The sequence below is a fragment of the Oryza glaberrima genome, chromosome 1 (genome assembly GCF_000147395.1).
Source record: "Oryza glaberrima chromosome 1, OglaRS2, whole genome shotgun sequence".
Classification (NCBI taxonomy): domain Eukaryota; kingdom Viridiplantae; phylum Streptophyta; class Magnoliopsida; order Poales; family Poaceae; genus Oryza; species Oryza glaberrima.
The window spans coordinates 32,198,372-32,266,837 of NC_068326.1; the positions used below are offsets into that span (position 1 = coordinate 32,198,372).

Genomic DNA, 68,466 nt, shown 5'->3' on the forward strand with positions numbered 1-68,466 from the left:
GGGGGACAAGAGGGAAAATTAAATGAGGATTAGAGCAATTGACATCGTAATAGACTAATTGGACCTGAAAGAGAAAATATGATCTAGAAATTATGAAGTACTACCAAGTTCTTTTTTCTCTAAATGTAAAGCGGTAAACAAAAAATCCAAGTAAACATAAGAGGAACGTGTATCATGTTTATACAACTCTCTACATGTGTAGTAATGATATGTACATCAAGAATCTATGGGGTCCACATATCGTGAGAATACTACACTCACCCCAGTCTTTGGGCCTGTTCACTTTGATGCAAAAAAAAAAAAAACTTACCAAATTTTAGCATACTTGCCAAAATTTTGGCAGGATTTCTTATATAGTCACCAAAATTTGACAGCAAACTAAATGTAGTCACTTTTTTGGTAACTTTACCAAAATTTGGTAAGGTTGAAAATGGCATCAAAGGGCAGGCCATTTGATGCCATTTTCAACCTTACCAAATTTTGGCAAAAATTTTGGTATAGTTGCCAAAATTTTGGCAACTTACCAAAATTTTGGTAGGATTTCTTATATAGTTACCAAAATTTAGCATCAAACTTAATGTAGCCACTTTTTTAGTAAATTTACCAAAATTTGGTAAGGTTGAAAATGGTAGTAAAGTGAACAAGCTCATAGTACTGCATACAACCTTTTTTTTTTTTCAAAATACAATACAAGTACTCGTATACACATCCAAAAAGTTGAGATTCACGAATCATGAGGTTCCCATAGTTACCTTGCTTTTAGGTCTACATAGTATAGGTGCTTAAATAAATGCTCGTACATTCACCCCTCATCCTACCTGTACAATAAACGTTAGCATACTCACCACTTACCTTATCCCTATTAGCACATCTAAAGATTAAATCTTGATATTGACAGAGTTATTATAGGCGTCTAGTTGTTGATGAAAACATCATTCTAGTACCATTTAAAAAATAAATTATCGTAAACATGTTAAATCTATTAATTAAATTCGGATGGACAAACACATTCCATCACCAGCAAGTTTGCAACCCCATCTTCCCAACTCCTCGTTTTCCACGCGCACGCTTTTCAAACTACTAAACGGTGTATTTTTTTAAAAAAAGTTTATATACGAAAGTTGCTTAAAAAAATCAAATTAATCTATTTTTGAAAAAAAATACTAATACTTAATAACGTGCTAATGGATCACTCTGTTTTTCGTGCGGGAGGGATTAGTTCCCATCCCTTCTATCCGAACACAGCCTAATACGCTTCTAACTGTTACTAGTATTTTGATATGACAACATCATGTGTTACCATCACATCAACTCGCGAACAGATCACTGAATAACTCAACCAGCAATGGACTTGTACACTTTTCATTTTGCATATAATATAACGCCGATAATGCTGGGTCTTTCATAAAAAAGGCAATGTGATATGATTCTAGAAAATCCAGGAGCGAAGCCACTGCCCGACAAAGCCTCGTCGGTTCCCTGAGCGTTTATGTTGTTTTAGCTGTTTCCGTGTATCTATTAGCAGTGCCCGCTCGGTGCAAGCATCAAATTAAACTTGTGTGTATATGATCCCGCATGTACCAACAAATATACGGTATTTCCTCGCAAAATGATACTACTATACGGTAATATTACAAGCCTGTACGTAACTGTAAGCGTCCTGTACCTCCTAACCTCCACAACAACTGCCCTTGCTAGCCAAGATCGAAATCGAATGGACGGTGGACTACTGTGAGTAACCTACAAACTGAACAGACGAGCGGGCCCACCCGTCATCCTCTCACAGCACCAACGTCGGAAAATATCTCACGGCCATGGGCCATGGCCTGGCCCAAGGAGAGATTTTTTTACATAGGTCCAAAACAAAAAAGGAGATTTTTTACATGGGTATGCTTACACTGGGCCCACAGAGGCTGGGGGAAGCGGGGGCCCACCTGCCCCGGTCACGCGATGACCACCGTCACGGCGGCGGCGGCGGGGGCGGCGACCTCGCTCCCCGGCCGCCGGCTGCCCGCGGCGGCGGCGGCGGCGGTTGGTTTGTGCTTGGTGGTGGCGCCGTGGAGGACGGAGCCCCGGCACGTGGGGCAGGAGTCGTGGGAGACGAGCCACGTGTCGACGCAGCGGACGTGGAAGCCATGGCCGCAGCGCGGCAGCACGCGCACCTTCTCGCCGTCCGCGAACTCGCCGAGGCAGATGGCGCAGACCTCCGCCGCGGCGGCGGGGCTCCCTCCACCACCTCCGCCGTACACCTCGATGGGGATGCTCCTGAGCGCGCGCTTCTTGAGCCCGCCGCCGGCGCCCGCCCCCTCCACGCCACCGCCGGCGCCTTCCCCCGTCGCCGCCCGCCGCGCCCACCGGATGATGAGCCGCGCGAGCGAGTTGAGCCCGAGCGCGAACAGCAGCGCGAAGAGCAGCGCCGCGAGGATGATCACCATGTTGGTGTCGAAGCTGGCGTCGCTGCCCCCTCCCCCGCCGCTGCTCAGTGCGTGCTGCGCCTCCCCGGCGCTCCCCGGCGACGGCGAGGCCGGCGTCCCCATGTACCAGCTCATCGACTTCGTGTGCACCCCCATGGCCTCCCCCCAACTTACTAGAACTTAGAACAACACGCTAAGCTTCCCGGCAAATTATGCGCCGAATGTACAGGTCCAGGTCAGTGGAAAAGCTACTACTACTCACCAGTTATCTCGCTCGCGAACCAATCCGTAACACAAAAGGACGTGGACGTAGTAGCGACTGCCACTAGCTAATACAAAAAGGTGAAGCTTAACTGTTGCTAAACTGTACCGATCGATCGATTGATGGAGTGAGCTAGCCAAGTACCTTTTGTGATCTCTTTCCCACACGATCGAGCTGGATTAGTATTTCGGGAGATGAGATGAGGAGGAGGAGGAGGAGAATCAACAACAACAAGTGGAGTTGAGCCGTAGTAGTAGTAGCAGTAGACAGCGATCCGTCGCGAGATGCCACGAGAGATTTATAATGGGTGCAACACCAACACCGCACGGCGGCAGGTGGGGCCAGGCAGATGTGGGTGGGGTTCGGCTCCGGGTCACTTTACGGTGGGCCATCCAAAAGCGGAGGCCTCTCTCCTCTCGCGTGACAAATATCTTTGCCCCCGCTTTGGCGCTTTGCCAGTTGGCAGCGGCTCGCGACGGCCACGCGGTTGCTGGCTGTGCGGGTGGGCGGCAGGTGCGTTGGCACTTGCAAATGGATGGATGGACGGCCCACGCCGCCACGCGCGCGCGCGCGGATGGAGATGGAGATGAAACGAGACTCGGCGTGTGCCTACCTTGGAGCAGGTAGGCTTAGAGGAGGCAGAAAGCAGTACACGGCATTTGCGGTGCAGCTGGTAGGCTGTCACGTTTGCAAGCTTGGAGATGTATACAGGAGCCCAAGGATTCATTCCAGTGGTTATACCTCTCTAGTATGGGGCATGATCTTCTTGTCGGTCGGACAGGACAAGTTTTAGGGAGAGCCAGATATGATTAGCTTATATAAAGTACAGTTCAATTTGTTACTTAGTAACTCTCTCTTTTTGGGGGGGTTGGGAGGGAAGAAGGCCAGTAGATGCTGCGATGAGTGCTTTGAAGCTACTAGAAGTGTTCTCCTTTTCCGACAAAAGCCTCAATATTTGTTAAAAAGGTTAAAGGTTCAGTTATAAGCAGATCATATCGATATCAAGACAGCACAAAAGAAAGAGCAGTTTACTAGTATTTCTTTTTCAAAACAACATCAATATCTCAGGCAACTTACTTTTGCAACTGCGCGAGCGTGCATTAGCCTTTATTCATTTTGAGGGTGAAAGATATGCAAAAAAAAAAAAAAAAGGAACAGGTGAGTTCTAGAGTCCTAGCCTGGTCTTTCGACCATTCCACTTATCAGAGAGGCAACGTGCATGCTTACCGGGACTCCGCTCGCCGCAGTTAATTAGCTAGCTTCGTTTTGGCCTTTTGGGAAGTAACAATCAATCGCTGGGTTCGTTTTGTCGAAGGTTAGATGCTAGCTAGGTTTAGATAGTAGTGCGCATGCATCAGTGTATCGGATCATGACACTAATGAGATCCGCAGCCAAATTAATTAGTCTAATCTAATATCTTTGGCCCGCCATAAAGATCCACTAATAAGAAAAGTTCCCCCTTTAACCATAAAACCAGTATGCCGGTGACAGATCGTGTGTATAGGCCGAGCACTTTTCTGCAGGCAGAGATCGGACAAGGCCAGCTCAAAACCTTATCTCCTAATTAAATCCGACTGTCACAGTCCCGACTTAAAGCACTAATACAGAATGAGACGTTAACTAAGGCGTTAAGCATGCAGCTTGTTGTAGACTTGTAGTGCTCATCTAATCCCTGGATAAACAACACAAAAGCACCCGTGCAAAAAAACGGCAGTTCTTACAGCTTGATTCTCTGTGGTACTAGCTACAGAGGGTTATCATAGCTATGTCTAATTAGGACAACAAATAGTTGGACTGAACAACAACACTAATATGCCCCATGAAACTACCAATTGCAATTTTGTTTTTAAACATATTTTTTATTTCGCGCGCACAAAAGAATAGCATGACAATATATTAAAAGAAAAAAAGTTTTTGTTACACAATGCAATCAGCCAGACAAGCTCACAAACCTATGCCAAGGGAGGGAAGAAAACGAAAAAACAAGAACCGCAACTAGGTAAAAAAAAGGTAAACTACTACGGATAAAAGCTACTCCAAGCTACGGGAGGGTGGAGGCGGAGCCACACTACACCCCCCAAAAATCTAGAAAAGTAGCAACACTAGCGGAAGACCACATACGACCCTCCGAGAGGATGGACTCTAGAACCACGGAGACCGAGAAAAGTGCCGAGTTGAAAACTTTGAAGTCCTGCTCCTTCCACAACTGACAAGAGACTAGAATAACCAGAGAGTCGAAGCCGGCACAAAAGTGCTAAGGTAAGCAGGCCCTAGACGACGGCCACCAGACCGCTAGCGAGTTGTATGTGTATTACTTTACCTGCAATGGGTTCTTTTGACTTAACTATTGTATAATTGAGTCATAATAAAGTAGGATTTACATATCAGTGACTTAACTGCATGTTCAGTTATGTTTAGTTTGAATTATGTTAGAGGATCTGCTCCTTACTTTACCTACGAAGGGTTTGAATTATGGTACTACAGATATTACATACATATGCACACTTGATAATATTTTAGTGAGGCTAGGGATTTATTGCCGATCTTTATCCATTTAAGTATGTGTAGAAGTGTGTGTACACGCGCATATATGTGTGCTGTGTGTTCAGTGTAATCGAAAAGAAAGGAAACAGAGGTAGAGTATTACTTTTGTTGCGCTAGCTTGAACTGGGCCATAAATTGAACTTCAAAGTTACCGTTTACCCCCGCTATACAGAGGATCCATTTCGGCCGTTCCAGCGTTTACCTAAACCCCAATTAAACATCACAAAAGCCTCATGCAGAAACGTGGGTTCTTGTCCCAGCTTAATTACAAAATACATATGCACCAAGACACGAAGTCATTAAGCAATATAATATTTAAGCCAGTGGCAAGATCAGCAACCTTTGTCATATGCAGAACTACAAATCCAACTAATTCACCACCGGCTCGTCCAGATGTACGCGTCGTATTGTTAGGGATTTAAAATTTCAAAGTTAAAAAGTCATCCGTGCACGGACGGTTCGACGATCCCCAGCTGTTGTTGCTACTGTCATTGTTGCACGAACGGTTAGACATGTCCACTTTGCCTCCTCTGACCCAGGCATAGATCGCTTTAGGATTTGCATTTTTTTTACTCCCATATCGCAGCTGGTTTTACGTGGATTTTGTGACATGGCATCAGCAATCCTTAACAACTACTCCTATTGACCAGATCATTGAAGAGCTGGAATTGCTCGTCATCAAGAGGCAAGTAAACAATCCCGATGAGCTAGGCACTGGATTATCCGGGATTTTATGTTAACGTTCAAGCTAATCGGGAAGCTAGAGCACGCATCAGCAATATGAGCTTTTTTTTCCTATCCATCTATCAACTCTAATCCAACCACCAATTTCGTGTTAATTTCATCAATTTGAGATGCATCTTCCCTTGATCGCAGAGTATCAGGTCTTAAGATCTGTACGGGATCAGAACAAATCCAAGCTCCTTATCCTCTATAGTACTCTTCAAGTGGCAAATGTATGGGACAAAAGATTAGGATGTATATGGACAGCGTCATTCACCATAATCAAATTTTCTTTTCACGTAATCATAATCAAATCTTGCCACTAACACGCTACAAAATGTCGGTTTCTGTAGTACTAGCATTGATGGAATCATCACAGTAGCTAGCTTTAGTTGCCGCCCACGTCCATCCCTGCACAAACATTTCGCACCACCTCTCTAGTGCCTATATGGATTGCCGGTTTGGCGACAAATCTTCTTCTCCCCCATCTTCAGCCGTGGCTTCCTTCTATAGGGTTGCCGTTGATGATGTTGGTCATGGCGTCTAACTATAGAACTCTTATCCCAACGGCTCATTGGATAACAAAAGAACGCACCGGAGTTGGATAGGATCGGAGGCTGAGTTATGCACGAATCTTTAAGTGAATTGGACCTTAAGGCTTATATTATAAGTGACTCCACTACATCGTATTACTGGTTTAACTTCAAAGTTAGCGTAGCTTAACTTGTTATGTTATTTATAATGGAATATGTTCACCAGAATTTAAATCATAAACTTAACACGTTGATGCTTGTATTTACGAAAGTCCTAAACTTGACACGTTATGCTCGTAATTATAAAAGTCTTAGACTTGACACTCAATATATGCTGGTCCAGTCTCTCGATGATGCTTATAAGAGTAGGGTGTTGAATAGCCCTGCTTGTGTACAGTGTTTTTGAAATAAAAAAAATTATATTTACACCCTCGCTCTGCTTGGTTGTATTTCTTCTTGTTTTTTTTTTTAAAAAAAAAGAGCTACCTCAAGCTGTTGTTATGGCCGTAAGTAAAAGAAAATATGTAAGTGGTTTATAAGATACAAGGAAATTAAGGGGAGTTAATTTTAGAAAGTTGTAACTAATTTGTCAAAAATGTAGTTTGCTACAAGTTTAACTCATCATTTCAGAGAACCGCAACAATAGTGTAACATGGGAGTTCTTTAAGAAAGCTGCAACTTTATTTGTCTCATAAATTTGAGCCCACATATCATCCAAATATGTAATACTCACATCGTTTTAAGTTGGCCTTACACGCCATACACATAGAGAATGTAGTTATAGTTTTCTAATAAAATCATTTGTTATTGTTATAATTTTGTGAAATACCCAATTAAAATTGTAGCAAAGTGATTAGTGATAGTTTGAACTAAACAACCATAGTTTTTCAAAATTTACTTAGGCCTTGTTTGGCCATTTCCCATGAAAAAAATATTAGATGGGATTAATTGAACAAAATCGTAAGGATAAATTAACGCCAGGAACATATGACCATTTGGCTGTGACAACTGACAACTAACGATGCCAGCGTGGCAGTTTTTCCGCTGAACATTTGCCATGACCACAACACTTACCGTGGACTTCTTCTGTAAACTTTGCATTTTCTTTTGGTCAGCGCGACAGCTAGACACCTGATCAGTGATTTCTGCCAAACTGATGCTCGCTGGCTGGCTAGAGTGACGGACGGTGTGAAAGATATTTGCAGTGGACCGGGGCCATCTTGGCTGTTTACCTCCACCGAAGGGTAAAGTGAAAATATCCGGTGCTGACACGGTAACACTAGGAGGCCTGGCAGCAAGTACGTATCCCTGGCCCGTTGTGTGCATGGCTCATTGGGCGTACTCCAACTCCTCGAGCTATCTCTCAAGTCTCACTCTCCGCATCGTTCTTCTATCTCTGATCAATCGTGTCATCTCTCGGAAGCTCAGTATCTTTTTAGCAAAACCTCAAAAGCCACATGACAAGACTGCATTAGCATTAGCATTAGCGATGCCCGGCTGGCTGACGGAGGAAACAAAGGCAGCCGCCTGCTATTCGCCTAGTCTTCTTTGTCGAGTATCCTTTCGTTGCAGGCAGTAGAAGGTAGTACTAGTACTAGTACTATAGATTTACTAGCCGGCACACGCTGCAGAAACTTTTTGTACAACATGGGCCCTTTTCTTCATCACCATCATCGTCGTGTTCGACTGTTCGTGTTGTCATCGGCGGCATTGTTGCTGTCGGGTTTGAATTTGCAATCAACGGCACGCCTAGCAGGTGAGAAAAAAATTCGTCGGGTGATCTACACCGTTAAGCTTGTTGAAACGGACGGTGGAGAATTAGGCGCGATTCGCTGTGGCCGCAATCAACCAACGGAGCAAGGACAGATCGGCGAATCTCTACGGGCGTCGGCACACGTCGATCGTCGGCGCCGGGCCGCCGGTTTGGCATCGAGCAATGCTACTGCTTTACCATCCTGGCCACTGCTGCAAACCTGCCAGGCTGCCACACGCACGCGTAGGCAGTAGGCACAGAGAAGTGGGCCGTTTGGCCCGTTTTTTGGGCCGTTCTCTCAAAATTCGGCCTTTCAACTGAAACGAGACGGTCCTTTTGCACGGTGGATAGAATGAGGCCGGAACTGGGCTTCGAATTAAGCCCATATATTACCTCAGCAGCTCAGTGCATTGAGGGTGCTATAATATTTATCGATAATCTACAACGATTTTGCTAAACATTTATTGATAAATTTTCTCCCAAAAATCAAAAGTAAATACAATTTAATTATAGTGTAATTACATTGTAACTTGTATGTAAATTAATAGTTAGATTTACTCAAAATTCATGCAAACGGCTAAGGGAAAAAATCACAACGCATGCACGAGTGGGAGTATTCTACCCCCCACCCCCCAAACCTCCACTTTATGAGAAAATTTATTGACAAATATATAGATAGTTCACCTACAAAAGCCACAAGGAAAACGCTCTCGAATTTGTTCGCCATATCTCTTTAACTAACGAAAAGTGAAACACAAGGATTAACCACATCATCTGAAAAATATTAGCCGTCGGATTCACTGGGAGACAAAAGAGGGTCAATCAATCTTAACCATTGAATTAGATGGATGGGAAATTTCAAGAGGATTCCAGAATTGCATGAAGCAATACTGGAAAGAAAGACAGAAGGAAAAGAAAAGACCTAGAGAATAAGCAGGGGAAGAGATAAGGTGGTGCATATAATTTTTCGATATATGTATATATACATCTATAGTAAACATTGTTTATAAATAATATCCTCATCATTGGGTAAGCTATTCATGATGCACTCAAAATGTATGGTTATGTGTGTATTTTTTTTTTCATGGCTATAGCTTTAGAGCTATATATAGACTTGGTATTTTTCCTACTATATCAATAGAAAACATTGCACTATATTTTAGTTGTTTCAAAAGAACGTGTTTGAGGAAGAAATCATTACAAGGATATGTACCCACATTCCTTCCAACCAGGCGGCCATGATCGCCTAGGTTTTTAGAATAATTTCATAATGGTTTTCACTGTATATAGGTTTAATGATTTTGCACAAATATTATAAAATACATATATAAAATATATGTACGCACAGGCTATAAAACACACACCGATGGAAAATAATAGGATCTCATCACCATAGTAGGCTAGTTATTGATGAACAGATTATTTGTTCCATTTTCTGAAAATATATTTTCTCGAAGGACTTTATTCTACTTAAATTACTTTAAACAACTTGTGTTAAGCTGTTTTTTTAAGTTTATTTTTTATAATATTCACCCTTACAATCAACTAGATAATCCGTAACAATGATCGAGTGATAAGAGCGTGGTATTGCTAAATGATGGCGTTCGGAATGTCTTTTCCCGTGCATGTGAAGAGGGTTCATATGCATGTTCAGAAGTTCAGCTTGATACTATCACACACAGTACATACTGCAGATTTGCAGAACAATGGACGGTTGACACAGTTCACATGGAGAACATCAGGACCAAAGCTAGCACAGGCGTTACATAATAACACCACCTTATAAAGTGCACAATATAGCTCCACCATCGCCCAAGCGACACTATAGTAGGAACTGTGGAGACATACGATCCCTAAACTGCTAAACACCACAGAGGAAGAAAGGGATCGATTTTCGTAAAGCTTAACTAGCTAGCTTAATTTGATGGTACTAATGACATTTTATTCTCCTCTCGTACGGGAGGCGCGGGCACACACGTACGCATCAGGCCGGCCGCCCTAGTTTATCCTGCACAAAGAAAGAAATTAAATTTGTCTGTAAAAATTTTCTACTTCGTTTAATGAGAGTATGAGAGTGTTTATGCGTGCACGTACGCGTTGCAGTTGACGCTGGTGCTGATCTTGTAAGGGAGGGAGACGTTGCACTTGGAGGGGAGCGCGGCGGCGCGGGTGATGTAGGGGCCCCCGGAGGCGCCGTTGGCGACGTTCTTGAGGCAGCCGCAGATGGTGCGGCGGTCGGGGGTGTTGTTGGCGGCGGCGAGCAGGCTCTGAATGCCGCCGCAGCACGCCCTGGGCACCGTGCCCCCCGCCTGCACGTACGGCAGGCACGGCATCAGCGTGTTGTACACCGCCGAGCACGAGATCGCCGCGCGCACCGCCGTCGGCGGCGCCACCACGGCCGCCACCAGCACCACCACCACCGCCAGCGTCGCGCACCTTGGAGCCATGTCAGTTAAGCTAGCTAGTCTCAGTCTTTGCTGCTGTGTACGTACGTTGTTGTGCTCTCTACAACCTACGTGAACACTGAAAGACAGCTGAAACGTGTGGATGGAATGGGGCTTCCTGGGGGTGTTTATATAGCGGAGGAAGCTTAGCTTGGATTTACTAAGGTTGTTGAGTGCATTTAGGGGAGGAGTTAAGAACGCGAGCTGGTAGCAGATGGCCGTGTGTGTGGTCAGAATTTGACTGAAATAGGAGGAGGGTTTTTTGGGGGATGCATTTTTACCAGACGTTTGATCGTTCTGATAATTCTGGACTCTGTGATGGTGTAGTCTGCAAGATGCACTTGCTGTTTGAGCTTTTTAACGTATGCCATGCTCGATTTGACAATTCGGTAGGATTAACCATACAACTTTTGACGGTGAAGCGATGATTAATTCATTTTTTTTATGAATGTGAAAAGGAATTATACGTCATTCTATTAGAATAAGCAAAAGCAAGTTTTACACGACACGGCAGCCGGACAACCATCGCCCGGGATTCGGGAACAGAAAAGAAAGAGAAACTAGAAACGCTGGCTAAGAAACAAATAAGCTCCAGCAAAAGGAAGGGAAGCAAAAACAGCAAGCGAGAACTCGCTATATGTAAGATCAAATCACAAGAACTAAACCAACCATAGAGAGGTAAATGGTTGGTATATCCAAAAACCAAAAATTTTTAGCGGAAATAAAAGTTATCCTCAAAATCGATGGATCGCGGTCTGACCAAAGTAATAGCGCCGGTCTGACCGCCTGGATATCGTCGGTCTGACCGAGGTTGTAACACCGGTCGAACCGCCGAGATCAATCGCCAGCTCCTGTCGCCGCCGCCGGTCTGACCACCTCGCCTTAGCCGGTCTGACCACCAGTAGGTCGCCGGTCTGACCGCCGGTGAGATGCCGGTTAGACCGCCGAAACCCGGTGAAACACAAATCGAAGAACTCTCAAAGTAGATGACAACTTTATTGCTTCTCTCTGTGTTTACAAAGTGCAACAACAGCACTCCTTATAAAAATCTTGACTAAACTCGAAACCCTAACTAAACTATCAACTCCACGCTTTAAAAAGCGATAAAAAAGCGATACCGGGAAGCCTCACGCTCCCCCTCTATTTATACATGAGGTAGGCAGTCTAAAGCCACGAACCAAACTCATACTAAGAGTCCTAAAAACCTTACGAAACCCTCTAGTACAAGAAAGAAACTCAACATAACCAATCGTACCAAATTTGGACTCCTTCCAAGTTCGACTCCGCATCCCATACGCACACAATACCTCCATCATATGCCATATGGAATCTTTACCAACCACGTGCATCAACTCTAGCCTTAGTATCTCGCATGATATCTGACCACTACGGATATCGTCTTACCACCAAGCCGACTCCCGGTCCATCACCGCAAATACTCTCCCGAGGCATCGAGTCACCTACACATGAAACAAATAAAGAAACCATATTTCGAGACCAAGCTATCTCCAACTTGACTCATTCGTAGCAAACAACAGTATTACATACGTATAGTATCCATCTATAAGCCATAACCATGAAACAATCACGGATATCCAAAGAAACAACCTGAAACCGAAACCGACACAGTGTCGGCCGGTCAGACCGCGGGCAAGCCGGTCTGACCGCTCACATAGCTCCTGTCTGACCGGCAACAACTGCCCGGTCTGACCGGTCCCGACAAATCAGTAAACCCTATTCATCTCCTGAAAATTGATTATCTCCAAAACCACTTCGACGATAATCTCCAAATATCACAACCGATAATCATATATGCCAATTGTTCATCACAGAATAAGAATCAAAACACACATTGATCTTACACTATAATCATGTTTTGTTAGATCGATATGGTTAGTGCAGATACTAATTGAGATCCGACGTGTTGCAAGAGACTATGGGTGTCGATGTATATCCTAATCCTATCGTGTGTCTAGCTCGGTTTTTTGCTACAATAATCAGATCGACGAACAAATTCTGCATGGACCGACGTATAGTCCTGCAGACTCCAGATTGTTCGGCCAATAATTCGAGACCGTCCAATATGACGCAGAATTGCACAGGTTCGTTCACCGACAGGTGACAAGCGAGTCCGTAACGCGTGACTGTTGCATGGAGCCATGGAGTACCTCTGATTTAATGACTTGCCCCGGACGTGGCCTGCCTAAAGCCATTGCACCTCTGCGATCGAGCGTAAATGGCGGAGCTAGATGAGCTAGATGCTGGTCGATCGGGTTCATCAGATGCTGCTTCCTTTCAGATTTAGATCTGCCAACACTTCTGACGACGGGGTTGCTGGCTCTGCTTGTGTAGGTGGCAAGGACGAATTTATGAAGCTATACGAGCAGCGGCCATGTGAGAGCCATCTGATTACATTTACAGCCGCTGCTGCCCCGGTCTGTGAGGCCAGCGGCAGGAGGCGTCAATGCGATAGCCGGCTAGCTAGCTAGCTCTCGCCTTTTATTTACTGCGTACGTCTCGATCGTATGCATGCAACATTGCAACATCGCGTCTCGTACATGCGCTGTATGAAGCAAGTTCTTGTTGCGATCAACAGGGGAAAGAAAATGGCCAATAGTGTGTGTATGCCTGTATGGTGCGTGCCGACTGTTGTTGATTACGTGGTAGCTGTTCATGGCAGTGGATAGAAGAAGTTTGTTGGCAGGTGAAAATTAAGTGCACGCGAACTACTCGCTACATTTTCCACTGATGTCTCTGCACCGTCATTCATTTCAGAATAGCGCGCGGCTATTCGGGGACCTGCTGTAAATTTTCCTCTCCTTTTTTTCTCACCAGATTTCTCTGGTGGTCAACAGGGTTTTCCAAACCGTCGGGGTTGGGGTTATCGCACCCCGGCGGTAAGCACGGTTACCGCGCGGTAACCGTGAAAAACCGTGTAAAATTTATCAAAAGTTTAAATTATTTTTTAAATTTATTTGAATTTAAGGAGGTTACCGTGGTATTTATATTACCATACCCCGCGGTAAGCCCGATAACCGCGGTAACCGCGCGGACGGTAAGTCGAACTGACTGGTCACCACAAGATCAATGCACTTTAATCAGTGCACTTCCTTACCATTCTCAGCCATTCCAAATTTCGATGATACCACCACGATAACACAACCTTACCATTTTTTATAATTCTAAAACTTTATAGTCCAGTACTGTTTTTTTTAACAAATTAGACTTTCTCAAAACTTATTTCAAAACTTGACCGTGTAAAAAAGTTTCAACCAAAAATAGACCATCGGTTCAACGCCAGGGACACTGGCTCTAAGGTTGTACATACCAACGCCAGCTACGTTGGCGTTGATCCCTTGCCCACATGGAGTCGAGGACAATCCCCTCGCCGACGTGGCAGGGTCTCAACGCCAACCTATCAAAAAAAAAAAAGGGACAAAACTACTCTCAACATTTAATAAGGTATTAAACTAAATACTACATATCTTCACCTTACCTTATCAAAATTTAACATTGCCAAAGTTTAGTAGGTTTTTATTTATAGTAAAGTGAAGAAGCCCTATAATTCAATAAACATGTATGCGAACTGCCAAACGTAGCAACAAGCAGCTGTTATGAACTTATGCCATGGTGCCGTGGACCGGTGGTGATGAAGGTAAAAGCATGTACACCAACATGTACATGAAGTTACCGACATGGAAATGGAATGAACTTTCACATGCACAATTTCACAGGTTGATGCTACAGCTGTTAACTTTTGAGGAAAGAACTAGACAAGCCCGGAGATAAAACTATAAAAGGGCTCTGTGAGCAATTTCGATGTAGCACAGATCCATGCCATGGACTCATGAAAGAATAAGTTCACTCCAGGTCCTTCAACTTGACGTCGAGTCTCTTAAACCACAATCTACTTCTACTTCTACTTCTACTTATACTTATATATATATCTGTACTTAAAAAGTAAAACTTGTTTCCGTCGTCCGTATGACCGTAAAGAAAAACACGTGGAAAAAAAACAGCGAGAAAAGGACTTCTGTCGAAAAAAAAATCCGACTCCCTTGAAATAAAAGGACTTCTCGTCCGTAATAAAAAAATTGAAAAGAAGTCCGACTCAGGCTAAGTTCGATCGGTAGTTTTAAAAACAGATTTTTAAGGCAAGTAACGATAAACCTCATTAACACTCATTAGCACATACATGACTACTACTTAAAAAATTAAAGATTTTTCCATCGTTCGTGATAAATAAAACATATAAAAAGGCGAAAAAACATATAAAAAGAAAAAGAAAGGAAAGTCTGAGTCATCAATGACGCGGAGAAAAAAACCTCCGTTCGTGATAAAAAAAGGGCGAATTTTTTGTTCTTCACGGAGAATCTAAAATAATCATCCAATCGGACAATTACACAAATCGAGAAACCTAAAAAAAGGGAAAAAAGAGAGGAAAAAAATCACACAGATGAGCAAGCTTGCCGTCAAATCCGGTTGTTCCGAGCTCATCGCCATCACCGCCGACCGCGCTCCTGTCGTGGCCTTGCCCGCTGGGCATGGCCACACTCGGCACATCCCAACCCGCGCTGGCACCCCCTCCCTCTACCCGGTGTCCCGCCCTCCGACGCTCTCCTCTTGCTTGGAGACAGAGGAGAGAAAGAGAGGTGGATGGCCATCGCCGAGGTCTCCGCGCCGTAGGCTCGTAGCCCAGCCATTGAGGCCGACGGGGAGAGAGGAAGGGGAAGGATGGTCGTCGCCGCCGTCGTACCCTTGCCGTCGCTGCACAGCGTCGAGCACTCACTGACACGTGCCATGCCAACGAGACTGGAAGGAGAGGGGGAGAAGGAACGTCCCCGCCGGTGGGGGAAGGGGGAGTGTCGCCACCGATGGGGGAGGGGGAAGGGGAGCGGTGCCGCCAACGCCGTCGTTTGTGAAAGAGGGGGGGAGGGGAAATGATTTACGATTAGGGTTAGGGCTGCCGACGTTTTATATATGTTCGGATCAATCGGGACCATCGATAAGATAGGACGGCTACGGCTTCTCCCACTCGGGCTGCTAACGCCACACAATTGGGCCATATGTACGCTCCGCATGGATAAGTTCAGTTTTGGTCCCTCCAGTTGTCCCAGATACTTACTAAACCAAGGCCAAAATCAGATTTAAGCCATTTAAAATTGCTGGAAAATTATGATCAATTATTTAATCAGTTAGTAGATTATTTTTAGATAAATGAAACCAACAAAATGTTTATCTAGAAAGTATTAATTATATGATATTGTATTTGACCAACGTTAATATGGTTTTATGTCAAAATAATTATTATTTCCTTAAATATTAAATTATTTATAGAATTCAAACATATTCCACTAAAGATTTTATTTCGATACTACAAAGTGTGTGTTTCTTTCCCATTGCAGACGCTTTGTAGCACTAAAAAAACTGAAAACATACTATAGTAGAGTACAACAAAGCAACGAAACGTTTAACCTCTTTTACTAAATCCCGTTGCAACGTACAGACATATTTACTAGTACCAAATATAATATGTATCTAAACTCGTAAAACCGATGTACCAGAGATCCCAGGGCAGTATAAAGCTCGGCTTTGGTTGAACGAGTTAGCTACGTATGGCCCACCTAGGCACCCGGCTAACTCAGTGTGGCCCCGCGTGTCAGTTGCCAATATTTCTTCCTCCTCTCTCTCCGTCTCACCCATCTCTCACCAGGTTGGGTCACTGGAAGGCAGGAGACGGCCGACAGGAACAAGTCGAGCCGCCGGCGGGAGGTGAGTTGCGGGAGGCCGAGCCACCGATCGAGGCAGCACAGATTTCATCGGTAGGCGATCTCTGCATTGTTAGCATGCATGTGTATGTCGTGGACTCCAAGGTAGGAATGTGGGATACTTCCACCGTTTTAGGTTATAAGAGAAAGGTCAATAATAGAGTAAGCAGCGAGCTTTAATTTTTTTCCAACTCATCAAAGTTATCAGTATAGCCTCTGTATACAATAGCTAGCTCTACTGCTGGGTCCATCTATTTCACTTTGCATTAGAATAATCTACCTCTCTCTCGTAATCTTCTCTCTTTCTCCGTTGATTGGCTAGCTATCCATCATCAATGCTTCTTATCTCGATAGATGTGTGCAGCTCGGCGATAGATTTGTCGTCGGCTCACGTTCTCTCTCTCCCCCTCTCTCCTCCAGCTAATCACGACAGTTGATGTGGCATTCCTATCGTCAGTCCACGGTGGATTATTGTACTCGCTCTAAGACGTTTTGAGTTTGATCAAAGTCAAACTACTTTAAATTTGACTAAGTTTACAGACAAATATAGTAATATTTATAATACCAAATTAGTTTCATTAAATCAATAATTAAATATATTTTCATAAAAAAATGTTTTGGGTTGAAAATGTTATTATTTTTTCTACAAACTTAGTCAAATTTGAAACAGTTTGACTTTAACCAAAGTTAAAACTTCTTATAACCTAAAACAGAGGTAGTAGGAGACAGAGACCGAAGAGCATGTGAAGGCTACAAGTTGTGTTAGACTTCAGGGTGGCTGTGGTGGATGGCCTCAAGCTGTCCAAGCGCCTCGTCCTCCCAAGCAGCAAGCCCTATTGTGTCCCGTTGTTGCGATAGACTGGGTGGCCGCATTAGACGTCACCTTGCTGCTACTGCCGGCGTCGATGGCCTACACCGTGGTGATGGACCCAGGTGCCATCCACAGCCCCAGTGTGCCTAGCTACCAGCCACACGTTTGTGACTGCCTGGACCCGCCATACATGAAGAAGGAGGCGGTGAACATGAGGCTGACGGCGACCATGACAACCCACCTCTCCACCAAGCAACCAAACACCTTAAACCCAAATCCCCCTTCCCTGAATTCGCCCTAAATTCATCGCTCCCTGCTAGAGATCGACTCACCGAACGCCGATCCAGCTAGTCGACGAGGTCACCAAGTAATGCGACGTGACTCGGTGCTTCCGTGCAGAGTGCGGTAAGCTCAAGGCGCGGGCGGACAAGCTTGGCATCGGCAGCAGGGCAGGGTCGTTGACAGCAACCGTCTTCACCCTGAGCTCACCGCTGCCGCCTTTCCGCCGATGAGCGAGCGAGCTCAAGCTCGCTGCCCAGCTCCTCTCCATCGGTGCTAATGCCACCCTACTCCTCTCCACCAATGTTCTTGTCGCCTATCTCCTCTCCGCCGCCCTTCTCCCTGCCGGCCACTGGCCGCGTCGCCTTTTCCCGTCGATCGTGCTCCTGGAAAGAGATAGGGGGAAGTGGAGATTGGAGAAGCTGTGGTTTCACACTTTAACTGACATGTGTGGCCCATATGTTTTTTGCTTTTTTTTTTTTGTCTTTAGTGCCACATCAGAGCCATGTCAATTAAAACTGCTTACAATATTTTCTTGTCCTCTTGGAACTATATTTGTACCGGTTTTACAAGTTAAGAGATGTGTTATATTTGGTATTACATATTGAGGATGTAATTCGAACTCGACGCTAAGTTGAGGTACTATAATTGAACTTATTCCACTCCTGAATTCCCAAGCCCTGCAGAGTTTCAGTCTTGCACTTGCACTTGCAGCAAAGGAAGCTAGGCCTAGCTGTGTGGGTTGGTCAGAACGTGGTGCGGCCCACAAAAGTTGGGGTTAGAACCGGATTCGGAAAAAGTACACAAAGGTCCCTGAACTTGTCATCGTGTTATAAAACCGTCCTTAATCTGCAAAACCAGATATCCGACGTTTCTTAACTAATCAAAACCGGTCACAATAGATCCCTTGGCGGTTTTAATCCTGGTCTTGTCCTACGTGGCGGCTGAATCAACGTAGGACCTATGTGAGCCCCACATGTCAGCAATGCCACGTCAGCCTCTTCTCTATTTCCCCTCTTCTCTCCCTACCTCCTCTCTCTCTTACTCCTCTGTGGGGCTCTGGACGGCCGGCGGTGGGGAGGAGGTCGTCGGGGCATGGAGGTCCGACGGCCGGCCGGCTATGAGGCGGCGGCGACCCAGAAGGGAAGGCCGGCGGCCGGCAAGCAACACCAGCGTCTTGTGCCGCGTCCACCGCGGCAGCCGCGACCGCGGCGTGCTAGCGCCGGCGGCCGGCGAGGTCGTGTTGGCGGCGCCGGACATTGCTGCTGCTGCTGCTGCCTCCCGGAACTCGATCGAGACACATCAAGGGATCCACCAGCTGGGATTTATCTACGGCCATCGCAGCCATTAAATCGGGAATCAAAGCTTGCAATTTTGGCATCCAGCAGAAACATGCAAGAAATTAATCTCGTGCTACAAATGCCATCTCATCATACTCATCTCTTCTTATCTCATCCAACTAAGAGGCCATAGAAAATCAGTGTCATTCTACTGGCAAATCACAATTAGGCAAAAAAAAATGCAAGAAGTTAATCTAGTACAGCTACCGCAGCTCGCAGAAGGGCACCGGCGAGGAGCTCGCCGGAGCGCCACTGCCGCCGCTTTGCCTCAGGGCCCTTATCAAGGGCTTGGTCGCCGACCACGGCGAGGCCGCGCCGGCCGTGCACGCACACGCGGCCAAGCTCGGCCTCGACCACCGCCTCGCCGTCCGCGATGGGCTCGTCGAGCTCTACCTCGCGCGCGTCGAGCTCGCCTCCGCGTGGGCGCTCTTCGACGGATTCCACGCCGGCTGGCCGGGACGTCGTTTCTTGTACGGCCATGGCGGATGATAGCGGCGTGTGCATCAACACCGTCGCCGCCGTCGCGGCGTTCTCGGCGTGCGTGCAAATCGGGGACCTTGCGCTGGGTCGGGAGCTTTAGGAGGATGCCCGTGAAGAAGAACGTCCTCGTCCCGGCCGCCGCCGCCACGTCGCGGCCGGCCGTCGGACCTCCTCGCCCCGGCAACGACCTCCCCACCACCGGCCGGCTTGCCCAATCCAGAGAGAAGAGTGAGAGAGAGAGAAGGGAGGAAAGGAGAGGAAGGGAGAGGCTGGTCGTTGACGTGGCATCCTGCCGTACGGGGCTCACATGTGTACTACACTGACTCAGCCGCCACGTCAGACAAACCGGGGTCAAAACCGCTGAGGGAGGGACGCGTTGTATCCGGTTTTGCGGTTGGAGGATGATTTTGTAACTCGAGGACAAGTTGAGGGACCTTCGGTGTACTTTTTCCACCGGATTCTGACGAACGGCCCATATTAGTTTTGTCGGAACGGGATCGTGAGTTCGTGACGGACATATGGGCCGAAAAGTTTGGCCCGGAAGGGGCGTGTACCGTGAGCCCATATTGTTGGGCTGGAACGAACGGGCTACATAGGTTAGGCCGGAACGGTATCGCGACGAGCGTGAAGCCCATATAAGTTGTTGGGCCAGAGCATGATTCTCGTTCGATCTCCATCTTGACCTTTCACGTCGCTAACTCCGGAAAATTTGTCGATGGGCGGACGGTCGCACTCGCACCATCACACAGGCACCGGCTGTCTCCCATAGTCCCATGTTCCAGTGAATTCACAAGGTACACCATGACACCTACTAAAAAACAAACTTTAGCACATGAAGGACTTGTGGCTGCCGTTAATGAAGCCATCGGAAGTTCACAAAAAAGAGGCCGTCGTCAAATCTTGTGCCAAACATCCTGTTTCGTTACAGAGAGAGGGGGAGGACATTTCAACGTGCAGGCGTTGCCGGTGATAGAATTTGGTTCCTCGTGAGCAGGCGTCCTTGCGGATATCCAGCCGTCGGTCCAACCAGCCACAAGCATACTACCCTGTCTGCCGAACCGGTCGAGTTGAAGATCCCGTCCAATGTAGCGCGCCGTACACAAACATCTTATCCCGTCGATCGGCACACATCGGCAGTACAGCCGGATCCTGTTCCTCCATCGCCGTGAACAGCGAGCGGTCGATCGATCGATCGCGACCTAGCTTCCTCGCCGCACGCTCGATCGAATGGCCTCCTGCATGCCTCTAGGCCGACGGACCACGAGAACAGCCCGCGGGCAGCGACTCCTGAGCCGACGGATGACGGATCGACGAGACTCGACGGAAATGCCGCTTTGCCGTGCGGGGGCGCAAGCACATGGCACATGGCAGGCAGCAGCAACAGGACGCGCAACCGCGACCCGCGCGCCGCTGGTGCATCGCGTGCGGCCATCCGTCTCATCCTCCGGGATCGCGCGCGTGCGTGCGGGGTGACGTACGAGCGGTGCGGTGCGGGCTCCATCCAACCACCCGCCGCGCGACGCAGGGCAGGTTTTCGCCGGAGAGAGCGACGCGGGATGGATGGATGAGTAGGCGGGGGGGCGTGCACGGCGCCATCGGTTCGGTTGGGCCGGGCGCTATCGAGCCAATAATGAACGGAACGGTCCGAACTGGGAAGAACGCAAGCCTCTCCCACCGTCGTTACGCGCGCGGCCCACACCGCGCCATGATAGGATCCCACTTGACATGCACTTGCCGTTTCGTGTCTAGGTAAGACAGGAGTAGTTAGCTACCGTTAAGTACTACTAGCTCCCTTTCTTTGGAAATGAGAGCGAACCGCTTGCAAATTGCTTTTTTCTCGTATGATTGAGCGTGCCCTAGCTAACGCAATTGATGAGATGTTTAAGCGAGCGAAGAGCACGATTCTCCTCGACAATCATGGACAACCACCGACCGGGGCAAAGAAAACCTTCCTTCCAACCGTCATTAACCAGTGCTGTAACAACCACGAAATGCATGATGGTGTCTCTGATGATCGAGGCGGTTGGATGGATGAAGAAGATTTTGCAGCGCCCTACTGCTACGAGAGATTCTCTTCAGACGAGTAGGCGTGGTGTTCCATTCGTGCATGATGAATCTCTTTTTGTTTGGGTGCGACCTGCAGATGAGTTCCCTGGGCTTCAGTCGCCATCACGGCAAGATTTTGTGGTCCGTTTTGGTGTACTCACCACATGCTTGCTCCTCGCTCTCTCTCCATCTTCCAAACAGTCATGGCCTCTTCAGCGCATGGCGTGAATAGTTCAATGCCTTCAATGTGAGACCTGGTTCTATTATACTTCCTCTATCTACAAATAATTAAATTATTTGATGTTTAAATTTTGCCTATAATATAACGGATCCTACATTATTACTTTTCCAATTCATCCAACCATTACATTTGTTGCTCAATTTTATTTGCATAGTTGGCGTGATCTTTACTAATATGGTAAACCTATAGGACAATTTCACCCCAGCTCAATACTATACTACTGTTAAATAACCTAGAACCCCTAATATTTATGGACAAAAGGAACACTTCGCATGTTAATACCATCATTTATAGACGAAGGGAGTACTGTACATGCTAATGTCAGTGGTAAAAATTTTGACGAGCAAAAATTGGATTTAAAATTTATATTATATGGTATTTTTAACTTATTTATGATGGAAGTGGTTTACATAATCCGCCTCTACCAAAAACCACGCAACCAAGGTAAATTCGCATATTGTATGAAATGCTTATGTTGAAAGAACGGAATAGATTGAGATGAGGCGAATCCAGTTTTCAAGTTGTTTGATTTAAGAATAAGTGACATCGGATCATGGGATGGTTCGTAATCCCATAAGATTTGGGTCAGTTTTACACCTCAGAAACTAACGGACTAATCAATCCTACCCACCTCCTCTCTCTTATTGACAAATGAGCCACACCCTCCGTAAAGAAAATATAACGATTCTACCTGTCATGACAAACATATGACTAAACCATTCCATTCATAAAAAATATAGATTATCTCACCTCATTCTCAAACCAATCACGCACTTAGATTATACTCCCTCCATTACATAATATAAGGAATTTTAAAGGAACATGAGACATTCTAATACTATGAAACTGGATAAAGAGTATGTCCAAATTTGTAATACTATAATGTGTCATATTTCTTCAAAATCCTTTTTATTACGGAACGGATGGAGTACAATCCTGCCGCAGTTAGCAGTAGAAGTTGCCATAAAAGAGTCTTTGTTGTACTATTGTCTGGAGTGAAACTAAGCCCCTTTTCAAATTAGAAGTGCCTTAGAATTTAAGACTCGTGTACATCTACGCGGTTCCTACATACTTTATCGAACGTGAGTGATGGCAGATTGCAGAGCTTGCTCAATGCTCGGCTAGCTCAAATATCCGTCGGTACAGCCCAAGTAACCAACGTAAACAGGGAAAGGAAATTGTGGCGTGAACCTTATGATGCTCGGAGCTGAAAGCTCGGGACGCTTGCAAAATAAGGCGAATCAACGCATGGTAGCTAGTAGGAGATTGCCCGTGATGTCCGGGCGGCCCATGCCCATGTGCAGCTAACATGGCGTGGGGGCACGAAATGGATGGTTAATTAGTCACTTGATAGACTATTTCTTTTTGAAAGATTGGCACGCATGTTCTCTTTGAAAGGAACGGATTATGACGGGAAAGCTAACCGCGATTTTGTTTTCTTGTCCTCCAATACGTGATCTTTGAAACATCGATGGTTCCGAATTCATCACGCTATCATTTCCGCCTGCTAGGAGCGATCAGCTGCTGCCCTGTGCTGCTAGTATAAAACTTCTCCTGTTGCATGGTAGTGATAATTTACTAAAATTACGATGACATAGAAGTAATTTGTACTGTTAAACTAACAATGACGCATCTCCGAAAGAAAATTTTCAAAAGGGCTTTATGAAGTTGGTTGGGGGAATCCATTAAAACTTCGTGTTTGACCTCTGTTGTGTGCCAGCAAAGGAAGCAGGAATCACGATACGCGACACTGTCGAAAGAAAAGGTGCTACACTAAAAGCAACTGAAGAAATGCACTGCAAGTTCGCAACGTGCAGATCATGAATATACTCCCAAGCAAACCGGTGGAAGAGCGCACCAATAGTCCCATTCCTTGAGCCACTAACCAACATTTCCTGCAGGCCGATCCTTACAGGAGGCACGAGGTTACATCGATAAAATCAGGATCAGAGTAGGTTTGGAGCGAGTCAGCGAGAGACGTGTTATTGCAGCCACCTGTCACTCTGCCACATGTCACAGGAAAAAGAACAGTACTATATGCAGAGGAGATGAACGAAGAATGCCCATTCAGGTTTGTCAGAGCAAAAAACGTGAACTTGGACAAACATGCCTGCAGTTTGTCTGAAGATTTCGATTTTTATACACCTTTTTTTGATCGCCTATGTACGTGGCCATGTTTATGCCATATTGCCATGTGAAGGTGTGAACCCTTGCAAGCACCCATGGGCGTCAGGCTATATCCTAGTCCTAAATCCTAATAGTATCTGAGCTTATCATTGGGAGTTCGCACTGGTAATTTTGGCATCAAGCATGTATGCACTAGATTAATTGCTGCACTAATCCATATTACCTAGTCCTACCAAGTAAAGTTACTCGCGGCTAGTCCTACTATTGATTCTTGTATACTCCTAGTCCTACATGATTTACATAGCCGACAGAAAAATCTGGGGATAGTCACTTTGCCTGATGGTGCAATAGTGGTTTCAATCTTCAGCCTACTCTGCTGGCGCATTACAATTTACAATTGTGAGAACGGTTATGCCTTTTAAAGCAAGTTTAATAGTATAGTCCACTGCTAACTCCAAATCATCTATAGCTAATGTAATAGCCAATTCATATAATAGTTGCTTACTATACTATTAATACATGGTCCCATCTGTCATACACACATTACATCTTGGAGTCCGTGCTGCAGCTGGCTACAGATCTGTAGCTCGCTGCTCTTCTCTCTCTTTCTTTATCTCTTTAAAATATATTTATAGTTAGCTTATAGCCTGCTATTGTACCTGCTCTTACAACATCGACCGGCTCCGATTTTTCGGAGATTATCCAATGAACGAGAGATTCTTAACCGAAGAATGCAACCTTCGAATCTTGCGCTACGTCGGAAAGGTGCGAGAGGCATCCACGAACATGGTTCACACTTTAGAACGATTGGTTGTCATTCGGTCTCTTTTTCGTTTCTCGCATTAATCTACCATGCATGCAACTTGATCAACAGTTCAAGAACATAAACAAAGTGGTTTACTTTAGAGCATTTGAGCAAACTGTATCGCGTAGTCCGTGCATTTGACCATGTCTACCCTGGCACGTAAAAAAAACATAAACCTGCACGCCAAGTCATGTCATGCATGTACACTTCGTGCATGAATCACACGAGAGACAGCCCACGACGCGCAGCCACGAAGCATGGCCATCCACGATAACGTACCGGCGTGTAATCGAATTCGTGAAGCATATGTCTACATGATCACATGGTCGTTATGGTCCCTTCACACCTGCGAAATTCGTGGCCCATATAGCTTCTGCGAGCCATGTGGCAAGTATCAAAGTTCGCCGATTTCTCGTTTAAAAAAATGCTCGGTGATTTTTATTGTTTTTTTTTCTTTTGCTGCGATTAACTGGACTTGTTCCTGCAGACACACGGGCAGTTGGTGTCTCCTTGTGCGTGACGCGCGGGTCCGACGAGGCGATGCGACGAGCACTTGCATGTGCGGGGCTGATCCCCCTGATTTGTATGTGTTAACCGCCGTCGTGGCTCGTGGCCGGTGATGGTGGGCTCACCTTCCTCTCGCCGCCTTTTGTCTCCTTTTCCGGTTCTCTCTCTGTCGTTGGGCAAAAGCTATCAACGATTCTAACTGCCAAGGAGGAGTCGCCTATAAGTACCTGAGCCCGGGAGCACCGCTCTCTTCACAACCAAGCAACCATCGATTCGATCCTAGCTTAAGCCGAGTGAAGTAGCTAGCAGGACATTGTTGGTAGTGTGATCTTCTCCCTGTTTTGCAACAATGGCCTCACGCAGTAGTGCCCTGCTCCTCCTCTTCTCGGCCTTCTGCTTCCTCGCCCGGCGAGCCGCCGCCGACTACGGCTCCTGGCAGAGCGCCCACGCCACGTTCTACGGCGGCGGCGATGCGTCCGGCACGATGGGTACGTGTGCACTGCTCCTCGTAACACTTTGTTTTTTTTTTCTTTTGGACGCATTGACAAAACCGGGAGTAATCTGACTCGTGTCGTGTTGTTTGTGTACATGAAAAGGCGGGGCGTGTGGGTATGGGAACCTGTACAGCACCGGGTACGGCACCAACACGGCGGCGCTGAGCACGGTGCTGTTCAACGACGGCGCGGCGTGCGGGTCGTGCTACGAGCTGCGGTGCGACAACGATGGGCAGTGGTGCCTGCCGGGCAGCGTCACCGTCACCGCCACCAACCTGTGCCCGCCGAACTACGCGCTCCCCAACGACGACGGCGGCTGGTGCAACCCGCCGCGCCCCCACTTCGACATGGCCGAGCCGGCCTTCCTCCAGATCGGCGTGTACCGCGCCGGCATCGTGCCCGTCTCCTACAGAAGGTGAGCTCTACTTGGGTCAATGGGTCACGAGTGAGTGCCAAACTGTTTGCAACTTGAAGCCACGGGCCCCCCGTGCGGTGTGTCGGCTTCGATGGGCCGATCCCCAATCGGCTGATCAGGCCATGTGTAGGTGGACCACCCGGCAGATTTGGTTTGTCCACGATCTGTCCGTGTCGGCTGTAGGCAAAGCCATGCACGCACGACTTGACACCGACGTGGACTTGACTTCGCTGTCCCGGAATTACTTTACGCATCCCATTTCACATCCATATGATTAATCGTTGCAACAAATAGTAACAAATTACAGTTAATTCTACTGTTTCACTGAACTTTGCTTTTTTTTTTTTTTTTGCTGGTGTGTTGCAGGGTGCCGTGCGTGAAGAAGGGCGGGATCAGGTTCACCATCAACGGGCACTCCTACTTCAACCTGGTTCTTGTGACCAACGTGGCCGGCCCAGGCGACGTGCAGTCCGTGTCGATCAAGGGGTCCAGCACCGGGTGGCAGCCCATGTCCCGCAACTGGGGCCAGAACTGGCAGAGCAACTCCTACCTCGACGGCCAGAGCCTCTCCTTCCAGGTCGCCGTCAGCGACGGCCGCACCGTCACCAGCAACAACGTCGTGCCGGCCGGCTGGCAGTTCGGCCAGACCTTCGAGGGCGGCCAGTTCTGATCGAGTACTCGGCTAATTCCGTTTTTCAGTTCACTTTTCTGCAGAAATGTGTGTGTGAGATTGAGATTGAGGTGGAGGAGGAGGGAGGCCTCTTTGCTATAGTAAAAGAGAAGAGGCTTTGGCTATTCTGAGGCTGCTTATTAATTAGCACCCGCTTAGGCCTTTGCTTTCTCCCATAGGTCCAGTAGACATAAATAAGTTATCATGGAGTTGGGCATTTTTTTTTCTGCATTGTTGTAGCCTTGGTTTAAAATTTGGCAAGGCAATTTAAGGATTATATTGTAGAACAGCAGGGAGGTGGTGTCTTGTAACTTTTGTTGTTACATTGTAACCCCCCGAATCAGGCCACATGGGCCGGAGGAGTTTGTGGGGGAGCACCGGAGCACTCTTGTGCTTTTGGGACCATGAACTATGCTAGTTTATGGGTCTATGTATATGATATGTTTGTGATTTGATTATACTTTCTTTTGTCGCCTTATCAAGTACCAATCATTATTAAGTACTGTACGTAGTCTCTGAGTGATAATTTTGAAATCTTTGTGAGCGCATATTTTAATCGAAGTTGAAGGCTATTTTTGTTCGCCATTTTTTGTTGGATTGTCAGGATGATTTGTAGGCAAAAGTTCACAAGAGAATTTATATGTTGCTTCTTCAAAGTTCAAAACGATTCATGAGTGAGAAGAAAATGATTTGTGACAAAGCTTTGTGCCTTTGTCTGTTTTCAGTTCGACGTACGAAACAAATAAAACGGGCCCATATCTATTCCACCGCAGAATTCCAGCTTGAACTATCAGGCCATTACAAATTCGGCCCACTAGAGCATGTATTCTCAAAAGCAAAAGCTGGGCCATATCTATGCTACCGCAAAATTCCGGCCTGGACTTTCAACCCACTAGGAATCCGGAATACTAAAGTAGTAGTACGAAGTAGTATGCTTCAAAAAAAAAACATTTCTTTGATATGAAGTTTGTTTTGTATTGCAAAATGTGGCTTGACTATCCAGTATAAGTGTATAACTATTCTGTTCACGTATGCTGATAAAACACCAGGTAGACTGTTCAACTGATTGGTCTCACACCCGACCTAACGGCTAACGCAAGAACTTTATGCAGACTGGAATACTGGATTCATGAGTACTAAATGAGTATGTAATTAAGGGCAACAAAGTTTTTTTTATCTGTTACAAACATCTATTAATTTTTTAGGTATGATGGGTTCATCATTGACTGTTTCAAGAGTAGGCTAAAGAGCTGCCAAAGTGACAAATTGTCGTTGCAGTTCGGCCGTTGTGATGACAACGATGGCGATATCCGCTAAATTGGCCTGTGCACGGCGCGGGAATCTGCATGTCTGGTAGGTCGTCACCGTCATCAGAATTCGTTAACTTGTCTCTCCTTATGCCAAATGCTAATTTTTCAAGCCTAAAATTGCCGGGGCGGACGGTGAAATCAAAGACGAACTTGAATTTTTAGCCGCATCGTTTGACAGTAAGCCAAGCATTCAAGTTAAGTTAGATGGACTTTTTGATGGATCGATGATCGACCAACAGACTGACGTAGCTCTGTTCACTCCACCAAACTCCTTCGATTGATCAAATGACTGTTTGATTATGGAGTAGAAACTGTATATGCGTAGCATCCGACAATAAGCAAGCCAGTGAAGTCCATGAATCTGCAGTGCGGATTTGGCCGCATTCTGAAGAACTGGACGAGAAATGCTGACACCGCCTGAGACCGAGAGGCATCTGTGTCTGGCCAGAGTTGGTTGAGCCCGAACAAATCCACCAACATTTTAAGCAAGACAACGAGCAACCACCCACCACCGCACGGAGGGAGGAGGATTTCTGCCTCTCGTCGCATTCGTCCTCTCTCCCTCTCTCGGCTCTCGCGGTGGTGGCCACGGGCGCAGGTGAGGGGATGGTGGACGGCAGGATGGCCGGCACGGCGGCGGCGCTGGGCCTGTCGGTGGTGTCGTCGGTGTCGATCGTCGTCTGCAACAAGGCGCTCATGAGCACACTCGGCTTCGTGTTCGGTGAGCCCTGAACTTATCCGAGTTATCTCGCGTACAGTCTGTTTCTGTTGGACGCCATTGTTCGAGATGCCAGGAACATCTTAGCGGTTTATACTGCCTTTAATCGATGCGTAGCAGAGTCCCCGTTGTTCCCGTCTTGTGCATCGCCTGCGATAATGATTTCTGATTAAGCTCAGTGACGGAGAATGCTTTGGCCTGCGTAGAAGACAGGAGGCGGCGGTGTACGGCTTGCAAACGAGAAGTAATTTGTGAAAAAAAACTTTTATATACATGTTCTTAGCGAACTAAAAGCAAATGCTGAAAAATAAAGTTCGATAAAAATACTTCTAAATCAGCTTCAAATTTAAAGTTGAAAATTTTAAATTTTGGCTGATAAATATAAGCATAAGCGAAAAGATGAGACAAATAGTTTACGCAAGTACCTACTACAAGTATGCTTCAGTTTATGTGTCACTCGAATGGTTATAAAAAAATAAAAAAATTAAGAATATATAAATAATATGTGATATATTATTTCACAAATATATATGTTTAAATTTAAATTCAAAATTAAATGGACGGGAAGTGTCCATCCATTTTTTTGCAAAACACTGCCTGCTGTTAGGATTGGTGAGTGGCGATTGGGAGTTTTGCGCGAAAAAAAAAAACTCCTATGATGACCGTTTTATTGATAGCGGTCTTTTTGTGTAGTCCGCTTCCCCTTCTGTCTTCGCTAGTACGGTAGGAGTAGGACCCTGTCAAAACCACGCCGCCGCCGCGGCCGGAGAGCAACATGGCCGCGTGTTCGCTGCAGAGCATCCCGCCCGGATGGCGTTCCGGGGACCGGGGATATCATTACGCTCCTCAGCCTCCGGTCTCCTCTGCGCCGTGCTCCTCAGCCGCCGGTGGCGCCGACTGGTCGCCTTCGCCCCAGCCCTCGGTCCTCGTTCCACCGGAGATCTCCCCGCCTCGCGCTCGCCTACCTCGGTGCTATCGATCACCCTCTTGAGCCTACCTCGCTCGCCTACTTTGCGCTTAAAATTCCGCGCACATATCTGGTCTGTTTGCACTTTGCAGAGATCTTGGTAAGTAGATTTCGAGTCTACGAACATCTTATTCAATTCCCGCAAAAAATCCTTTAAATTCCTCCATTCCAAGGGAGGCCTAATACTATTGTTCTATTTAATGCTAGCATCTAGCACTCTGTCCGCATACATTGGACTGCGGCAGTACGAGCTTAGAGCAACGCAAATGACTAGATAAGTATGCACTCTAGGTGTTCTTTGAATTGCCTCAGTGCAGACTTGATGACCATTTTCTGAACATCTCTGCTCTGCTGCATATGTGAGTCAAATTCATGGCTCCATGGGACAATTGGAAATTGCACAACGTTACTGCTATCCTATTCATGTATTTGTTGAACAAAAATGACATCCTTCGAAAATTCAGGAAACACAAGTTGCCTGATGGACACGGTTCATTAATAAGGCACACAAATTCTATACTACTTTATGAGTACAATATGACGAACAATACCACCTGAGAAAACTAACTGTTTCCTAAGCTATATAACCATGCAAAAATCACAGCACTCTCCTAATTTCTTTCAGCTACTACGCTGACAAGCTGGCATCTCCTGGTGACATTTTGTTCCCTTCATGTGGCTCTTCAGATGAAGCTTTTCGAGAACAAAGATTTAGACCCCAAGACAATCATTGGATTTGGAATACTAAATGGCATATCTATTGGGTTGCTTAATCTGAGCCTTGGATTCAACTCTATTGGCTTTTATCAGGTTGGTTTACTCTTCAGAAATCAGGCCAATCTTGCATTTGTTTATTTTTCCTATTTTGAGATGAACATATTCATCTTCAGCAAACGACACCTGTTGGAAACTTTAAAACTTAAATTCTTGCTGGAAATTTAGTAGTTGACCTTGATTCATGCCCAATCTGAAAATCAACATGCACACAATATGTTGCCCTGATTTTATTGGGGATGGAATGACACAATTCAACAGTCTCTAGTTTCAGCCAATTCATGTTCTTTGTCTACAGACCTAACTGTGCTTGTGTAATTAGTCTACTGCTTTGTCTAAGCTATCTCACTCTATCAAATGCATCAGGTAACCAAGCTGGCAATAATTCCATGCACTGTATCTTTGGAGACTATATTCTTCAGGAAAACATTCAGGTCTGATCCAAATTTTGCCTTGTCTTACGTAAAAAAAAAAGTTTTGCCTTGTCAATTCACGCTGAAAAAAACCATTAACTACTAAATATATGATGATTGTTGGTATCCTTGTGAATACAAGCATGGTACTTGAATATTTGAATTCCTCAATACCTGTGGGTCTTGCAATCCTAATGTCATACTCCCATAAAACAATAACTTGTAGTACTATCATAAATTGAATAGACTATAACAATATTTTCACTTCATGCAGCCGGAGAATCCAAATGGCACTGGCAGTTCTTTTGTTTGGTGTAGGTGTTGCAACAGTGACAGACCTGCAACTGAATAGACTGGGATCGCTGCTGTCTCTATTTGCTGTACTCACCACGTGCATTTCACAAATTGTATCCTCTAAACAAAGTATACATTCAATATTATTTTCTTTGCACTAAAATAATGACACTTGATTCTTTGTTTTTAATAGATCAATAATCAGACATATGCATTATAGAAAAAATGGCTTTTGGTGTTAGCTCATATCAAATATATATTAATTTACCAGATAAATAGTTTCTTATATCTATTTTGATATGCATTCTCTTGCACCTAAAGTGGATGATAACTTTTAACATACTCTGAAACTCTGATAGTTTCTACGACCTCCGTCCCAAAATATGGCAACTTTTGGCTATGATGTGTCCAGATTCATAGCTAAAAATGCTTACATTTTGGGACAAAGGGAGTAGGTGTTTCTCAAATTTAAGTAGCTGATCTGATACACGTTGTTTTTTTTTCTCTCCATTTTTTTGTATCAACTATAAATATGTGGATCCAACGTAGTATATTAATTTAACATCATATCCTTCTTCTGCTATCACTATTTCCTTCCCCATACAGCTTAACCAATTTTGCTAGATGACAAACTTTATCCAGAAGAAATTCAAAGTCTCTTCAACTCAACTGCTCTACCAATCTTGTCCATACCAAGCGCTGACTCTTTTCATCATTGGTCCATTTCTTGATGGTTTTCTTACTAACCAGAATGTATTTGCCTTCAAGTACACGAGTGAAATCCTTGTGAGCATTCCCTGGCTCGATGTTCCCTTTCTTATTTGTCTTCTATCCATTATACAGTAATATATCTGTTTGTTATCTTTTTGTCAGGTATTCATCGTTCTTTCCTGTCTAATATCTGTCTCGGTAAACTTCAGTACATTTCTTGTGATCGGGAAAACATCTCCTGTAACATACCAAGTAGTAGGCCACTTAAAAACCTGTATCATCCTCGGTTTTGGATATGTTTTATTTAACGACCCGTTTAGTTGGAGGAACATATTAGGGATTCTTCTTGCCTTATTAGGAATGATCCTGTATTCTTTCTTTTGCTTGATGGAGAATAAACAGAAGGCCCCGGAATTGTCAGCTCCATTTTTCCACACTAAGGTATCAGATAGCACTTCTTTTCTGAAGCCTTAATGCTACATTTGCGACTTGCAGCTATTTTTTTCATATCTCGTCCTTGCAACTTTAGCTGACCCGTTATTTTCTTTCACTAACTTACTTTTCGTGAACGTGCAAAAGGATTGCACGTCAATATATTAGAACTTTCACTAACTTACTATAATTCCTTGCTTCTCACCCATCGGTAATCACCCTTGCTTATCAACCTGGCAGGTGAAAGGAGGTGAAGCAGGGACTCTTCTCCTAGTACAGAACGGGTCAGCTAAAGTTGCAGATGGTGTTGTGACTGAGGGCCCAATGTGGAGGTCAAACAGAGACTTGGACGCATGATCATCCCGCTCCTGCAGAAGGGATCAAGGGACTGACATATGGTCTGAAACCGGTGTAATTTTCATCGGCATTTTGCTCCAGTTCACTCCAGCTAGCTAGTTCTGAAGGCTCCTTGCTCTGCGTCCTGTACATACATATTCGGCACCTATTTTTGCTACGACTGTACATAACATGTCCACGGCTGGAATTAAACAAACATTTGCATTCATACTATTATATGAAGATTTCATGTCTGTTATTTACCCGAAGAGTAAAGTGCACAATGCGTTTGTTGGTTGGGGATGGGAACTAATCCCTTCGACATGCAAAACAGAACGAAATATTAGCGCACGATTAATTAAAGTACAAGTTCCTTTTCTTTTTAAAAATGGATTTATATGATTTTTAAAAACAACTTTCGTATAGAAAGTTTCACCAAAAGCACACCGTTTAGTATTTTGGAAAGCGTGTGGATCGAAAGAAAAATGATGAATTCACTTGTAGACTTTTAAATGGTTAGACTATGATGAAGAAACATTGCATGCTTATATTTAGGATGAAGGGAGCCACTTTGATAATACAAAATCCATTCAAGTATTTACCAAACTTTTGTACAAAAGACAAAAGTGTTCACAGATCTGCTACGCATTTGCAAACGGAGGTAGTTGTAGTAGTACGTTACGTCGGCTGTTCTGTTCCCTTCTCTGATATAAAAGCGTGTAGGGTGTTGCAAAGCGGAAAGTGGCTAATACGCTTTCGCTTATGAACCCCGTGGGCCATGGCCCTTATATATTCCTACCTGACAACTTAGACCGTCGATCCAACACACGAACGGCCAGGATGCTTTGCCGCTTCTCCCGGTTCTAGTATAAAAGGCCACTCGTGGCGCAAACCCTAGTAGAGGAGAGATTACCTTGGAGGCTTCTGAGCTCGAACCCCCCGCCGCCGCCGCCGTCGCCTCCTCCATCCGCCGCCATGGTAAGGCCTTGCTCCCCTATGCTTAACGCCTCGATTGCTTTGCGGGATCCAGCGCTGAACTGACCTCTCTTCTTGCTGCATCGGCGCAGACCTTCAAGCGCCGCAATGGCGGCCGCAACAAGCACGGCCGCGGCCACGTCAAGTACATCCGCTGCTCCAACTGCGCCAAGTGCTGCCCCAAGGTAAGGCGAAGCGAATCCCCTTTTGCCCTCTCTCGTTGCGCGCGAGGCACCCACTGGATCTCTGTGTTGATTTGGGACAGGACAAGGCGATCAAGAGGTTTCAGGTGAGGAACATCGTGGAGCAGGCCGCCATCAGGGACGTCCAGGAGGCGTGCGTGCACGATGGTGCGTTTCCTCTCCCCGCTTTTGGTTTCTTTTGCTGAATTTGTATGTGATGCGAAATCGTAGTAGAGGTTGGATTTGTGATCGCCGATAACACACTGGCGATTTGCATACTGCTGGAAATTTTTATTCTGTCTTGATATTGTTGAATTGATGGCATACAATACAACTATCTCGTTGCAGGATACGTTCTCCCCAAGCTTTACGCCAAGGTGCATCACTGTGTGTCCTGTGCAATCCATGCTCACATCGTCCGTGTCCGCTCCCGTGAGAACCGGAGGGACCGCAGGCCTCCGGAACGCTTCCGCCGCAGGGTACCTGATCCCCGCCTCTTAACTATTATATCTAGTGCTTAATTGATAGTGTAATTAGTATATCATGATCGGAACGATTTCCTTTATCTGTTACTGCAGATTTAAGAAACAAAGTCTGATATACTAATAGACGTAATGATTTTGCACAGTATTTGTAGATATCTCTTATCTGCACATATGGTCTAATATCTTTCAAGCACGCTGAAAAATTAAAATTCTTTAGTGTGCTGATTCTATGAAGTTTACCATTTAGCTTTTAGTCAAATGTACTGGCATACTTAAGGAAGTATACTCATTCAGCCAGCTTCTATAATCTGAAATCCACTGTTCTTTTTTGGAACTGCATGTCTTCCCTGATGGCAAATACTACATGTTGCCTGTGGGATAAACAGGTCCTTGAGATTCACAGCATCATTTTCACAATTGGCTGATGGTTTATGTGTAACATTTATGTTGGGGTATGTATGATATCCTACAAAAAAGCCAGCTACCAAAATTTTGTTAGGGCCTCAATCCAAAATGGCCCTAACATCAAGTAATCAATTTTCATCGAATTCAGTAGATTGTAAGCTAGCTAGTCTGTTGTTCTTTAAGGCAACCTTAATTTGTGTTAACCTGTTCTAATTATGGAATGCTGATTGTTTTGTGCCAATGCTTACAGTATCTAGCTTCTTGCTAGTGGGTTTGTGTCCCTCTTTGTTGCATCCAGAATTCAGATGTGTTTGTGATTGTATAGTAGTATCAAAGTGGCTGGCCTATGTATCAAAACCACATTAAGATATCTGCAAATATGTCCACTCATCCTAGAAAGTGATTAAGAGGAGCGCATGGTGTAGTTGCGATTGATGTGTTTAGGCTGCTGTTATTGATGGGCTCTATTGTTTGTTATTTTGATCCATATTTTTTTGTTCTTAAGTCTATTTATTTTGGAGCGATCTTAATCGTGAGATTATATGTTTCTAAACTAGTTGCCGCTATTTTGCAGGAGGATAGGCCCCAAGGCCCTCGTCCAGGTGGTGGCGCTCCCGCTCCTGGTGGAGCTGCTGCTCCTGCCCCCAACGTTGCTCGCACCTGATTGTCTCCGGAGTGATAAACCTTTTTTCAGTCGTTTCCCTAAATCTAGCATGATACCAGGGTGTTGAACTTTATCTAGGACCAACCTGTTCTTTTTCAAATATCGGATCTGCTGTTACTGGTTTCATCTTTACTAAATGTGGTTTACCATTTATTCGATTCGTTCTGTTCCTACTCACGCCGTGTCAGACGTTATGTGCCGTGTGAGTTTTTGTCTGTTCCTGCTCATGCTTGTGAGAGCAACATCGTATGTTCTCCTAAATCCCGAGTATGTTACTTTTTCTTTATATTCAGCCAAGTGAAACACAATGGATGCTCAATGTACGTTCCTGACCAAAATCCAGAACTCTAAAGGCCATCTTTGTGCACGAAACTCTGCTGATCGGGCCAAACCGCTTGGCTTTTGGTTCAAGCTTTTTAAAAAACTGTAACTGAATTTTACATTTTTTGTCCAGATTTGTCTGGCTTATGTCAGTTTATCTCGCGGAATCCGACGACAGCGATGGATTGTGAATCCTGATCCGGCAGTCCAACTTGAATCAGACACCATATAAGATGCCTTTTGGTGGGTTGGAAATCATTTCCATTTCTAATTAGCCAAACATTGCCTCAGGCTGTGAGCCTGTGACCCCACCGGTCAGTCGGCCACCGCCACCTTTGCGCCATACTGCCTCCCATCTCTCTTGTCAAGTCGTCAGCCAGCCAACCTGCCCCGTCGTGCCTCCACTTTCCCACCAATTTAACACGATTCCAAACCACGGACTCCATCTGGACCGTCCACCAGCGCATCCCACGGTCACCTCCCGTCCCCACGTTTTTCTTTACACCCACGCAACCACCACCCAACCTCAAGAGAGCACGTCGCGTCGCGGGCTCGCAGCCGAGTTGATCTGCCGATCGGCCGGCGGCATGACGGCGACGTCCAGGGCGCCGCGGCGGCCCCGCGTCCGCGCTCCCGCGCGCGCGCCGCCGCCGACCCCGATCCGGACGGCGCGCGGCGCGCGCTCCGCGGCGGCCGACGAGCTCGTCCTCGCCGAGTTCCTCGAGGCCTCCCTCCGCGTCCCGGACCTCGCCCTGCCGCCCAAGACGAGCAGCAGGCGCTCGTTCCGCTACCCCGCGCCGCCGCCGACCCCGGACGTCCTCGCGGGGGCCCTCCTGTCGGACCCCGACCCGGACGCCGCGCGGACGGCTGTCGGCGCCGCCGCGGAGTCCGGCGCGTTCCGCGTGGGCGGCGCGGTCGATGCCGGCGAGGTGCGCGCGGCCGTGGAGGCGGCGGAGGCGGTGTTCCGGGCGCCCGAGGAGGTGAAGCGGGAGCTCGGGAGGTGGTTCCGGAGGAGGGATCGGGTGGCCGGTGAGGAGTTCTACTGGTTCCGGCCGGCGACGGCGAGCTCGGATGACGACCGGGTGCTCGATGCGGCGCTGCCCGGCTCGACGTACCAGGTGTTCAGGTATACACGTACGCCACATTCCGCCTGCGCTTTTTATGCCGCTATATGTAGTAAGTTTTGTCCTTTTCTCGCCTCGTCCACATCAAACGTAGGTGCATACTTGAAGAGAGTTTCAGAATTTGAGCGGTTTTAGAAGCCGATTTTGATCGGATAAAATACGTGCGCACTTAAAATTATGCAAAAGGATCAGTTTGGTCATACTTGCGTTTTTGTTAGCTCTATTGAACTACTCTCCACTGGACTGGACTGAAGAATATCTCACTTGCTACCGTTCTCTCGTCGATGTCAATTGGAATGAGCTGTAGTCTGTAGAGGGTACGGAACTGTGTACATCTGTTTTGAGTACCCCAGAGCCTCCGGTAACCGTTGCAACTTGCAAGGAATGGAAGGCCCATTTAGATGTAGAGAGCGAGCTAGAGAAAAAGGCTGGCACCTGAAATGTTGCAGGGGTACAGGCACAGCCCATGCAAGTATGCGACAAGAAATGTTGTGTGGTTTTCTTTTGAAGGCGTGGATGCTGTCTTGTGGAGTCATTGTCAAACTCTATACAACATGCCGTTCCATCACTTATTTTGTTCCAATTTTGATGTTTCGGAAGAAAATATCAGTGGAACAATAATAACCATAATATTCTGTTTCTTTAGCCTGAGTGGGATTTCCGCTGATTCTTAGCGCAGTTGTCAAAAACTCAAAATACACCAAATAAACATAGCCATGAATGTCGAAAATTCAATGGATATGCGAACGGGCCTGTTCTACAATAACCCCATTGGGACTTTCATAATGGAATTTTTGTGTACTTACATCAGATCCTTCACTTCCTAGGGAAAAGATGGAGATTGTTGCATCCAAAATGGAGGATCTTGCACAATGCGTTATGAGAGTTCTATCTGATAACGCCAGGAATCCTGAAGACTCTGCTCTGTCTACAGGGGCCGCGTCAATACTATGTCTGACACTATATAACTGTAACAAGTTGAAAACTCATTGGAGTGAGTTTGGCAGCACCAATCCTCCAAACTCGTACGCTTTGAGCATCCACCTCTCTGGACGAGACCAGGAAATTTGTCTGCGGAATCAGAGCGGGTCAACTTTCTTCAGTTTGCCGGCAGGCTCTATGCTTGTTACAATCGGCAAGCAGATTCAGGTATCAACAGAACCATTGCTTATTACCATATTACTTATTGTAATTCTAACGGAAACTTACTAAGAGTCCTTTTTTTTTTCTACTCAGAACTTGCTAAATGAACTCTTAACCAATGAATTGAAATTTTCTTATACGCACTGAACATTTGCATCATCCTTTATATACTATCACCGTCTCATAATTTCATTGACATGGTGGTCCTTGAATCCTTACCCCAGGTCTGCCTTGTCAGTACATTTTCGTAAGTATTCGGTGCCATATATGGGATCAATCCAATCCATGTAGCCTTTGTAGGCTAAATTCTAATTTTCTATCTCATCTTTCAAGACTGTAATATGAGCAATGGGCAGTGGTGCTTGCTGTATACACAGTTTGATCCTTCCATGTGTGGAATGTGACACAGTTTTGCTATGTGCGAACTCAGGAATGGTCCAATGGGGAGTTCAAGAATGCTGTTGGTGAGATACTATTTGAGCTGACTGATGAACCAAACCCGTTCATTTCCCTGGAACTCTTGTACTCACCGGGTCACCTGCGTCTTCCTGATGTTGGTCGACACGCAAGATGCATTGACCATCCCAAGACTGTTTCTTTCAGGGACCAGATTTTGGTTGCTCTGGTTCTGCTCGTTTTCTTCTACCTCTTCTGGAGATAATTGTACCCAGGTTTGCTCATTAATCATGCCCTCCTTTGTCAAGGCAACGAAGCCGTGAGGTCAAGTGTCCTAGAAGGCTTATTTTTACAGCTTTTCTTGGACTTAGCTTCATGTACTTCTTCATTAATCGTGGGGGAGAGCACCGCACGGGTGGCGGTGATGACAGGTAGTTTGAGTTTTTGCCTCTGTGGTTTCAAATTCAGATTTTGTTGCTGTTAAACAATACGTGATAGAGTGGATATCCAACTTGAAGAAAATGATACTGGGTGGATTTTGATTTGTTGATTGAGGCTTGATTTTGCTGTTGAGGTATTGTTTGGAGGTGAGATTTTTATTCTATTACGATGGAGGAGTTGTTTGTAAAGGTGCAAATGTTTTTATGCTTCACAAAAATATATTACAATATATGATATTATTGCCATGACCATGTGAAAATTGTTCATTGTATGCCCGCAAGTTGCAACTATTACCTTCATCCCAAAATATTGCTATGTAAAATAGGATGTGATATTATTTAGTACCACTATAAATCTGGATATGACATATTCGTATTACTAGATATATCATGGATCCTGTTTAGATTTATAGTATCACATCTTGTCTTAGGTGACAGTAATTTGGGACGGAGGAAGTATCACAATTTTCGAATGACTATTATTGGCCGTACACTCGTACTTATTTATCACCTGAAATGATCGTTCTACGTCCTATGCTCAACTCGGTTGCTTTTCTCTACACAGTTTCTTCGTTGTGTCGGTCCAGCATGTGGTGACCACCCCTCCCCCCCACCCCACCCCAACCCACATACTCGACCTGTGGAGTTTCATGGTGATAGATCTCCAAAAGTACGTACCTGCCCTGTCATGTCCCGCGCTATTAGTGTACTAGTGTACTACTGCTCTGCTCCTACTTGACCATGCTCAATCGATCAAAACCTGAGCTTTCTTTCAGTAAAAAAACGAAAACGGCGTTGCAGACTCGGACTAGTCCGCAGCAGTAAAACGCGGCACCGAAAAAAAGGATCACGAAGAGATCCACGAGAGGGGAGTAGGAACGGAACGGGGCCTCGTGACAAGAAAACGGGGGTCCAACTCGAATTGAACGGCCACCCGCAGCGCGACGCAACTGCAGGCACACAGTCGTCGCCAGTCGCCGCTCGTACTCTCTCCGCGACCATACGTGACGCCGTGACGGCCCCGTCCTTTTCTCGCCAAAAGGCAAAGCTCTGCACGTAGGTATAGCTCTTGCGTTTGGCAGCGACGACGACCAAAGAACGCAAAGTTGCAAACGCTGTGCTCTGCCTCTTCTTCTCGTCTTCTTCTTCACGGGTTGGTTACCTTGGGTTTCTGGCAGGTTGTAGGCACCTGAAAGATGGACGTGCGACCAACCAAAACGCCGTGCTCCGTGACCGCCTCCTCCTCCTCCTTCTTCTTCGTCGTCGTGTTGCCCGCGTGGTGGCGGTGTGCGTGAGAGAGTCTGGGGGCCTTCGCTGATAATAAATGTGGGCATCTCTCGGACGATTCTGCTGTTGTGCTGCTAGGACCAAGGTGGTGGCAACAAGGAGAAGGAGAAAGGGCTGTGGGGGGGACTGGTGGGCTACAGGCCGTGATGCCAATCTCTCAACCTCCACCGTCCTGTGCGCGATCGATGTTCTAGTGTACGGTACAGGCAGTGTCATCCTAATCATTGCAATCATTGGCGCCATCTTTGCTAGAGACTCCCAATCCTTCGTCTCGTTGTCGGTTCTATTGGCTTTTCCCTTTTGTCACGTCCTTCTGATCATCCCTGAATTTTTAGTAGTAATTTTTACTTACACCATGTCAAAGGCTCAAAGCCAGCATCTTGGCCTTGGGCATGACGCATACACGTACACCATTTTATTCGGTTCAGATCGATCCTTCCTGCCGTCGATCATGGTAAACTAGACCGTAGGTCGTGTCCTGCGATGAGTGAAACACTGCTGTCTTTGTCATTCTGGTACATTGGGCCATTGGGCTGCTTCGTGATTCCGTGCGCTTTTGCAGTACTACTAGTAAGCAGCACCGGCTGCCTGCTTTTGCCTGGTAAAACGAGTGCTGTGCACAGCATAACGGCACCTCAATTCTGATGTTGTGGCGGTCACTCATGAAGGCTGCTGGTAGTAGTAGTAACATTTCGAGGCTGTGCCAAAAGTTACACCATTGAATTGGATCTGCAAAGGGCCGTAGTTACACTGCACTGGAGGTTGAGAGACATGAACCATTCACTCTGCACTGGACGAGCACTGGCCATCAGCCGTCTCTTCTTCAGTCTCTTTCTCTGCTGCAGGGGTGTCACAGTCACTTGTTTGCTGGAGTTAATTAAGCTCCCCATTTCCATTGTTACTACTGCATTCTCCCTGCTCTCGATAGTCGGATGTGATGTCTCAATGTTAAAGCCCTTCACTGACTAATCACTGAGGCCTCCGAGAGAGAACGTAGTGAATGCCCGATGTGTGTGGCTGCGGCTTGCAGCTGCAGCGCCTTTTGTCAGGCTTACATGTACAGTAGTATATGATGTGTGTGTAGAGTAGGAGTAATTGTGTACAGCATACTCCTACTGTAGTAGAGGAAGGAGGTTCTGATCTGCAGCTTGTGGGGTGCAGTAGGAGTAATACTCCGTGTACTCCAGTATTTGACACTGGATGCAGTGAAACTGGTTCTTCTGCTTCTTGGCAGTCGTTCATAAACGATCTTTGCGAGAACGGTAAACAAACCACGCATACGCAGTACTCATACATCCATGAATTTCTCTCTGAATGAGTCGAAGCTGCAAACCGGGACACAGATTGCCGTGTGCATGCCCACCACAACCGATTGGCTTCCAATCCTGTCATTTCTCAGACCCGATCCTGGCCGAAGCTTCCAACAACAGTACGCTATGCAGTAATCCTAATACTATCTCGCCCATGCACAGCACAGCCTGAAGCAGTGAAGCTTGTGAAGGATCAACGACGACGCAGTAGTTCAGGAAAGCATCTCCTGTTTCACCACCGGCATGGCACGCACTGTCCCTGTGCATGCACATACATGTTGACTGGAGAAACACACTGAGGAATGGGACGCGCGAGCTGCGCCATGTCGTGCGTACGCATCGACGATGGCGTGCAGGTTCACCCTGCTGGTACTGGTACAGTAGGACCGACGGCCGGACGGCCGGCAAGATGGGTGGACAGTGGTGGACGCGCTGTTCCCGGGTATTCACAAGGTAGAAATTCTACAGAAAATCTTCTATCGCCCAACCTATCTTTGACCCCAACAGCCACGCAAATTCTTGTCGAAATTGATGATGTACCACTACTAGTTAGGTTTCAGACATTCGGCAAACACACTGGCATAGTGGCATGCAGCTGAATCATCATCCTTCCCTCACATCAGATGCCAATATGCTAAGAATTCAGTGGCTGTTATCATAGTTGCAAGATGTGAACGCCACGGTGGTTGTTTCCAATCATTCCCGTATGGCCGTATCGTGCTATGCTGCAACATTTGCCAAGGAAACGAGCTATTAGCTAGAGGCCATGCAAATGGGGACATCGTCATCTGTGGAACCCTATGCTGCTCGGGGACAAACGGAGCGGAGCTACAGCTCCTGGAACCATTTCAGGGGTATCCCATGTGTCTTGTGGAATGAAGAGAGCAGAAGGAATTAAATTCAGAATGATCTGATCCTTAGGACATCAAGGGGAGCCACATGACGTGCCAAGTGAGCTCCAAGCTCAATCCAATTTATCTAAGATCCGCCGATATCTGGAGCTTGTGTTTATTAGACATGGCTATCATGCATTCATGCATGACGGTTTTGTTCATGTGGTCCACTATATAATGCAGCCCACTATTGCGACTTCTTGACCAGAAGACTCAAGATGAGCAATCATTTTAGTAAGACTGTCATTGTTGCCTTGGTATTGTCGAGTAGGTACGATCCATATGTCATGATTTCATCGAATTGTTCGTATGCTAATACTACTATTTTTAACACAACAAAGACATTTGCCTTCTACTCCTACTGTGGAAAGCATCATGTTTTGGAGAAAGAACATACTACTAGCAAGTTCAGACTTCAGAGTATGTAGCACTGATACTTTACAGAAGTTGGATGAATTCTTTCCTCAAGCTCTGCAGACACAGGCTCCTCATTGATGAGGAATGGAATCTACAGACTACTACTCCTACTACGTATATACTACAGCCACTCTTGTATATGATGAGATGAGTAGAAACAATAGGAGCAGTAGGATTGCAGTGATTCAATTGCTAGGTTTTTTGTCTGCAACTGTTGCTACTTCTGTCCTCTCTATCTAGCTGCACTACCCACAAGCTGCGAGCTCAAGAAGATCGCAATTCGCAAGGTGCAACAAGCTGCTAGTACTACTAGCATTCACAACTCACAAGCAGAATAACTAAAAAGTACTAACCTGCTCTGAGGAAAAAGCTCTTATACAAGGACGGACTGTTCATCACTTAAAGAGGATGAGGACCAGGAACTCGCAACTGCATCGGTACTGAATACTGATCGATACCAGGTCTCCAAGAAACAGAAAATAAAGGAAGAGAGACAACTGTGAACATTTACTTGATGGTACTAATATGTTGACCTGTACTGTGCTTGAGAAGCAAAGCTTGTCCAACATTAGTACGCGAGTCAAGGTTAGTATCCTGATTCGTATATTAGTATATTACGATACTACGATTTTATCAAACCGAAACGATACCGTGATATCCTAATTTTGATAGTATCTCGATCCTACTATTTATTACCACACGATCCTACGTAATCTTAGATAGTATCCCAATTCTACAATCCAACAAAATATTATTTAAAATATGATAGTTTGAAAATAATGAAATATGCTCAAGTTTATATATAAAAATCAATTAAATATATCAAAACTAATGTGGTTTTTCTTAATAAATATCTCTATTTACATGACATATATTATTACTATATTTTTTATATAGAATGGCTATATGTAATTAATATAAATATTAATTAAACTTTTAAAAAAAGAAAATCTCATAGTATCCCGATCCTACGATACGATACTACTTTGAGCAAAACAATATTACCTAAGATCCCAATACTGATAACCTTGTCGCGAGTAACTCAATTTCTTGTAAACACACACAGAGACTATCAATTAATACCAGGAATATTTTTTTACCTGTATTTCTTTAGCAGTAAAAGAAGTATAAGAAAGGCACACTTGTTGCAAGTACAATTTTCACAATATTTAGATTTAAGGTAATTTTTTTAAAAAATACTAGACACAAGAGCAGTTTGTTCTAGATCACGCAAATATTCTAGCTAGATCAAAATCAACTTGCTATGCTAAATTATTCGTGAAAGTTGAATAGTTTTGTAAGAAATGATAAGTTTGTTATTTAAATTCTTAGTGAACAGTGGCAATTGCAGACGCAGCAGACCTTACGCATTTATATAGGGTGTGTTCTTTTTCTCTATTCACCTTTATGCATGATGCTTATCTTTCATTATCTAAAAAAAATATGTGCTTGATGATCTTTGTTTCAGAATGAAATTTGTTTAATAATCTATTTTAGAAATGAACTTAAAGAAGAAAATATCCACATTATACTAGCTACATGACTAAACCAGTTGATAAAGGCAGACAGCAACGGGAGGGTCTCTTCTTCTCTGCCTCCACTAGATGGCGTTGGCGGGTGAACGCTCTAGGGGCCAGGATCTATCAAATGTGATCTTTGACAAACGCAGGGTGATGGAGGATCCGTTTGGAATGCTTCTCGAGAGCGTCTTAGTGTGAGGATTCCCCAAGAGGTTGCTAATGTTATCAACATCGACAGAGAAGACCTCAACCTCCTATGAGAGGAGGCCTCTTTCGGATATGGACCTCATGTTTCCTTTGTAGTTCAACTTGATTCTTCTGCCTTCTTTGTCGGTGGTTTGGATCCCGCCGTTTATGTAATTATTGCTGTTGTGTTGAATTTGTGTAAAAGATCTAGCTAAAATCTTTGGTGGTGTATCTGAAGCTTCTCATCGTGTGTTAGCACCTGAACCTCCACATATGAGAGGCCCCTTTAGGGTTTGTGAGCATGCTTTTCTTTTGGCAACTCGCCTTGTTTCAAGCTCCGTAGCAGCTGAGCTCCAAGCCTATGCCATCGGCGTCCTAGGCAGCCAAAGGAGAATAACCCAATTGCCTTTTCATATTCTATTATGTTATTTTCTGCAAAATGTTGATTGAAATTGTAATTTAATCATTCTAAAAGGGCTTGTTTGCAAAACTGGATGTATCCTATACTGAGTTTTTTTTTTCTTTTAAAAAAAAGAAGAATCAGGGAGTGGCCATTTTTTTCTGCGTTCCTCTCTGTAGGTTATTTTGTGAAACAAATAGAAGTGGTTAAATTTGCAAATATAACCCAAGTAGCACGTCTATGTAGCATGTACATGCACCTTGCTTAGTTTTCTTGGCACCCTACTAAGGAAAAATAACTTGTGTGGGAGCACTTGTGAGTTGTGACTCAAATGCACCCACCAGACAAGATGAGTGATTCGCTATTCAATTACAAAAATAGTGACCAACTTAAATAAGAAACTCACCGTGCAAGTTGCAATACCAATAGTATAATTTGCACTTTAAACAAACTTAAATAAGAAATTCAAATGCGATATACTACTGTAATACTCCATCCACGACATACTAGCTTCTTAGCGATCTTCAACATTATAGTTTGATCAATGATTTCTTTTAATTTATAACATATTTTCCATAAAAATAAAACTAACATTATACAAAAATATTTTAATACGAATCCAAAAATAAGGACGCGTTATATTTTAGATTGATGAAAGTAATTCATAAAAGTTGCTACTACTAAGCATTAGACAAACATACAAACAATAATAACTATAACTTGAAATTAAAGGCTATTTTAATCTAATTATTGTTATACAGTTTATGTTATAATTATGGATACCACATACTACCTCCGTCCCAAAATATAATAACTTTTGATTATGAATCTGGACACACAGTTGTCCAGATTCATAGCTAAAAATGGTTATATTTTGGTACGGATGGAGTACCTAATAGCAGTTGACTAAGCTCGGCAGGACCACCATATATTAAGTCTTATACGGAATCATATCTCGTATATAGAAGGAGTTCTGGATAAGGAATGACAAATACAGTTCTATATGAAAACGAGAAGGACTACTCGAATTGTATCCATATTGGTCTCCCTAGTTCTACTTGGACAAAGGGGCATCTATGGGTATAAATACAAGACCCCTTAGTAGGAGGGGAGACACAACAACAGATAGACACACAATATACAAGCCAACATATGCCGCCAGACATCAACATTAGGGTTAAGCCTAGAAAGACCGACAAGAGGGATCTAGCGTCATCTCTGATCTCAAGAGCTCATACTCGAGGAGGAAGACTACCATGTCGTCAACTACGTGTTGGTTATCCATGCCGCCAAGTCGACGACAGCTCGATAGGTTATCCCAATTATTGTACTTGTGTGATCCAGATGAATAAAGAGTAACACCGGCTTCGGCCGACAGGAGTAGGGCTATTACCTGTCAAATAAGGGGTCCGAACCTGTATAAAAATCCTTGTTTCCATCTCTTTTACCTCAATCTCGCATACCCTGGTACCATCTATCCCTATTTCATGCAAATACTGTAGTCGAGACCTCAAACGTCGACGGTTTATTTAGGGTGAAATTTACTCTGGAAATCCGCTCGATTTTTTTTAGAAAATCATGAGCTACAATTAGAAGTCCGACTTTTGTCTCAAGTTAACATACAAGTTTTTTTAAAAGATATTTCTTATACGGCTCCTTTTGTATTTTCAAAAGCAAACAAACATAAAAACTAACTTAAACACAAATCTATATTTCTAAAAACGAACGAAATTAAAAACCGACTCAAACAAGGATAACGTACCTTGTACTGGCAAAAACATTTTCAACTTTTATAATAGTCGAGATTCATAAATAGATAGGCGTGAACTTAGCAAGGGTCTCATCTTTTCGCTTATATTTATGCTTATCAGCCAAAATTTGAATTTTCGACGTTAAATTTGGAGTTGATTTTAGAGGTTTTTCATCGAAGTTTATTTTTCAGACTTTGCTTTTAGATCGCTAAGAATGCATATATAAAATTTTTATTCATAAATTATTCTTCGAATGCAAATATGCCGTAAAACGATGGGTCCACAAGGTTTGGATTGATGAATACTACTCCCTCCATCTTCTTTTGATAGTCATATTTCCAAATCTAAAAAATTTATTTTTGATAGGCATATTTCAATCCAACAAACTATCCTCTTAATGACTTTCTCGGATTTAATGCGTGACTCTCCATTCTTCCACACAAGATTGGCTACATGGGTATCGAGAAATGTAAATATTAATGAATCGCTTGTTTACGAGAAATAACTGGTAGCATATTTAAATGGATGATAAGTAGAATTACTTTGGTCTGTGTGTCAAGATAAAATATGGATGCAATGCGGTAGTACGTACATTGCATCGGTACCACACTAAGCGCGCATTCAATAAGCATCAATCAAAGACTCCAAATTAGGTGCTTGTCAAATTACGGTTTGATTAATGATTAATCCATGCACCACAATGTCTCGGATGCTCAACTAACTTGACACGTCGTCATATACTTGTACTGAAGTCTTCAACTCTACATCACGTACAACAGTAGTGGTGTAGTACCATTGGACACTACTACATCCTACAGATAAGAGGCAGAGCCAATAGCGAAGAAATACTACTGTTTGACTCCATTAGATTTGTCATTAATATTATCATTTATCAACACCACTATTTAGTCTTTACCATAGTTGATTTCTACAGTACTAGTAGTACCCTGTTTTGCCTGGATTAGCCTCTCACATTTCATACTAGCTACTGTAGTATAGTACCATAAATGTAAAGAGACAGAAGAACAGCATAGTATCCCAGGTCTGGATAACACTATTTATCATACCCAATTTTAGGATCATTAACAGGCTAGAGCTAACCAAGATTCTCAAGACAACAGCTCTTGGCACGATGGGACTCATTGGATTCACCATGCAAGACAAGAGTTGCATTGCATTGCACTAGCACGAGTGAGCTTGAGACTGAGCTCTTCCGCTACATCTTGATGTCCGCGAGGTTGGCCCAGATATGCTCGAACACGTCGACGATGAGGTCGTGGTACTCGGCGGCGTTGAGCGACAGGTAGCACGCCAGGAGGTCCTCCAGGTCGGCGGCGGTGCGGATGCCGTTCTCGGCGATCATCTCCTCCATGGACTCCCGGAAGTCCCTCCTCGGGTCCCGCGACGACTTCACCACCGCGAAGCTCTCCGCCAGGGGCGGCTTCGTCGTCGGCGCCGGCGAGCGCGCCGCCGCGGGTGGTGGTGGTGGTGGTGGTGGCTTTGACTTCTTGGCCACGATACGCGGGGTGTTGGCGCGCGTCTTGAGGCGGCGCGCGGATGACACCGACCGCCTCGGCTTGCTCTGTTCGAGGAGGGGAGTGGGTTTTTTAGCCGACGCGCGTCTCACGACGTCGATGTGTTTCTCCTCCAGATCGCAGCCGTCGAGCTCTCTCCTCGCCGGCTTGGTCACGATAGGCGGGAGCACCTTGTCGGGCCTCTTCTCGGTCCGCAGGTCGATGATGATGTCCGTGGCGGAGGTGATCACCTTGCCGTCGAGCTCGTCACACGCGGCGACGGCGACCGTCGGCTTCTTGAATTCCACCTCTTCCTCTTCCTCGTCATCGTCGTCGTCATTGTAGCCGACGAACTTGTCGCGGCGGCACGGTGGGGTGTCGGGCGCCTCGACCACGACGAGCTCCGGCTTGCGCCCGCACCGGCAGCCGGTGGACACCGGCGAGGACAGGACGCTGCTGCCGCTGACGGACGGCGCCAGCTTGACGGACCGCCGCCTGTGCCTGCGCCTGGACTTCCTCGGCGGCGACAGCTGAAGAGGAGGGAATTGCGTGTCGGAGCACTTGGGATGGAGCGGCGACCCCACGAGCAGGTCGCCGGCCCGCGGCGTGTAGTAGTAGGACGCCCTGTGCGGGAGCGACAACGCGCCGTGCCTGGGCGTGTTCGGCAGCGGCCGGCACGCCCTCCCCGCCCGCGACACGGCCACCGAAGACTGCGTGACCACCCCACCGTGGCTGGCCCCGCCGCCGCCAGCGCCCGCACCTCCCCGGGCGGCGCGCATGTCGCGGAGCTTGAAGAACCACGCGTTCGGGATCATGTCGGACAGCCTGAACTTGTGCCTCCCCATGGCGCCGCTCTGCGCTCTGAGCTCCACAGAATGCGCGGCTGCTCGAGTATAAGAAGAGCAAGAAGAACAAAGCTTTGTGTGGGCTGCGTTTGGTTGCTTGCTGCTGCTGCTGCGCAGCTTGCTCTGTACGAGGAGGAGCAGAGGCGAGCAGAGGAGGAGATGGCGCGGAGCAGAAAAGGGCGGGTAATAGAGTGGGGGATCGGCGAGGCGGAGAGGAGGGGACGTGAGGCGCCTTTTGTCCTCGCTCCTCTCTATGCGGCGAGGGCCCCCACCTCGCATGGCTTCACTCTCTCAGCTCTCATCAGTGAGACAACGCCACGGTGAGGCCTCCTCTTCCATTACAGATTACTTCAACAGTACTGTACTTACTGCTGCTGCCTGTATTTTTATCTGAAAATCCCTGTAAATCTCTCGAAGTTTTGGTTGACATGAGAGGCTAAAAAATGTTTCAAGGGAGGTCGGGGATAGGATGATAGGATGGAAAGCGCAGGTATTGTTGGTCGGAGAAGAATGGGCCTACGCTGCACTGCACGTAGGATATACTACTACAGTAGACAGGATATGATATGAAATCTGAAGAAATTTCGCTTCGCTCGCTTGTGGATTGTGGTTACGTCCTTTGCCTGGCTGCCTTCAATTCTTTTCTTTCTTTCTCATCTCATCAGGCCTTTAATTACGCGTCGAAAAGCATCCTTGTCCGGGAGCTCTTGTTTAATCCTTTTATTTCCATCACCCCTGGGCGAGACAAGCAACAGTACTACTACTGCTGGTGGTCGCTGGCTCGGAGCTTGAGCGGTCAGTCTGCGAGATTTGCCTTCGCCGCTTGCGTTCACAACAAAAACTCCGAGACTCCGAGAGGGTGTGTTTAGTTCACACAAAAAATTAGGAGTTTAATTAAAATTAGAACGATGTGATGAAAAATTTAAAGTTTATGTGTAAAAAAGTTTTGATTTGATGAAAAAGTTTAGAAGTTTAAAAAAAAAAGTTGAGAATTAAACTAGAGGCTCTAAATTTAAGCTGCCAAGCGCAGCTTTTCGGGCCAAGGCCAATGGTCAAATCTTGCGCTGCAATGCAATGCACCGAAACGCAATGCAGCGAGCCTGATCGGCCGCACGCATGGCGGCTTATGGCGAAAGCCACACACACGCAAAACCAAACCGTAATCCTGTCATGACGCAGTACTAAACTTGTACTTGCATGTTAGATTAGTGTGGTTGTGTGGCACTTGTAAAGAGTCAACTGGCAAGTGGCAACCCAAAAGAGGGACGTGGGTGAAGGTACCGGAGCTTCTGATCGTAAAAACCGAGTCCTCGATCGGCATGCTTAACACGGGAGATGGATCCAGCACCGGCACCAAACGGTGTCGATAGGATTGATGGCTGCGTGCTTAGTGCTCGGCGATCTCAGAAAGGTGCTCGTTATTGTAGACTAGAGTGTGGTCCTAACTCCGGCCCTGAGGCGGGTACTCGCTTCGCGCGCGCGTGCATCATGCTGCAGAGGGCAGAGCCCCTCTGCCCCGTGGACGAGACAAACACAAGGATGCAAAAACGTTGATCAAAACCATATTATTATTTTTTTTAGTTTTTCACACCCCTGCTTAATTAACCCATATGCATTGCGAGTGCGACACACAGCGACAGTCTTAGCCAACAAGTGCAATATAAATACTTGAACTAACTCATTCTAGCGCCGGCAATATAATACTGCAACCGGTAGATGAGATGAGATGAGGATGGCCCGCGTTTTGCCCAGCACGGAATCGCGCTTGCGCGCACGGCCGGAGGGCGAGAGGGCACCAGCGATGACGCCCCATTTAGCGCGCACGGAGCGCATAATATAGGTACTTAAGCCGCACGGTTCGTCGTCGCCGTGGCCCCGCGCGCGCGCTTAATTTTTTCGCGGCCTGTCGGGCGTTGCGCCCGCCGGGCGAGCGGCATCGCCGACTCCGTCTCCACCTACTCGGCTACACGTCCTTCCCGATCGATTTGTTAACCGCGCGGAAACAAAAGCGCGCCAGCATCTTGGTTCCCCTGGGCCATGCGTGGTGACACTATTAGCTTGCCTTCTTTTCCGGGCTCCTAGTTACCTAAACTGCTTATTATCAAATGTTAAGAGTGTCTCTCTCACTAGCCATGCAGGCAAATGGAGTGCGTATCAGCTGGCTGGCTTCCTTTGACTTGGAGGCATTTCCGTGCTAGTTGCAGTTAGCCAACAATGGATGGGCTCAGCTCAAAGAAAAAAAAAACTACGAAAGGGCTAACCCTTCACAAGTTGTGTCTGTATCGTGGATGGAATGATGATACGTTGATCTTGTTTGAAACTGAAGCAGATAAAGATTTTTTAGAGAAAAGGCCGAAAGGCCCAGCTTACTATCAAGCATAAGAGTGCAGATACAAGGGTAAACGCTGGGGAAGCCAGCTTGAAATGATGTGCTGAAAACTCAACTTCACTTCTATTAAGGTGCTGCTGGCACAGCACTAACAAGCCAGGAAGGAACTCACAAAGAACCACACAGCAAAAATTAACGCACTAGTTTGGTCCTGACGCCCGAATACTGGCAAGCAATGAGTCCTTCAGACCATCCACTTCGACCTTCAGCTTCTCCGGCAGCAGCCCTCTCCACTGGATCAAAAACGAAACAGCTTTGTGAGGGAGATGACATATATTAGAAAGCAGCTTGTTATTGAAAACCCAGTCATTTCTCACAAGCCAAATCGCCCAAATCCCTGCAGAAATTACGTGTAAAAAGATTATTGCCCTATCACCCCCCATAGTCATCAAGATATTCATAAACTCCCTCCTGGAAGAAGGGACGTGATCCCAATGAAACACATCTCTAAAACAACACCATAAAAACCTAGCTGGTGCACATTTAAACATTAGGTGATCCACATCCTCTTCAGCACCACAGAACTTGCAGAGGGGATCTCCATTCCACTTCATCTTTTTAAGCCGATGAGCAGCTTGAATTCTCCCCTTAAGCATCAGCCAAACAAAGATCTTAATTTTCAGAGGCATGGGTGTCTTCCAAAGTTCTTGCATCTTTATGTCTCTAATCCCCCCAAAGGTCATTTCTCTATAGAGAGATTTCGTAGTAAACTGTCCTGATTTTGTTAATTTCCATCTCATCCTGTCCCTATCCGTAGATAAGTGAACATTTGCAAGATCTGCAAGTAGTTGTTCCCATTCAACTAGCTCCTCGGCACCAAGCGATCTTCTAAGATCAATCCTCCAGCCATAATTGACTCATTGTTTTCCCAGGATCAGCCACTATACTGTAAATGTAGGGAAATTTGATTTTCAGAGGTGTGTCTCCTAGCCAGACGTCATCCCAGAATCTAGTAGCACTGCCATCCCCTAAATCATAACAGCTGCCCAAATTCAACCAGTGTTTTACCTCATGCAAACCTCTCCAAAATTGAGAGCATCCCTCAGTACTTGACTGGAAAAAGCCTCCCCTGAAGCAGATAAAGATTAAGTTGATGTACGTAAAACGAGAAAACTATTAGCATAAAATTAATTAATTTTTAATTATTACAAACTTAATAAATGTATATTTTTCTCACGTAGTAATGGTGTTAGATATTGCAACAATTTTATAATCCATTGCAACAAATAGAAATCCTTGAAGTGAAAGCAATTTCTATATAGAAAGTTTTCACAGAAAACATAACATTTATTAGTTTAAAAAACGTGCTAATAGAATCTTAATTGATGCTCTCAATTAAGATTGATCCCTGTCGCGGATGTTACTCATCCTGCATGCGCTGCCGATCGATCGACGAGCGTAGGTACGTTCTCTACGTCGTTGCCTCGTCGCTGTTTGTTCTCCATCGATCGGGTTCAGATTCCCACCGGTGCTTTTCGCGGATCATCATGAGGCTAATCTTGTGTTTTGTCACGAGATTAGAGCATCCTAGTCATCAAATTCCTCAGGGAGCCCTGTCAAAGTACGTAAGATACGCCGGCTGCGAGAGCAGCTGGCGACACACAGTACCTGCGTTGGGAGTATACGCACATGGACATGTGCTATACGCAGAGCAATGGTAGCGAAGGGTCGTACTCGTACACGACTCGGGGGCATGTATTATTAGCGTATTTCGGCCGTCTCCCCTTAAATCGATCGGTCCCGTGCCCATCTGCTGATAATGATCGAATACCTGATGGCGATGATCAATACGCAACAAAGATACGGGTATCCTTTGGTGTGACGGAACGGGGGACGGCTGGTGGTGTGGTGTCTTCAATTCAGCTCAACTCGATTTTTTCATACAGTCCTATACTGCATGGTCACTGGTCATGCAAGAAACGAATAAATATGTTCAGTGTTGCCTAATTGGTTGGTAGCGTACACGCACAAATTAAGCCGAATCTTTAACATATCTCGCCCCGACAACGTAACTCCATATCGACCTCTCTTGAATACGGCAGGATATGAACCTATGGCTCCTTTTATGCTGCTCTCAACTCTGAATCTTGACTTGATGAACCAGACGTGCTACCCGTGTATAGTATCCAAGATGTACGTATGTACTCCGTACATAGCTAGTAAGTGTGCTGCTATAGGGGTGTTTGGGAGAGAGGTAGCCCCTCTCATAAAACCATAAGTACTCGTTTCTGCCAATCGCTAGGGTGAGGATAACAACTGTTGGAGAGTTTGACCTGACGTGACAACACACGTGTGAAGCACATCAAAGCAAGCGCAGGGTAGGGTATCGCCTCTCGCCTCGCCGAGGCCGTAGAACTAGCTATTCAATGACAAGGACGCCGCAGCGAAAGCCTCTGGCTCTAACCTCTAAGCCCCTGTTAATTTTTTTTCATCTTATACCCGTCTTAATTGGAATCCAGCTCATGATCCTAACTGGCCCATTGTACATAGACTAGGGTCTTCTTCAACCGGTCGATCAGTTTGGTCTCAGGCTGCCAGCCATTGCATTAATCCAACAAGATTTGCAGTTGCCGTAGTAGGTTCATTAAGCGAGGTCCTTGGAAAGAATCTCGACCTACTGGCCGGCTCGGCTCTCACTGGTGCGTACTCCATTTTTGCACAAATGCACCTATGCCCTGACGACGATAGAAAAGGATTGGACATTGTTGCATCTTGGGACTTTGGTTTGAAAAAACAGGAGTCCCCCCTACATGTCATGGCACCATGATGATGATTATCTCCGCGTCGATACCGCAATCTGATGGGGAAATAAAGCTGCATCCATGGTGATGGGGAGGCAACGTTGCTACCAGGCCATCATGGAGATTGCGGCACCTGAGGTCCACATGGTTGTTGCATTGTTGTGGATCGATCCATCCATTTTGCTCGGCTTTTTTTTTTATGTTTGTTTTTCGAAGGCTTTGTATTTATAATGGCAATGTGAGAGCACGTTCAGCGGTCGGCCCAATTTATTTCCACACTTCCAAAGCTTCAAATAATCAATGTTCTAAAATACGGAGTACTCCAACTTCGATGGCTCAATCTGAACATCAAAGTCAACCGACAATACTCCAGCATTGTTCATGCTACTACCTCTACTTGCATAGTCGCCATACGTTCAGCTACAACGTGGAATAGTGTCAGCGACCTAACATAGTAGGTTTTCATAATCTAATGAAACAGACCACCTTAATGAGCATATCATTACTTAGTTCCGACTTGGTCGCTAATAACACCCAGATTCTAAGCATTGTGCTATTGATGATAGGCTTTGATCCCTAGAGCTTAATTCACTCCAGTCAGAGTAAAATCCTGGTCTGCTCGGGGCTCTATGTGTTGTACTTAGCGGAAATCATGTTGTTGAACGATAGAGTACTAGTAATAAAGAACCACGTCTAATTACTGTATTTTGCACACGGCTTGGACGATGGGCCGAGTGTGAGCCGTGGGCAAAGCTCAACCTGTAATTCAGTTTCTTGTACCGGACAATTGAGTTCCTATCAGAATCAAGTAGTACTTGGGCAGCTAGATAGCCCAATAGCCCATATAAAAATCCCTATAAAAATTCGGAGGATTATGCAAATCTGAGAGGCTGGGCCCAACCAAAAATTTCTGACTAGTATTTCCAACTCTCACGAGGAGAACATTCATCCACAAATATCACCTCCTGTACACATCATCTGAACCAGCCAGCAGGCAACCAGCCACGTTGCCCAAATCGCTCCTGACCAGACACAAGCGTGCAAGCGCGCGACGCAACGCTCAACGCCGTCCTCTCGCGCCTGAAACACACCCCGGCGTCGCAGTCCTCTCGTTTCAGCAGGCTCGCCTTGCACCACGTAGCCTTGCAGCCGCCACAAGACTCCCATGCATGCGCACACCAAACGCCTCCTACATATATATAATAATGGTTTGATCAGTCACCAGTTCAGTTTCTACCTGTGGAGAATCAATCACCGATCTGCAGACTGCAGCCATGGCCATGAGGGCAATCACGCTGTCCCACTCGCAGAGCGCCTCGTTTGGGCACCACCACCACCACCACCACCAAACCATGCCGTCCTCCTTCAGGCCAAGCACTGCCTCCACCAGATCAGTGAAGGTCTATGCAAAGGAAGATGAGGAGAAGGACAGCAAGCAGTCATTGTTCGGGAGCATCACCGAGGCGCTGGACTTCTCGCAGGTCCGGTCGGAGAAGGACGCGGAGCTTCTGTATGAAGCCAGAGAGGCCACCAAGGATGGAGGAAGGATGACAAAGGAGCAGGTATCCATTGAACTACTGATCCGCACAAAAAATTGTCGATCAATGGTGTTATTTAGTTTAGTAGTAACTTAGTACTGACTATACACGGCATGGATTTTCTATGGTCTGACAAGTTAATTTGATTTGCAATGAAGTATGGAGCACTTCGGAGGAAGATCGGTGGCACCTACAAGGATTTCTTCAAGTCATATGTGGATGGTACTACCTCATATATGCTTTACTTGCAGAATCCTAAAATTACTTCTGATCCAAAAAGATTATACTAGTAGGAGTATCGCACAGTCCTAACTGTTTCTGAATTCTGCTTGCAGTTGACGGGGAATACGTAGAGGAAGGTTGGGTGGATAAGACCTGCAAAGTTTGCAAGAAGGACACTAGAGGGGAACCCAGGCAGGTCGACAAGCTAGGAAGATATGCACATGTCGCATGCTTGGAGAACCCAAAACCGACTAACATCTTCGCCAAATTGTTCGCCAGATGAACTTCAATTGTACAATCAAAGACATATTTTTACTCATGCTTAGATACATAGATGGTGTTGTAGCCCCAAGAATTTGAACAATATTATGTGTTCAGTTTTGCCATATAAAATGGTATACAGGGAGCATGTCACACATTTTCCTTCTTCAATTGATCCATTTACTCACGAACAAAGCAATGACTTAACAGACCTGAACGACTGAAAATGTTAAATATTACATCAAGTATTACAGAGCAAGTTAATACACTAATCTATCTATTAGCTTATGCCCCTGGTCTAATATAAGAGGAGCTCAACAGAAACTCAAGTCAAAAGAAATGCTATATAGAGCTAACTGGTTATCTGATGCTGCTTACCTAATTCTGTAGCTATATGACGTGTTCAGAAGTTTCTTTCGTTGACCATGGACAGATACACCCTGCATCTGATGACAGTGCATCCAATCTTAAACCCCGGCATTACTGTAAACCCAACACTGACCTTGTCTCCTTCTTTGGTTATCTTGGATGGAACACATTCCATGTGTTTACTCCTAAATTCAGTACCACCCTTGACATAGAACATCTCTGCTCTTGGATTCAGAGAACGTGCTACGGTTAGGGACGCCCATACATATCTTGACATTGTCACAAATGCCTGATAAAATGGTGTTCTTGGATGGCCGCCATTCTCAACAAATGATCTATGATCCAAATTTCCGAAGAATGAATCCTCCATACTAGGAGGCAAAATGGCCAGATACTTTTCTCGACAGAATCTCCCAAAACAAGAGTCTGGGGCCTTCATAAGAGCATCAAAAGGATCACTGAAACTCATTACATAATCGAAGACATCCAGCGAAAGGTACTCCTCTTTGTGCCCCATCAGCATCATACAAGCAAAGTAGGCCTCAACGGCGTAATTCTTGTGAGACCTTTTATCATAGACAACAGAATTGTCTATTGGGGATGTTAAGTTGCCAAGATTCCACCGAGAAAGTTTCATCCAACGGACGACGAGTTTTGCAAAATCATGGATAGACTTTGTCGAAAGCTCGAATAATTCCATAAACATATCCGTTGATACTCCCATCCCAATTGCAAAACTTCCTTCTTTCTGTAACGCACTTTGACCGATCTTCTCCTCCAGTTCCATGTTCTTCCTTTCCAGTTCATCCAACTCCGCTCGCAAACACACAATCTCAGAGTCTCTCTTGCACATGCCAGCTTGCAACTCCACGGCCAACTTTTGTTGCTCCTGAATTCTAGAGCCCACATAGCACTGGTACATTGGATTTCTCCATTTGTTCATGTTGACATACAGATCCTTCAACCCGGCAGTCTCTTGAAGCTCCGATGTGAATCGCTCATCAGCGATCGTAATCTCTTCAGGATCATATGGCACAAGAGCTTGCTGAAGGTTCACGTAACTCAATTTGAGGCCAGAAATCGCGTCGAGAAGCCTCTCAACAAACGCTTCCTCGCAGCCAGCAGAGGAGCATTCAGAGACGCTCTCATGGTCGGACACATGATGCGGGTGGACTTTCAGGTGCGCGCCGCCGTCTTCGCTGCTCTCTCCAGTGGCGCTGCCGTCGGCCTTGGGCTTTTCGCGGACGGTCGGCGCGACGCCGACGGAGCGCACCTTGCAGATGTCGGAGATGCGCAGCAGCAGGCAGGAGGAGGGCGTCCTCCTCACCTTCTCCGTCGCCGACTCCATCGCAAGACTGCGTACTACTGGTCTACTGCAAAGGCGAGGCAGAGCAGCATCAGGCTCCAAGAACGATTCAAGATGGTTGAGACAGGAAGTAAAACATGCGCGGATTCCAAGGCGAGAGTTTGCGGGTCTTCGAAGAGATTGATTCCAACCGGATCAAAGCCAAGAACACGATAAAGTCTCTGCCTTTCTTCTGAAGGTTTTGGGTTTTAGCCGATTCCCAAGAAGAAGAAAAACATCAAAAATTGCAAACAAACAAACAAACAAACAACTTCACCGTATATTCTCGCAGTCATGAGTACTCAGTAATCACTAACCAGTGTACCTTCAGTGACCACCCCAAGAAACTCCAATAACCGCCATTGAATTCTCGCGCGCCTGCACGGATCCAAGAAGCCAAAAGCCTGAAAGAAAAAAGCTGCAGCGAAGGTGAGGTCCCTGCTCTGAATCTTCGAGAATCCAAGTGATGGGGGGGGGGGGGGGGGGGGGGGGGGCTGCTCAGTGGGAGCAGTGAAGTAGGGGAGGAGGGTTTTGGGAGAATGGGAGGCAAAGACCTCGTGGGCTCCAATGGATTCGAACAACAAAAAAGGGGGGATCGAGGAAGGCGAGTGGGAGCCACTCACTCGGGGCAGTTTTCTTTTGTAATCCCCAGATGCTAAGGACTTGGCCGACCATAGGAAGCGGGGCTAGGTAAACCCTAATCTCTCATTTATCTCTGACTCAATGCAAAGACTGTAACTGCCCATGCGGCTATGCCATTTAATTTTAGTTAATTTTAGGCTCTGTAAAGACTGTAACTGCAGATCTGACTTCTGGCCTTCTATTCCAGATCTTTACCATGGGGATAGAAAGCGGGAATATTCAGAGGGTATCGCCACGTTTTTCGTTTTTTCTGACGGTGTTGCATGCCGTGTCACGATGCAGTAAAGAAGAATTTTTTGGGTTGGTGGAAGTTGAATTTGGGAGAGGTAGTACAGTGCTGAATGGCTCTCAGTGTTGTTCAGATTTTATGTTTCTACTGCTATCTAGTGGTCCTCAGGGTCAATCTTGAATGATAACTGAGATTTCTCGGAGGGATTAATTTGCTCTGCCCATCCACATACACTTACAATATTTTGCACCATCAAATAGCCTACTTGTGTGTTTGCACAATAAACAACCCCCTAGGAGCAAAGCTTTAACCAAAGTTTCTTTCTGATGAACACCACACGATTGGAGATAAAGTAATGCCATGTCCCCAATGCCTCAGTGTAAAACTAACTGATGCTCGTGGTTAAGCACTCTTCCAATTGATTATGTCTGCGCCTTTGAGTTAGCCCATACTTGTCAGTTGCCACTCCTTAAATACCCAGTTGCCTAGTCCTTTAATAATTTCCATGAGCAAAAAGCAAGCAGAAATACTACTAGCATCCATGCGAGCCATAATTTGTTCTTATTTTTGTGGGAGTAACAAAGACGTGGAGATCAGCCACAACGATTTTCTCCTCTGATACAAACTGTTTAATTCTCTCCGCAGTAATATCTGAGAAAAAAACAAACCTTTTCAAAACACAAATCAGTATAGGAAACTAGTAGGAGTAACAAACGTACCTGGAGCCGGAGCACGTACTGGTATACGTTAATACGTACGCGTGCGTGCAGGGTTCCACCACTCGCCAAGACGATCGAGCCAGCAACACGTACCTAGCTACGAAAACGAACTCTCGCCGATGGTTGATCTGTCAGGCCTCGAGATATTCCTCGCCGTCGTCGCGCTCATCGCCGCGATCTGTGCCATCTCCTGGACCGTGCGATGCTTAATCGGCCGGCGGTTCGAGGTCGCCACCGGCGATCCCAACGGGGAGCGCCAAGGGTTGCTGAACAAGGAGGAGGTCGTCATCATCGACGTCGCCGCCGCCACGGAGGCGAGGGGCGACGACGTGGCGCTCTGCGCGATCTGCAAGGGGAGGCTCGCGGTCGCGGTCGCGGACGGCGGGGGACAGCCGTGCCGGCGGCTGCGGCCTTGTGGGCACGTCTACCACGCGGAGTGCATCGGCCTGTGGCTGCAGAGGGGGACGACGTGCCCGGTGTGCCGCGCCGACGTCGTTGCCTCGCGGAACGAAATCGTCGGCGCGATGGCGTGAGAGCCGCGCGCACGGGGCGCGGATGCGTGCGACCGGGGGGCCTGGGTCGAGCGCCGCGTTGCAGGGTTGCACAGGGTAACATCAAAATTTATGTTTCCATGTTGTGTTTCTCTTCTGGAGATCTTTTTTTTGTACGTGCACAAAATTGGAACGGAGATTAAGCTCTACTCCTACCTACTTTGACTCTTCTTAAGCCCGTCTGCAACAAGAGGCCGATGGACAATAACATTAGCGCTCTGGTCCTTTTCTCGTTTAGAGTATCCGGACCAAAATACATGTCTAAATCAGTAAAACCATGGGCCGACAGGACGCGATCTTGTGTTGCTCACAATAAGCCCACCAGATCACGACGTTTCTAGTCAGCGACAAAAAGTAGCCCATCACGGTATCGCTTCACAAAGCTTCGCTCTCAGCCCATCTTGCCAACGACAAAACTTAGCCCATCACATTCACCTCGCCCACGCAAACCTCTATCCGTCGCTTCTGCAGTCGCTGCCTTCGCTGCGGACCAACGAGCGCGACACTGCCACGCCCCAACACAAACAAACAGGACGCTGTAGCTCCAGGAAACCATTACATAAACCATTCGGTCAGCGATGCGCAATCATGATTGGTGCAACAGTAGAGAATCAATCACTAAATAATACTATTGTCACCAGCTAGTATTCGTATAAATGTTTTTTTAGTACACAATCCTGTGGCTGATTACAACATGTAGACTTCATTAAGTCCTAACTAACCCATCGTCCCCACAGCCCACTGAAAAACTAATCCGTAGCTGTTTACTTTCGTATTCATATTTCCTCGATTTGCTGTCAATCGGATGGCGGCGTCTGAATGACGGACATGCTAGTTTGAACAACACACAGCCATGAATATAGTACAATATATTTCTTACACTCATATATATATATAGGTCAAAATCTTCATGCGATGTGTAACCTGGAAGCCTGAGATCTCCTAAAAAACAGAAGGGTCAGACAGGAGGTCACTGATTCATCAAGCTGAGCAAACACGCTGGCATGAGTTTCAAGTCAAACCTATTTCATTAGTAGCAAGTCAGGAGCAATGTTCAGATTACAAACCCGTCGATCGTCTGCAACTGTACAGAAGTGCAGAAACTGAGAAACATAAGCTAGCCCGCATATTCTCGTAGTGTTGATCCCTTGCGAGATAAGATGGTGACTTTCGTGTCTCAGATTTCATTGAAAGAGTCATCATTTGAGAAATTCGGCTTTATCCAGGGTTAACAATCCATATGATTAATTTATGGATTGAGGATAACTTCTCTCGGATAATGACAAAACCAGGTAATAGATCGATAAGAATCATCTAATACAAACTCGTAATAGCTCGTCACGGTAAAGTCGCATTCAAGCCTGGACCCGCTTGATCGATCTTATCATAAACCCCTATGTACTCTCGGCACGATCAAGTGCCAGATTAAATTATTACTCCCTTGGTTTTTTAGTTTGATGTTTTTGACATCCATACACATATTCTATCATTAAGTTTTACAATATATTTATAAAAAAAAATTAAAACATATAATCATGCGAAAGCTTTTTTCATGAGTGAGTATAGCTATTACTAGGGGTGGGTAGAAAAAAAATCGAAATGAAAAGACCGAGGCCGAGAAATTCGGTCCTAGGCAGTGAAAGACCGAATTTTTTCAGTCAATTCGGTTAGTCTCCTTGGTCGAATAGATCGCAAAAACTGAATTAATAAAAAAATCTAAATGCAACCTATAATCCACTAAGTTCAATAATATTAAACTCTAATTTTTACATTCCTACTTCTTCTAGGCATGCAACCTAATAAGAGCCTTTACTCATACGTGCTTATAATTTTTTTTTATTTTGTGTTGAAAATTTCCATTATTTCTTTGCATATATGAAAATATTGTTGAATTTCGGTCAGGACCAAGACCGAGACCGAATTTGTTGGTCCTGAAATTTTTGCGTTGAAATTCGGTCTGCACTTTCCAATGACCCAAAAACTGAAGACCGAAACCAAAATTTTCTATCGGACCGAATGCCCACCCCTAGCTATTAGCATTGCTAGGCATATTGAATTCTAATGCTTTTTCTATTTATAAATGATATAAGATTTCAAGATTTGATCGTACATATTTTAGGACATCATTTATTGAGAACGAATGTAACAATAAACTTTAAAAATTGTCCAACAATTCCTACTAAAGCAGTGGGATTTCTAAGGGTATGCTCGATAGTGTAGTTTTGTAACTCATTCTCCCCGCATTGAAAACAAAATAGCTCATTAACGTACTATTAATTAAGTATTAGCTAAAAAGTTGAAAAATAATTAAAATGATTTTAAAGTATTTTTTTATATTTTTTTATAAAAATATACCGTTTAATAGTTTGGGAAGCGTGCGTGTGAAAAGCGGTTAATGTTGAGGTTGGGAAAGGTAGCGCCAAACACACCCGGAATTAAATTATGAATGTAGTAATTTTCATATGTGGTATAGGCCCTTACTTGGAATGTTTGTGCTCTGCGACAAATAGGTTGATGCTACACCAAAATTCATAATCCAGAGTTCAGTTTTTTATAGAAGAGGTTTTTGATCATTTTCATCCATTTTTTATTCGAAATCGTGGTAAACAAAACTGAAGCAGTGAACCTCATATTTTAGGCTCCAAGCTCAAACTATTTGGATTTTTTTCAATATATACCTTTTTTTCAATATTTTGCGTCGCTTTGGTGTGTAATCTCTCCGCCTCCATCACAAAATAAGCCATCACTACATCTTGCAATTGACTGTATTTTTAAAACATTTTTAAGGAACATACCATAGATAAAAGCTTTTGAGATGCACTTGATGTTGCGGTGGCAAGAGGTATATGGTGTCAACCCCAATGTCTCGTGTTTAATCCCCAATTCCAAATCTTGTTTAAATAGATAAAAACTCTTTTTATATATAAAATGATAGATCCAAGCATGAACCTGCAGCATTTGGCGCCATGTACATATATAGCATGGCACACGCATGAATAACCCGTTGACTGTATGATATTTTGTACTCCTGATGGCTCAATTGACCTTTGTATGTTACAATCATACACAAAGTCAAATACTGTGATGGTATGCAGTATGCTATAAACATACATACAGTCCCTGTTCTTTTCAGTCTCTCTTTTCCAGTTCTTTACTGACTATTTGCCAGACACTTATAATAATACAATTTCTAAAAAATATATATTCTACTGTATTGACCCTTTATACTAATCTATTTATAAAGTTTATTTCTTAATTTATTAATTCATCATGTTAATCATATAAACAATATGTTTCAATAATGCATGCAAAAATCCGTGTTCGGAATGTTCCCTTTTTATGAAATGACTTGCTAGGGGTGTATTTATAAAATTTCTCACGGAAAATGGCTAAAATTGTGAAAATCTCACCACTGATGATAGGTTGATAACCATCCAGGAAGATGAAAGTGATTGAATCGATGGCGACAACTAGTTGGATGAAATTTCTCACTTTTCCCACGGAATGCTATCAACCGGCGTTTAAATCGAGCTTCGCCATTTCTGTGGACGCACCCAGCTTTGGGTGGCCTCTGCCACGCCGCAAAGCGTCCGCCGTCCAGGCAGGCGTACCCGCCCATCCATTCTGCCAATTGCTTTGCGGCTGCAATATCGACAGGTTTCTGCACCGGATTTCCGCAGCGCGGCACTGTTCGAGACCAGTCGTCGCAACCGCGGGTCGACGAATGGTTGTCATCACTACAACGATTGATGGTGATACTGGCCAAATGGTCCCAGTAAATGCTTACAAGTTTCACGTAATTCCTTCTCCCGCTTTCTTCTCTTCGTTTGACTGGACGGGATAGATAGATATCAGTAGATATTAGAGCAGGTACAATAGCAGGCTATAAACCAGCTATAACCACATATCGAGAAAAAAAAGAGAAGAGAGAGAATAAAGCGGGCTACATATTTGTAACCAGTTGCAATACAAACTCCGAAACGTTATGTGTGTATGAGAAGTGGGACCGGATATATATAGTGTAGTACATTTTGTAGTAAACTATTGTATGAATAGTCTATTAGATTAGCTATAGATGATTTGGAGCCAGTAGTTGACTATGTTATTAAACTTGCTATTAGGAACAGTGGTTCTAAATTTCCAACTCTCCTTCGGTCATTTTCAGTTTTGTGTTCGTCTGATGCAACTTGTTTTTGTCCAAGTGCGTGCTTGATCTTCGCTTCGTCGACTATTCGACCTCTCTATACACTATACAGCCACGACCTTAATGCCGACAGCAGCGAATTAATTAGGGAGCCAATTGCCTCGCTGACTGTTCATGCACAAGTCACCGAGAAACAGTGGCATGAATTGGATTGTCTGACAAGTTCAAATGACGGGATTTGTTCTGGAACCCAAGAATCATTTCAATTTTAAATCGGCTGACTTCCTTCATTGCCAGGGAAGCAATTTGGTTTCGACTGGAAGACCAGATCACCAGATGCAATGCACGCGGCATTGTCAGTTGTCACAATGGCGCCGCACCAATTAAGAATAGTGAGCCCTTCCTTGCTTCGAATGCAGCATTTTGACACTGTCAGGGAACAGGAACGCCATCCTCTGTTTCTCTTTTCTATCGATAGCCTCCGAAGAGCACGATAGGAGCACGAACACCCATCTTTTTTTTTTCTCTTTTTGTATCTTACCCAAAACCGCCAGCTTGATCAAGATTTGGAGATCAAAATTCGGCACGCTCTGATGGGGGCAAATAAAAAAACAAAATACTTTTTTTCCCAACAAAGCAACGCGCACCATGACACAAGCTCGCACCGGCGCATGCAGAAAAGAACACCCGCGTGATCCCAGAAGCCGCCGCGCCGAGCAGCCAAACGCCAAAAAACCGGGAGCTCGTCGGCAAGCGCGCGGCGGCACGAGGACGCCTTCCTGCCGCCCAACCAAAAGGCGGCGCCGCACGTCTGTGCCCTCGCGGGCAGAACGTTGAACCGGCTGTGGCATCTACTACTCCTCCTACGCCTCTTTCTCGCACCAATCAAGCGGCCTGCAACTCGCGGCGTCCCCTTCCCGTGCCGTGCAAGTGCGTGCAACCCACCGTGTCGCGAATCATGTTCGCTTCGCCAGCGGGGGGCGAGTCTGGCCGCTGGTCCCAATCGTCGCAATCACTCCGGGGGGCGCCCAGGGGCCAGTGCTGGCGGCTGCTCCTGCCCCGGGACCCATCAACCACCCCCTATGATAGCAAAAGTGCCAAACTGCGCGTCCCAGTTGCTTGCTTCTGTTACATTGGATCATGGAGTAGTAGACGACCAATGGACGGGGGTCCATTCGGTAAGTTAAATCGGAACAAAGGCGTTGCTTTCCTTCCCATACCAAATACGAGTAGTGGTTCAGACGTCATAAAGGTGAAGGAAAAATCCGGGTATCCTTACGAATGGCAGTACAGAAATGTGCATGTGAAACAAATACTTTCTATCTTCGTTTATCTTTCGAGAAAAGAAAGGGCGCAATTTGAGTTGGAATTGGAGGGGATTACATTGGACTGAAGCTCGTATGCACAGTTGATCAAACACTCACCATTATCTCTCGGAGCAAAGAATCTTGACAGCCTAAAAAAGACTCTGTACAGCAAGAAGGGGGGAAAAATTATGTTTCTGAACTTATCCTACGAGGCAAGTTGTGATTGGTTTTCACGAAGCCATCATGGCAGGGGGCACCACGGTGGCAACGGGGCAACCGCCGCCTCGCTCCCCGTCGGCGGCGGAGGCGGCTGCCCACCGCCGGCATATCCGGCCGAGCGAGGCGGCCTTCCGCCGGGCGCGCTCCGTGCCGATGCTCATCAGCTCCCAGATCGCCCATTCCACGCCGGGCACGGCCATGACCTGGGTCACCGCCGGCGCGCCCAGGCGCCGGCAGAGCAGCACGAGCGCCGCCGTGGCGTTCTCCCTGGCCCAGTCCGTGCCGCGCCTCATTTCCGCCACGAGACGCGCCACGGCGCCGTCGATGTTGACGATCGCCTCCGCACCGCCGCGCTTGGCCAGCGCGGCGAGCACCGCCGCGGCTGTCTCCTCCTTGCTAATCGCTGACAGCGCCACCTCGGCGACGCCTGCGTCAACGAGCTTGCCGACGTTCTCCCTCTCGCCGGCCAGCGTCAGCAGCGCGGCCAATGCGTCCTTCTTTGTGCTCGTCGGGCCGGTGCGCACGAGATGCACTAATTTCTCGACGACGGATTGGTTCCTGCCGAGCCTGCGGCGGTAGGAATGCACGGACGCCAAGCTGAGCACGGCGGCGGCGGCGTTCTCCTTGGCGCGCCACGTCGCGCCGGAGCTCATGATATGGGCGACCGCCTCGACGGCGCCGTCGGCGTGCATGATGCGCTTCTTGTTGGCCTCGAGGATGGAGAGATTAAGCAGCGCCGTGACGGCGTTGAGCTGGAGCCCTGCATCCTCGGAGTAGAGCAGGGGCACGAGCAGAGGCACGGCTCCGGCCTCTCCGACGAACGCTCGGTTCTCCGAGCCGGACTTGGATAGCAGCCGGATCTCGTGCACGACGCGGTTGGCGGCATCTGGGGAGAAGGAGATGGACAGCTTCTTCACAAGGAACGACGCCGTCATGCGCGCCGCCTCGAGCGCGGCCTTGTTGGCGGCCACCGCCTGGGCCTGCTCGCTCTTGCTCGCCTCGCAGGCTTCCATGGCGACACCGTTCTCCCGGCACCACTTGGAGATGAGGTTCTTGAGGGCCTTGTTCGACACGAGCTCCAGATTGGCCAAGACCTGCCCTGTCTTGGGGCACGTTGACTTGCCGGAGCTGAACCACCGGTCGATCGACTCGCGATCGTACGTCTGGCCGCTCGCGACGACGACGGGGTCGCGCATTAGATCGAGAGAGATTGGGCACCGGAAGTCCGACGGCGGCGCCGGGGGCTCGCCGTCTTCAGCCTCGACGTCAGCCTTGGAATTGGAATCTGAAGGCCGAGGCGTGGCGCTGAACAGGACGCACTTGGCATACCGGAGGAGGCCGACGAGAGCGATCATGGAGGCCGTCCATTTCTCCGAGGCACGGTCGCCGATCTCCTGCTCCAGGCTCTCGATCTCCTCGCTGCAGCTCGCCGGGTCGTTGATGCCGACCTCCACCAGGATCTCCTCCAGCCTCTCCCGCTCCGGCACGATCTCCCGCTCGATCTCTTGTATCAGCGACAGCACGCTCGCCTTCAGCGTCTCCTCCGACTCCGGTGCCGGCGAGCACCGCCGGCACTGCCGCGACGCGAGGGCGAGGACGTCGAGCACGTCGTCGGCGAGCCCCAGCTCGACGACCGGCAACAGGTCGAGCAGCGTGGCCAGGTCGTGGTTGAGCTCCCGCAGCTCCGCCTCCATCTCGTCGGACTCCAGCAGCAGCCGCATCCGGCTACGCGCCGAGCAATCGGCGACGATCGCCTTGAACCGCTGCAGCACCAGGAGCACCTCCCGCAGGCACAGCGACGCCGACCGCGGCAGCTCCCCCGCGGCGCCGCACAGCAGCAGGTCGTCGAACGCGGCCGCCAGTAGCTTGGACCGCCTCGAGATGGACGCGAACGCGGCGCGCAGGAACGGCGCGGGCGTGTCGACGGCGGACAGGTCGCGCGCCAGGCGGTGCAGCGACCGGAGCAGCTCCCCGTCGGACGGCGACGGGGGCGGCAGGAACACCGACGAAGAGCCAGACGACGACGGCGCCGCCGCCGCCGGATTACCAGCCATTGGCGCAGTAACCACAACCAAAAGAAAAAATCCTTAGCTTATTAGTGGAGTAAAACCAAACGGAAATGGTGGACACGCAGCGGAGAGCTCGAAAAGAGAGAGAGGTTTATAAACTTCGGAGGCGGTAGGCGTGGCGTGACGAGTTGGTTGAGAGCTGGAAGGAATCCCCTAGACTGATTTTGCCTTTTTCCGTTTATTTCTATTGTGATTGTTATGCATCATGTGCTTAGTTTATTTGTGATGGTATTAGGATTATCTTATATGCATACTATAGTATTAATGTATTATGATGCATTGGCTGGAAAGGGGGGCAGGGTCGTCGCATGGTGGCCGTTGGATGTGGCGCGATGGACGGCCGGGATGGGAATTGGATGAGTGATGATGAGTCAGCCCGTTTCGTTTTTGATCGGATCGCATCTCGCTCTCGGGTGCGGCGGCTGGGTAAGACTTTGGAGTTAAAAACAGTGCGTTGACGGCCGACAGATGAGGGACGAGCTAAGCACCCGAGTGGAGTTAAAAGTACGGTGAGAGTGGCTTTTGTGAGAGGACAGGCGAAGATGTGGAGGACTAGATATCGTCAGAACCTAAGGATAGCTGTAAAGATTACTGTGTTCAAATCCAGGCAATTTTCACGTGGAAGTGGGAGACCTGTCACACTAAGAACTGGAGTAACTGCTAGATCTATACAAGAGCCGGCTGCTGGATTAATATGCATGTCATCTACAGTGAGTAGTAGCTAACATGTCCTATTCCGTAAAAAGAAAATAACCGTTCGTCGTTAGAATTGATTTTTTTTTACGGAGGGGTACAATATAGAAATTTTATGCTTACTATAATATAAATATTCTACTCATCCTAGAATTTTAG

General features: G+C 46.2%; 10 protein-coding genes and 1 long non-coding RNA gene across 18 annotated transcripts; 5 read left to right on the forward strand and 6 right to left on the reverse strand.

The window, feature by feature from the left end:
* Positions 1-1,578: 1,578 nt before the first annotated feature.
* Positions 1,579-2,956, reverse strand: LOC127765165 (RING-H2 finger protein ATL74-like). Of its 2 annotated transcripts, XM_052290019.1 has the most exons (3): positions 2,821-2,956; positions 2,677-2,743; positions 1,579-2,587 (listed from the first exon to the last, which is right to left on the reverse strand). In XM_052290019.1, exon 3 carries the CDS (start codon positions 2,568-2,570, stop codon positions 1,944-1,946), a length of 627 nt encoding a protein of 208 aa, XP_052145979.1. In that variant the 5' UTR covers positions 2,571-2,587; positions 2,677-2,743; positions 2,821-2,956; the 3' UTR covers positions 1,579-1,943. The 2 variants fall into 2 exon arrangements, with proteins under 2 accessions (XP_052145979.1, XP_052145972.1); XM_052290012.1 differs by having other exon boundaries at positions 2,677-2,954.
* Positions 2,957-9,872: 6,916 nt separating this feature from the next.
* On the reverse strand, positions 9,873-10,791 carry LOC127764012 (non-specific lipid-transfer protein 1-like). The gene is made up of 2 exons (XM_052288821.1): positions 10,324-10,791; positions 9,873-10,237 (listed from the first exon to the last, which is right to left on the reverse strand). The coding sequence occupies exons 1-2, from the start codon at positions 10,674-10,676 to the stop codon at positions 10,228-10,230; spliced, it is 363 nt and encodes a 120-aa protein (XP_052144781.1). The 5' UTR covers positions 10,677-10,791; the 3' UTR covers positions 9,873-10,227.
* A 14,520-nt stretch (positions 10,792-25,311) lies between these two features.
* On the forward strand, positions 25,312-26,793 carry LOC127780046 (expansin-A2). Its single transcript, XM_052307008.1, has 3 exons — positions 25,312-25,565; positions 25,674-25,986; positions 26,353-26,793. Exons 1-3 carry the CDS (start codon positions 25,427-25,429, stop codon positions 26,654-26,656), a joined length of 756 nt encoding a protein of 251 aa, XP_052162968.1. The 5' UTR covers positions 25,312-25,426; the 3' UTR covers positions 26,657-26,793.
* A 1,666-nt stretch (positions 26,794-28,459) lies between these two features.
* Positions 28,460-32,896, forward strand: LOC127763367 (UDP-xylose transporter 3-like). Of its 5 annotated transcripts, none has more exons than XM_052288044.1 (7): positions 28,460-28,687; positions 30,277-30,461; positions 30,792-30,859; positions 31,113-31,245; positions 31,757-31,918; positions 32,006-32,284; positions 32,516-32,896. In XM_052288044.1, the coding sequence occupies exons 1-7, from the start codon at positions 28,573-28,575 to the stop codon at positions 32,630-32,632; spliced, it is 1,059 nt and encodes a 352-aa protein (XP_052144004.1). In that variant the 5' UTR covers positions 28,460-28,572; the 3' UTR covers positions 32,633-32,896. The 5 variants fall into 5 exon arrangements, with proteins under 5 accessions (XP_052144004.1, XP_052144037.1, XP_052144029.1 ...); XM_052288077.1 differs by having other exon boundaries at positions 28,599-28,687; positions 30,339-30,461; positions 32,516-32,895; XM_052288069.1 differs by lacking the exon at positions 28,460-28,687 and adding an exon at positions 29,416-29,751 and having other exon boundaries at positions 30,339-30,461.
* Positions 32,897-33,478: 582 nt separating this feature from the next.
* LOC127760259 (40S ribosomal protein S26) lies at positions 33,479-35,475 on the forward strand. Its single transcript, XM_052284486.1, has 5 exons — positions 33,479-33,589; positions 33,679-33,771; positions 33,852-33,936; positions 34,117-34,247; positions 35,233-35,475. The coding sequence occupies exons 1-5, from the start codon at positions 33,587-33,589 to the stop codon at positions 35,320-35,322; spliced, it is 402 nt and encodes a 133-aa protein (XP_052140446.1). The 5' UTR covers positions 33,479-33,586; the 3' UTR covers positions 35,323-35,475.
* A 149-nt stretch (positions 35,476-35,624) lies between these two features.
* Positions 35,625-39,021, forward strand: LOC127760258 (uncharacterized). Its single transcript, XM_052284484.1, has 3 exons — positions 35,625-36,769; positions 37,595-37,916; positions 38,341-39,021. The coding sequence occupies exons 1-3, from the start codon at positions 36,231-36,233 to the stop codon at positions 38,569-38,571; spliced, it is 1,092 nt and encodes a 363-aa protein (XP_052140444.1). The 5' UTR covers positions 35,625-36,230; the 3' UTR covers positions 38,572-39,021.
* An 8,067-nt stretch (positions 39,022-47,088) lies between these two features.
* On the reverse strand, positions 47,089-49,148 carry LOC127766891 (transcription repressor OFP2-like). The gene has a single exon (XM_052292061.1). The coding sequence runs from the start codon at positions 49,146-49,148 to the stop codon at positions 47,727-47,729; it is 1,422 nt and encodes a 473-aa protein (XP_052148021.1). The 3' UTR covers positions 47,089-47,726.
* A 5,742-nt stretch (positions 49,149-54,890) lies between these two features.
* Positions 54,891-58,192, reverse strand: LOC127761749 (protein GRAVITROPIC IN THE LIGHT 1-like). 3 transcript variants are annotated; one of them, XM_052286087.1, is made up of 3 exons: positions 58,052-58,192; positions 56,399-57,762; positions 54,891-55,188 (listed from the first exon to the last, which is right to left on the reverse strand). In XM_052286087.1, the coding sequence occupies exon 2, from the start codon at positions 57,735-57,737 to the stop codon at positions 56,424-56,426; it is 1,314 nt and encodes a 437-aa protein (XP_052142047.1). In that variant the 5' UTR covers positions 57,738-57,762; positions 58,052-58,192; the 3' UTR covers positions 54,891-55,188; positions 56,399-56,423. The 3 variants fall into 3 exon arrangements, with proteins under 3 accessions (XP_052142047.1, XP_052142054.1, XP_052142040.1); XM_052286094.1 differs by lacking the exon at positions 54,891-55,188 and having other exon boundaries at positions 56,257-57,762; positions 58,060-58,192; XM_052286080.1 differs by lacking the exon at positions 54,891-55,188 and having other exon boundaries at positions 56,259-57,762.
* Positions 55,219-56,191, forward strand: LOC127761772 (uncharacterized). Its single transcript, XM_052286102.1, has 3 exons — positions 55,219-55,561; positions 55,696-55,759; positions 55,873-56,191. The coding sequence occupies exons 1-3, from the start codon at positions 55,274-55,276 to the stop codon at positions 56,040-56,042; spliced, it is 522 nt and encodes a 173-aa protein (XP_052142062.1). The 5' UTR covers positions 55,219-55,273; the 3' UTR covers positions 56,043-56,191.
* A 261-nt stretch (positions 58,193-58,453) lies between the features above and the next one.
* On the reverse strand, positions 58,454-59,983 carry LOC127761781 (uncharacterized). The gene is made up of 2 exons (XR_008015291.1): positions 59,418-59,983; positions 58,454-59,256 (listed from the first exon to the last, which is right to left on the reverse strand). It is a non-coding gene; the product is annotated as an uncharacterized LOC127761781 (long non-coding RNA).
* Positions 59,984-65,317: 5,334 nt separating this feature from the next.
* Positions 65,318-67,799, reverse strand: LOC127760689 (U-box domain-containing protein 16-like). Its single transcript, XM_052284987.1, has one exon. It carries the CDS (start codon positions 67,597-67,599, stop codon positions 65,557-65,559), a length of 2,043 nt encoding a protein of 680 aa, XP_052140947.1. The 5' UTR covers positions 67,600-67,799; the 3' UTR covers positions 65,318-65,556.
* Positions 67,800-68,466: the final 667 nt, after the last annotated feature.

Coding starts and splice junctions, on each gene's coding strand:
- LOC127765165 (XM_052290019.1), bottom strand. CDS start 2,570: ATGGGGGTGCACACGAAGTCGATGAGCTGGTACATGGGGACGCCGGCC.
- LOC127764012 (XM_052288821.1), bottom strand. CDS start 10,676: ATGGCTCCAAGGTGCGCGACGCTGGCGGTGGTGGTGGTGCTGGTGGCG.
- LOC127780046 (XM_052307008.1), top strand. CDS start 25,427: ATGGCCTCACGCAGTAGTGCCCTGCTCCTCCTCTTCTCGGCCTTCTGC. Junction 25,566..25,673: donor CGATGCGTCCGGCACGATGG/GTACGTGTGCAC, acceptor GTACATGAAAAG/GCGGGGCGTGTGGGTATGGG. Junction 25,987..26,352: donor GTGCCCGTCTCCTACAGAAG/GTGAGCTCTACT, acceptor GGTGTGTTGCAG/GGTGCCGTGCGTGAAGAAGG.
- LOC127763367 (XM_052288044.1), top strand. CDS start 28,573: ATGGTGGACGGCAGGATGGCCGGCACGGCGGCGGCGCTGGGCCTGTCG. Junction 28,688..30,276: donor CACACTCGGCTTCGTGTTCG/GTGAGCCCTGAA, acceptor AATTTCTTTCAG/CTACTACGCTGACAAGCTGG. Junction 32,285..32,515: donor CTCCATTTTTCCACACTAAG/GTATCAGATAGC, acceptor TCAACCTGGCAG/GTGAAAGGAGGTGAAGCAGG.
- LOC127760259 (XM_052284486.1), top strand. Junction 33,772..33,851: donor GCGCCAAGTGCTGCCCCAAG/GTAAGGCGAAGC, acceptor GATTTGGGACAG/GACAAGGCGATCAAGAGGTT. Junction 33,937..34,116: donor GGAGGCGTGCGTGCACGATG/GTGCGTTTCCTC, acceptor ATCTCGTTGCAG/GATACGTTCTCCCCAAGCTT.
- LOC127760258 (XM_052284484.1), top strand. CDS start 36,231: ATGACGGCGACGTCCAGGGCGCCGCGGCGGCCCCGCGTCCGCGCTCCC. Junction 36,770..37,594: donor TCGACGTACCAGGTGTTCAG/GTATACACGTAC, acceptor TTCACTTCCTAG/GGAAAAGATGGAGATTGTTG. Junction 37,917..38,340: donor CAATCGGCAAGCAGATTCAG/GTATCAACAGAA, acceptor GTGCGAACTCAG/GAATGGTCCAATGGGGAGTT.
- LOC127766891 (XM_052292061.1), bottom strand. CDS start 49,148: ATGCGAGGTGGGGGCCCTCGCCGCATAGAGAGGAGCGAGGACAAAAGG.
- LOC127761772 (XM_052286102.1), top strand. CDS start 55,274: ATGGCCATGAGGGCAATCACGCTGTCCCACTCGCAGAGCGCCTCGTTT. Junction 55,562..55,695: donor GAAGGATGACAAAGGAGCAG/GTATCCATTGAA, acceptor TTTGCAATGAAG/TATGGAGCACTTCGGAGGAA. Junction 55,760..55,872: donor CTTCAAGTCATATGTGGATG/GTACTACCTCAT, acceptor TTCTGCTTGCAG/TTGACGGGGAATACGTAGAG.
- LOC127761749 (XM_052286087.1), bottom strand. CDS start 57,737: ATGGAGTCGGCGACGGAGAAGGTGAGGAGGACGCCCTCCTCCTGCCTG.
- LOC127760689 (XM_052284987.1), bottom strand. CDS start 67,599: ATGGCTGGTAATCCGGCGGCGGCGGCGCCGTCGTCGTCTGGCTCTTCG.